Below are 72,089 nucleotides of genomic sequence, written 5' to 3' on the forward strand. Positions count from 1 at the left end.
TCACTGGTTTCTCGTTGCTGGTTGTTACTGGCTGCTGGGTGTTGTTGTTGTTGTATGCTACTGAATTTCTGCTGATCTCCCTTTTCTTTTGCTTCCAATATCAGGTACACGACTGTAATACTAGCTATTGCAAGCTAATAATGTGGAAGCATGAATACATATGAAGAATGGAATTTTGAAGTGTTAATTTCGCTTTTTCTTCGTTCCTTTTATTGATTGTATTTAGGCTATTTCATGTATTACTGAATAATAATTGGAATAAGAAAAAATAACATAAGTTAGTCTTTAATGAATCGGTTTGGCAAAACGGGTTAATTCACTAGTTATGAAGGTTTTAAGATTATCCACAGTAGGTTAATTGTGAACAAGTAGCTAAATTTAGCTAAGGCATGAATTTAAACTAAATTTTGTGAATTAGGCATTAAGGCATGATTTGAGTTCAAACAAGATTAGAAGAACGTTTAAGTTTAATAAACTTTCTAATAAGCTTTAGTAATTATGGTTAAATCTAGTTTCAAATAGTTGTGAATAATTAATCTCAATAGTTTTTTTTATAACAATGCGAGTTTTAATCTAACTATATTTGATTCTTTTGAATATTAGTTGTCGAATTTTTATTTTTATTTATAATTTCGAAATTTTTAAGTGAAATTCCTTTTCATCAATATTTGTATTAATCTAGAAATTAGTATGCCATGCTTTCTTAAATAAATAAATAAAAAAAAGTAATTAATTAGGATTTCTTTCTTTATTTTAGAGACTAATTTTAATAGAAAAATGTAGTCGCTTTAAGATTTGTCCATTTAAAATAAATGAGATGAGACTCGCCTAATAAAATGTATAGACTGCGGGGCCCTCACAAATGTATGCATTAATTATTTAGAACATCGGAGTTGGCCGTCTAGTGAAATTTTACGGCCTTTCCCAAAACAACAATACGCTAGTCGCGTCTTTAACAAATTATTTTCTTAAATATGGGTGTGCATTAATGTAACCCAAATCCAAATCTCAACGGAGTCGAAATGTTTCGATAACCACGGGTGCATTGATTGCGACGTGGTTTGAAATACGTTTTCACAATGTTGCAATTCTCCGTAAAATAATAACAATAAATAAAAATAATAAAAGCGGCTAAAGGATAAAATTTGCACATAAGTTTATAATATGTATTATATCAGATAATCAAGCCGAATATAACAGTTGAGCGACCGTGCTAGAACCACGGAACTCGGGAATGCCTAACACCTTCTCCCGGGTTAACAGAATTCCTTATCCGGATTTCTGGTTCACGGAATGTAATACAGAGTCATTCTTTTCCTCGATTCGGGATTATAATTGGTGACTTGGGACACCCTAAATCTCCCAAGTGGCGACTCTAAAATAAATAAACAAATCCCTTTTCGATTTTCCTTTAATTGGAAAAAACTCCTTCACCCCTCGCGGGGACGGAAAAAGGAGGTGTGACAGCTCTGGCGACTCTGCTGGGGACGAAAACCCAGAACCACTGGTTCAGGGTTAGAAATTCGAGCTTAGATAAATTGTTATATTTGGTTTTATCTGATTTTGTTACATGTTTAGGCTCAATGTGCTAAATGATGCTTTTACCGCTTTGATATTATGTGAATTGTATATAAACTGTGCCGAAACCCTTCTCTTCTTACCTCCGGGGAGAAGCTCGCTGGTCGAGACTCCTTATTCTGTTAGTGTCAATACCTGAAATAAGAAAGAGGCCGGATAAGTAACAAAGCCGGACGATCCCGCGGGTCCCCGGTACGTAGCCCCCCTCCTTGACTCAAGTTGTCCGCTCGGGTACACAGTCTAGAACAAATGCCCAGGTTATGAACCTAGAATAACTCAGTTTCATGCCGCCTAGTAGGAACGTTTGTTTGCATCACGTGCATCTGACTTTGGAGGCTCAACACAGGGGTTGGGTCTGTCTAGGACAGGTGTACCAAAAAATAAAAATGACCATCCTAATGCATCTTACTTGCTACTACTTGTGCATTTATTTGATTCGGACTTGTAGGTTGACCGTCTTTTGAATATCAGGAATATTGTGCAGTTGAGAAAAAAGAAATAGCGGTTAGGGAATTAATTGTTTATTTTGGAAAAACCCAATGCCCAAATACTGTCGAAATTCTGCCGAAAATCTTGGAAAAAAAAATAAAGAAAAGAAAAATGTTTTATTTTATTTCACTCAAAAAATAATAATAAAAAAAAAGTGTCTTTTATTTTAAGTTTGGAAGAATAGGTTGATTATTTTGGTGAAAAAAAAAAATCTTCACTTTGTCTTGTTTTCAAAATAAAGAAAAAAAAAGAAAAAAAAATAGTTTGTCTTGCCATAAAAAATGAAAATGAAAAAGAGTCTTGTTTTTAAAATATTTTTTTTTATTTATTTGTTTATGAAAATGCCAAAAATAAAAATAAAAAGAGTCGTGCGTTGAACGTGGTTTTATTATTTGTTGCAAAAAAAAAATATGTATATATATAAATCCAAAAAGTATTTTTCTTTATTCCTTTCTAGAAAGGTTTTTTTTTTCAGACCCACAATTTTCAAAAAAAAAATCCAAAAAATATTTTTCACTATTGATTTCTTTAGAAAGTCTTTTTAATTGTTTTTTTTAATAAAATAAAATAAAATAAAATAAAAATAAAAATAAAAATAAACATATTTTCTTTAATTTCTTCCAAAAAAAAATCCAAAAAATATTTTCATTCTTCTTTCAAAATTGAAAAGAAAATTCAAAATTCAAAAATATTTTTAGAAGCATTTCCTTCATAAATTGAAAGTAAAATTCCAAAACATATTTTCTTTCTTCCTTAGAAGTCTTTTTTTCGAAATTCAAAAAAAATTTAAAAATCTTTTTTTTTAGAAATCGTTCTTTGCAAAAATGCTCCCTTTCTTATTTATAAGTCTTTCCTTCAAAAATAAAAAATAAAATAAAATAAAATAAAAAGTTAGTTCATTTACTTTATTCATGATCTTCCCGAACTACGCGGGTTTGATTCTCACCAGATGTGAGATATGTAGGCAACCCTCACCGGGCCAACCTCCCCTTATGCTAAAATAGCCAAAAATAAATAAATAAATAAATAAATAAAAACATGTTAAAATTTTAATTTTTGTCATAAATAAGTCGGGCGATGTCTAACCTCTCCTTTTACAAAAAAAAAATATAGCCTTTTCTTTTATTTTCCTTGTTATGTTTAAAATATATATATATATATATATATATATATATATATATATATATATATATGTCAAATTTTAAATTCATCATAAAGAAGTTGGATGACGCTGATTTGTCAAGACATAGCTGAATGTTCCCGAAAGGGACGCCGGAAGGCTGACTTTGCATAAACGGCTACTTTTGGGTCATGTTTAAGATTTGGTCCAGTTGACCCCCACAGCCTTAAAAATCTTCGTCCCCAAGGCGTTGAAGGGCCGTGTTATGCAACACCAGGTTTTTATTGTAATTTAAAAAAAAACAAAGAGTCAGCGGTCAGGTGAATACCGTTTGGATTTTAGTCAAAAATAAGTCGAGCCAGCTTCGGCCGCGTCTTAAACCGTTCTTGCCGAAATAGCCTTAGAGTATCTTTCAGTTGTCGAAAGGCTATTTTCGTAAAAGAACGGACAAGTTTGTAAAGTGTCATAAAATAATCCTCCCCCGGCCTCAAAATTCATGTGAAATTTGGAAGGGGCCACATTTGCAAAAATAACCATTTGGTTGCATTTGTCAAACGGAGAAAGGGAGCTGGCCTTTTGTTGTTGTTGTTTGTAAATCTTTTGATTAGGATATGTGGGTTGTTTGATTTTCGAGTTTGTAGGTCATCTTTAAACCTTTGAAACCCAGTTTGTTTTATTATGAAAATTGATAAAAAAAAATGTTTCATTATTGTTACCTTTCATTTTGTCCGAACTACGCAAGGTCTGATTCATGCGGGGTCATGATACGTAGGCAATCGCCATAAGATTCGACCACCACTGAAAAAGGGAATAATAATAAATAAATAAATAAAAAAAGAAAATAAGAAATAAAGGAAAGTGCGGGAGATTTTCAAAGGGGCACAATTACAAGAAGCCGGAATGACGCGCGTAACTGAAGTGAATGCGTGATAGAATGGTTTAACTGCTTAGGTGCACTGCATCTCTGATATATGATTATCTGTCAAATGCCCTAACATTAACGCGATGGCTTCACTTTGTTGTGTTCATATATAGAAAAGTGGTTGGTTGTGGTAACTCCTCCCTGCAAAGCAAAGTCAAAGGACAATGACACAGAACTTCAAAACCGAGTGGGTCGGTACCAATGGCCGACAACAACTGGTTGAACGGAACAACGGGTTGGTAGAAGAAGTGAAAATGTTGAGACAGCATGTGGCAGACATGTATCAGGCATGGATGACTGGGAAATCACCACCCCTGCCACCGCCAAGCTTCTTGAACTCTGTCCTTACCCAAGCACCCAACACCATAACGGATGATCCCCATACTCACCATCCCAACCCACTTATAGTAGCTTTCCCAGCTACCCGAGTAGCTCCATCACTCGCCAACGCTACTCCCCTCCCCAACACTATTTCTCTCCACGAGACTCCCAAAGACATGTTTCACTTTCCAAATACCCAGCCCCACAAAAGGCCTATCCACCCTCACAAGCCTACCGGAAGCCCCCTGGATCAGGTTTCCGGCCCAATCAAGCATTTAGGAACAAGAGGTTGCTGAAGCGAGGAAAGGCTTTCACCCCTATTGGAGGATCCTATGTCGGTTTGTTCCAAAAGTTGAAGCAATTGGACATGTTGAAGCCGATTCATGTAAACATGCCAAACCCTCTGTCAAAGAAACTTGATTTTTCTATAAGGTGTGCATACTGCTCAGATGCAGCGGGGCATGACACAGAGAAGTGTTGGAGGCTGAAGGAAGCAATTCAGAAGCTTATTGATGCAAGTGATATTGTCGTGCAAAATCTGGATGCAACAGATACCAGCCAAAGTCCATCGTCTATTCAAAGTGAGATGCATAGGTCAAATATGATTTGTTTTGAAAAGGGGTATGAGAATTCTTCTGAGATCCTTGGAAGTCCGCGCATGGGAAAGTTTTCAGTGCTATCAAGGGTTGTTCTTAAGAATGAACCCGCAAAGGGAACCCAAAAGCAATTTGTTAAGAACGGTGAGACGAAAGTTGGTGGAGATCCCAGCAAGGTTGATGCCGAATTCAGTGGCTAAGATGCCGCGCTTGGAAATTGGAAAGACGCTCCATTCCTTGGTCCGCCGGAGTGGAGTTTTTGGTGGTTCATTTTGTTATCATTTCTGTTGTCCAGGTTATTTGTAGGGTGGTAGTCCGGACATTGTCTTGTGTCAAATCCCCTTATCTTTCCATGTTTTGTCATAGCAGTTTGTGTAGTTTTGTCTAGGTTGTTTTAGGATTTTATTCTGGTTTGTTTTTGTTTGTTTTGTTATTCAAACCATTTCACCGGTAGTCTAATGCAAAATCCGGTCTTTTATTATTTCCAGTCATCTTTTTGTTTAGTCCTTTTATCATTTTTGTTCAGCGCCGATTCTAGTGACATGACATGCGCACACAGTTTGGGCCTAATCTTAAAAGTTAATCATAAAACCCCGAAAAGGTGATCAGAACATTTAAAGGAAATAAGGATGGTTTGAGATTATTCGGAGCTCGAGTCATACGGAACTAGGGCAAGTAAAACAGAAAGAAAACCGCTAGAAGCAAGATTCGCCTTTTATGATAATGAGAGTGAGAGTGTCGCCTAATGCTGCTTTAGAAATGACAAATGAAAAAGCAAATATGTGAATATAATTGTCAAGTCCAGCACCATCAGAAGAGGCTACAAATCTTTGTGTAATTGTGTGGTTTGCACTTGGCGTGTTTTGGAGATTGAAATGACGAAGGCATTTTGTTCTGCTACCTAAACACTTTATCCTTCGTTACCCCTTTTGAGCCTTATTTATTTTTCTTTCGTACCCCTCGTTTGGAATCAGTAGCAACGACTAGAAAACACAAGCATGGCAGGTAAACAAAAGGAAAAGAAAAAAAAAAGAGAAAAGAAAAGAAAAATGATAACAAAAAACAAAAAGAAGTCAGAAGAAAATGGAGGAATTGGGAACTACGTTTGACCTGATTCCTCAAAGAGGATACGTAGGCGCTTCACGGCTCGGTCATAGGATGCATAATGGCCATAATGGTCATAGTGTGCATAGTATAACAAAAATAAAAATCCCCAAGCTAGAAACTGGGGCAAGAGTTGCGCTTGTTGTAAGCAAATATGGTTCCGAAGGTTGTAATTTTGAACCCCAAATTTATTTTATTTTTGAGCCTTTAATACCTTTTCTTTCTAGCCCTATCCAAAACCCCACATTACGGTCCAAAGAAAGACCTTTTGACCAATCTCCGAAAGATGCCAAGTCATACAAACGGAAGTCGGGGATAACACCCCGATCCCCAACAGAGAAAAGGACAATGGATTGGACATGAATTGATAGCCGAAAAGAATCCCTAGCAGAAAGAGTCATATCGGCAACACTCCAAATCCCCAGCTGGAAAGTGATACAAATGAGAGAGTCTTATCGGTGAAAATCTTTACGGACACCATAAGGCGATGAAAGCTGAGAGAAAACCAAAATGAGAGAGGCTTGATAGTGAAAACCCTTCGGGCACTACAAGTCGAATAAGATTAAGAATCAGATGGGGAATCGCCAAGGGAAGATCTTGAAAGACGATTGACGGCAGAGGATAGGCCACATGTGCATGTCATGATTATTAGAGTCGGTATCTGCATTTGATAGGCTTTTATTTATAGTTTCTCTTGTTAAAGAGTCATCTTTTTCCTTTGTCTTTTATTCGGTTCCCTTTTTGTTTATCTTTCTCCTTTCGTAGAAAAATTCCCCAGTAGAGTCTATTTGGTCAGAACAAGTGAGAACTGACTTCAGAATCTGCCATCAGCTTTCCAATTATGCAAGACCAGATCCGATTAGAACATCCAAATGGTCTAAATCAAGAAGGAACAACGCGGAGAGCAATGGGCATGATTTGGGAAATTCATATGAGACTAAAAGGTCGGGGGAAATGCCAGTTCCACTTGCTATGCCGCAAAAGAAGAGGGATATCACCAACAGAAAAGGTCGCTTTCAGTGACACGAATAAACAGAGATTTGGAGTGTTATCCCCAGCAGATCATCTCAATGAACATGCACGATCTTCAAGATTACATCGGCTGTCATGAAATGCGTGAGGTCAGATAAGGAGACCGGAAAAATGGTTAAGAGGTTTGGGAATGATGAATCGTCAAGAAGGGCGGAAGGTATCAGCCCAAGCTTCAAGATGGATAGACAACGCATAGATGGAGAATGGTTGATGGCATCCCCAGCAGGAGTATCGCAACCAACCATCACATTTAAACTGACCAAATTTTCTTTGATTTGAAGCAGGGACAGGGAATGCTACCGATGACAAAAAGATGCACCACAAGAAAGATTGGCAAACTGGGGCAGGAAATTTTCGTTCATTTCGAGAATTTTCGGGAAAGTATAACACAAGTTTGGTGAAAAGTGGTATCCCCATCAGTTTTTCGGGGAAAGGAAAAACGAGTTTTAAGAGAGGTAGTCTTCGAAGGAAGAAGCTAACAAAATAATAAAAAAAAACAACCAGTTCTGCAAAAGGAAACAGTTTGCAGAGGAATGAAACATCCTGTTTAAAGGAAGTAGTTTTGGAAAGAGTAAGATAACATATTTTACTCAGCAGAGTTATCCTCAGCAGTGTTATCCCCAGCAATGGTACTCAGCGGTTTGCAGTGTTATCCCCAGCAGATCATCGAGATGAAGAAGCATCCTCGACAGATTTTCGACCAAGTTCCAAGAGGGCCGGACAACACAGAGTGGGGAAGGAAGAAAAGAAAAATTCATCCCCAGAAAAATAATCCCTAGCAAGTTTTGATAGCATAATGAAACACAGAGCGGGGAAGGGAGAAAGGGAAAAACCATCCCCAGCAGGAGTGGCACGACCACTCACCATGTTTTAAAAACTAACAAATTTCCTTTGATTTGAAGCAGGAAAAGGAAAACTTATTAATGGAGAAAAACATGCCACAAGTAAAAGCATCAAAACTGGGGCAGAAAGTTTCTGCCATTGTCGAAAATTTTCTCGGAGGAACGAGAAAATCAATTCAAGTTTTAAGGGATAGCAAGACAGCACGATTTTTGAAAAAAACAGCTAGAGGTAAGTCAATTTCAAGTTTTGAGGATATTTTGGGTTCATCCGCCCTCGAATAGGATATTTTTGGGTTCATCCGCCCTCGAATAGGATATTTTGGGTTCATCCGCCCTCGAATAGGATATTTTGGGTTCATCCGCCCTCGAATAGGATATTTTGGGTTCATCCGCCCTCGAATAGGATATTTTGGGTTCATCCACCCTCGAATAGGATATTTTTGGGTTCATCCGCCCTCGAATAGGATATTGAATTTAATCCTTCCTCCCAAGGACATTTAATTTATTTCGACCCGAGTGATCCTGCTAGTATAAACATTGCCAAAATATATATTTTCATAAATCATTACAAATTAGGCGCCGACCTGTATAACAAGGGAATACATTTCATGTCTTTACAAATTAGGCGCCCATCTGTATAACAAGGGAATACATTTCTGTTTTTTCATTTCATGTCCTAAGTCGCCCACCAGTATAATGCGGGCATACATTTCTGTTTTTCATTTCATGTCCTAGGCGCCCACCAGTATAATGCGGGAATACATTTCTGTTTTTCATTTCATGTCCTAGGTCGCCCACCAGTATAATGCGGGTATACATTTCTGTTTTTCATTTCATGTCCTAGGCGCCCACCAGTATAATGCGGGAATACATTTCTGTTTTTCATTTCATGTCCTAGGTCGCCCACCAGTATAATGCGGGTATACATTTCTGTTTTTCATTTCATGTCCTAGGCGCCCACCAGTATAATGCGGGAATACATTTCCGTTTTTCATTTCATGTCCTAGGCGCCCACCAGTATAATGCGGGAATACATTTCTGTTTTTCATTTCATGTCCTAGGTCGCCCACCAGTATAATGCGGGTATACATTTCTGTTTTTCATTTCATGTCCTAGGCGCCCACCAGTATAATGCGGGAATACATTTCTGTTTTTCATTTCATGTCCTAGGTCGCCCACCAGTATAATGCGGGTATACATTTCTGTTTTTCATTTCATGTCCTAGGCGCCCACCAGTATAATGCGGGAATACATTTCCGTTTTTCATTTCATGTCCTAGGCGCCCACCAGTATAATGCGGGAATACATTTCTGTTTTTCATTTCATGTCCTAGGTCACCCACCAGTATAATGCGGGTATACATTTCAGTTTTTCATTTCTAGGTCGCCCACCAGTATAATGCGGGTATACATTTCTGTTTTCATTTCATGTCCTAGGCGCCCACCAGTATAATACGGGAATACATTTCTGTTTTTCATTTCATGTCCTAGGTCGTCCACTAGTATAATGCGGGTATACATTTCTGTTTTCATTTCATGTCCTAGGCGCCCACCAGTATAATGCGGGAATACATTTCTGTTTTTCATTTCATGTCCTAGGTCGCCCACCAGTATAATGCGGGTATACATTTCTGTTTTTTCGTTTCTAGGTCGCCCACTAGTATAATGCGGGCATACATTTCTGTTTTTCATTTCTAGGTCGCCCACCAGTATAATGCGGGAATACATTTCTGTTTTTCATTTCATGTCCTAGGCGCCCACCAGTATAATGCGGAAATACATTTCTGTTTTTTTATTTCTAGGTCGCCCACCATTATAATGAGAGCATTCATTTTTCATTTCATGTCCTAGGTCGCCCACCAGTATAACGAGGGAATACATTTCATATTTTTGCATTCAGGCGCCCACCTGTATAACGAGAGGAATACTTTTCAATCTTATACTTCAGGTCTGGAAATCAGTAACCCACCGGAAGGCAGAAGGTTACAACAAAAATCCCCAGCATAACAAATTTTGATGAAGAGAGTCGTATCCCCAGAGGAACCACCGAAAAGCTTAATGAAGGAAGCCATATCCCCAGCGGACCGAACAAAATGATGAAAACTGGTATTCAGAAAAGCAAAAGGCCAGTGTCATCCCCAAGTTCTCGGAAGAAAAAGCACCGGAAGAAACACAAGCCGACAAGAAAGCAAGGCAACAAGAACAAGTTGAAGATAGATGAGATCTTATGATCCGTAGTCTAGCCTAGCTTCTTATTTTCTTTTAAGCACGGTGTAACAAGGAGATCGGTAAGCAGTGATAACAGCATGCAACAGCAGTAACATTGCAGTCCCATGGTAGTCCCAGCTACCAAAACTTCCCGAACTACATTGACCTGATTCCTGTTTAGCCCAGGATATGTAGGAAACCTCTGAAGCAAAGGTTCGGTCAAATATTTCAAAATATGCTTCACACGGAGTACCCGAACGGGCAAAAATCGCTCGTATCCGCTCACTTTATCTTTGCACGAAAACCCTTCGTGTTTTCAGACAAAGAGGGGCAACTGTGAGCACGTGATTTTCGCCCTATATGAGAATCACTCCCCAAAATTCAAAATAAAATAATTTTCCTTTGTGTGCAATGTTTGTATTTTTGTGGTATTTTTGTATAATTATTTGTATTTTTGTCTGTGCATGTTTATTTGTTTAAATTAATAAAAATATAAAATATGTCGCATTTTCATTTAGTATTTATTTAAGTTTGTTTTACAAAAATGAGAAAATCATAAAAAAAATAATGTACGTTGCATTTTTAGCATTTAACGTCTAAATTGTGCGATTTTATCGTTAATTGCTATTTAAATGTGCGATAATAGTTATTTGGAATTAATTAGTATTTTTTATAAGTTAATTTAGTTTATAAGTTAATTTAGAATTTTAGTTTTATTAATTAGGAAGTAAAAGAAAAGAGAGCAAGAATATAAAGAAAATCGGAATTAGGCCTCTTCTTCAATTTTGAACCACAGGCCCAAATATACCCAACCTTCCTCTACGACCCGGTCCATTTCAAACCGGGTCGACCCAGTCCATAACCCAAAACCTCACCCCACCCTTTCTATTTTCATTCTTGAACAAAAACAATTGCAAAAACCCTAAAAAACAAGACCTAACCATCCGCCCCCCCCCCCCTCTCTTTTCCTTCTTCCTCCCCAAGCTTCACCAAAGCCTCTCCCATGGATGCCTTTGCCCTTCCGTCTCCTTTCCCTTCACCCCGTCACACTCACACACACATACATCAACACATACACACACATACACAGTGCAAAACCAGCTCCACCATGAACAACCAACGTTCATGGTTGCTGCTTCCTCCTTCGTTCTTCGTCCAAACAAGACCCCGCTGCCACTGCTTCATCTTCTTCGTCAAGCTCGAGCTTGAGCTCGACACTCATGGTTGCTGCTGCGTCTTCTTCTCCACCCCGTCTCACGCTGTTGCTTCTCCTCTTTCACGGCTGCGTTAATGCTTCTTCTTCTTCGTCATTGTCGCTGCTGCTCCTGCTACGTCCAGCCATGGACGAGATCCTCACTGCCATGGCTGCGTCTTCAAGCTCGAGATCTCGTCGCACCATGGCTGTTGCTCCGTCACTGCTGCTGCTCGATGCTTCTTCTTCTCCAGCTTCGCGCAGCCATGGCTGCTTTGTTGCTGCTGCTCGATGCTTCTTCTTCTCCAGCTTCGCGCGACCATGGCTACTTTGTTGTTGCTTCTTCAGTTCTCGTCGTCGCCAAACACCCCTCCATCGAGCTTCGTCTATTGTTTAAGTTTTCAGGCAGATTCGAGTGATTTTGGTGCAATAATTGTCTCCGGACAGATTTGCTTTCATTCAAGTTCTTCGTCATTTCGATCCGGTTAGTGGGTTTGAGTTTCATTTTGTCCGTATTTCGTTTTGTTATTCTCGAATCTAAAATCGGTGAATGTTTGATTCTTGTTTTGTTCGTGTTCATCGTTTAATTAATTAGTTTTTCAGTTTGTTCATGTATTTTTATTAAAAGAAATCGTTAGTTTAATTTTAATGTTATTAGATTCAAATTGAAATTTAATTAATTAGTTTTTCAGTTTGTTCATGTGTTTTATTTATTAAAAGAAATTGTTAGTTTAATTTTAATGTTATTAGATTCAAATTGAAATTTAATTAATTATTTCTTCAGTTTGTTTCATTTATTTTTATGTATTTTTTTTTAGAAATTTTTAATGTTGTTAGATTCAAGTTGAAATTCAATTAATTATTTCTTCTTCGGTTGTTTTTATTCGTTTAAAAGAATTTAGTTGTAATATAGAAATATGTCAGTTTAATCGCTTGAATCATCCATGTTTGTTGTTTAATATAGATTTAATTCATGTTCATTTTTTGTTTGAAGTTCGTTTTTAATCTAGTGATTTAATCTGAGTTTATTTTTTGGTTTTTTAATTTTTTGATTTAGTTTGAATCATGTATCTTTGTTATAATTTTGTTGGATTTAATTTAAAGATCAATTGATTATTTGAGTTTAGTGATTTGAATCTGTTTATTTATTTTGTTTAAGTTTAATTTGAATTTGAGCTCATGCTTTGAATATATTTGTTTGTTATTGTTGATGAATCTGAAAACATGTTTATTATTTAAAAATAATTGTTCAGTCAAAATAATTCAAGTTGTTTCTTTGTTGTTCATCATTTAGTTTGAATTTGTTCATAAAATTTGATTAGGAATTGGTTATAGCTGCTATATTTTGGTTAGAATTGATTAGCTGAATTGTTTATAGCTGACGGGGTAGATTGGTAAATTGCAGTACGTTCAGGGGTAAAGTGGTAATTTCAGTAAGGGCGGAGGGGTATTTTTGGAATTAAAAATCTGAACAATTATTTATTTTTGAGTGCTCTGTCCATTAAGATTAAATATTTTTTTATATTAAAATAGTATATCATGGGGACAAGACATAATGGTGGGGAATAATGCAATTGTTTAATATAGGCATGGGGAACAAAATATAATGGGGGGATAACAATGTATTTGTTTAATATAATGGGGGACAAAACATTAGGTAATGGGATTAAAAGGGGGATGAGTAGAAGATAGTGGGTTTTAATTTTTTAAAAAAATTGCTGGAAGATGGTAATAAATAGGGGGACTTGGACAGATTTAAAGAGGACAGAAAGAAGATAGAGAGGAAAAAAAAAGGAGCTGAAGATTGAAGAGAGAAAAATTTCCGAAAATATTAAGACTTCCAAACATACAAATAAAAATATTCTGGAAATTAAAAGAGATAGTAGTATACACCTGATATACAATTTAAATATTCTGATATACGGATTCAAAAATTAAGGGTTGAACATTAATTAGTCTTTCAAATCTGAAAAGATTCCCTTGGCTTCTGTCCGTTGATTGTTGTCGGTGTTTCTGGATTTTTATCTTGATTTCAAAATCTGTCTCTGGTTTCTCGTTGCTGGTTGTTACTGGCTGTTGGGTGTTGCTGTTGTTGTATGCTACTGAATTTCTGCTGATCTCCCTTTTCTTTTGCTTCCAATATCAGGTACACGACTGTAATACTAGCTATTGCAAGCTAATAATGTGGAAGCATGAATACATATGAAGAATGGAATTTTGAAGTGTTAATTTCGCTTTTTCTTCGTTCCTTTTATTGATTGTATTTAGGCTATTTCATGTATTACTAAATAATAATTGGAATAAGAAAAAATAACATAAGTTAGTCTTTAATGAATCAGTTTGGCAAAACGAGTTAATTCACTAGTTATGAAGGTTTTAAGATTATCAACAGTAGGTTAATCGTGAACAAGTAGCTAAATTTAGCTAAGGCATGAATTTAAACTAAATTTCGTGAATTAGGCATTAAGGCATGATTTGAGTTCAAACAAGATTAGAAGAACGTTTAAGTTTAATAAACTTTCTAATAAGCTTTAGTAATTATGGTTAAATCTAGTTTCAAATAGTTGTGAATAATTAATCTCAATAGTTTTTTTTTATAACAATGCGAGTTTTAATCTAACTATATTTTATTCTTTTGAATATTAGTTGTCGAATTTTTATTTTTATTTATAATTTCAAAAATTTTAAGTGAAATTCCTTTTCATCAATATTTGTATTAATCTAGCAATTAGTATGTCATGCTTTCTTAAATAAAAATAAATAAATAAAAAAGCTCGCAATTAATTAGGATTTCTTTCTTTATTTTAGAGACTAATTTTAATAGAAAAATGTAGTCGCTTTAAGATTTGTCCATTTAAAATAAATGAAATGAGATGAGCCTCGCCTAGTAAAATGTATAGGTTGTGGGGCCCTCACAAATGTATGCATTAATTATTTAGAACATCGGAGTTGGACGTCTAGTGAAATTTTACGGCCTTTCCCAAAACAACAATACGCTAGTCGCGTCTTTAACAAATTATTTTCTTAAATATGGGTGTGCATTTATGTAACCCAAATCCAAATCTCAACGGAGTCGAAATATTTCGATAACCACGGGTGCATTGATTGCGACGTGGTTTGAAATACGTTTTCACAATGTTGCAATTCTCCGTAAAATAATAACAATAAATAAAAATAATAAAAGCGGCTAAAGGATAAAATTTGCACATAAGTTTATAATATGTATTATATCAGATAATCAAGCCGAATATAACAGTTGAGCGACCGTGCTAGAACCACGGAACTCGGGAATGCCTAACACCTTCTCCCGGGTTAACAGAATTCCTTATCCGGATTTCTGGTTCGCGGACTGTAATACAGAGTCATTCTTTTCCTCGATTCGGGATTAAAATTGGTGACTTGGGACACCCTAAATCTCCCAAGTGGCGACTCTGAAATAAATAAACAAATCCCTTTTCGATTGTCCTTTAATTGGAAAAAACTCCTTCACCCCTCGTGGGGACGGAAAAAGGAGGTGTGACAATCACCCTACTTGAACCCTAGTTACTTGATCTAATTTGCCTACCCATTTGGTTTCGAGAGAGTCAATTGGGCAAAATCACTCTCTCTACCGAGAGGTGTGAGAGTGGGTAAAATTGTGCAACGGATATAGCATAAGCCTCATTTATGTCAATAGAACTTTAATAACTTCTACCCGTCATTTATGTCCACCTTGACTTCTACCATTGCGGCTCAGTCGGCACCGTAGCCAGAATAGCTTCCGCAAGCCATTGAGGATACATTGAAGAAGATCCTGGAGAACCAGGAAAAGATCATTAGTACTCAGGGTGCCTTGGCTAAGGCAGTAGATTCACATGGCAAGGCCCTAAAGGAGCTTGCCAGGGAGCACAAGAAGCTACGGAAAACACGGGCTTCCAAAGAGTCTATGAAGGAGCTTAGAGCGGATGTGGACAAACTAAAGGCAGACCAGTTGCCTTTAGACTTGTTATTTGAGGATCCAGCTCCAGCAGTAGTACCAGCAGTAGAGCCACGGCAAGAGCAGACACAGGCTTCCAAAGAAGAAGAGGAAGCTCCCTAGTGCAGATGAGGCGATCATCCAGTTGGCGGACCCATCGGAGGCTCCCTCCAGTCAGCCACAGGATGTTCCTTATATTCAGCCCGTCCAGGTCCAGGCCCCAGTCCCAGTAGCTGAGCAGTAGGAGACCGGGAACCAGTCTGAGGTTCCCGCGCATACAGAGGACCCAGGGACCACTGATGATCCCATGTAGACGGACACAGCTTAGGGAGTTCCCATATCCTTTCCTTATACTTTTTGGTGCTTATTTGTTTAGTTAGCATTGGGGACAATGCCAGCTTTTATTTGAGGGGGTGCGCCCTACATTTTTGGATGACTGTATAGATTGTTACATTTTATGTCTTTTTGATTTTCATCTTTGGTCTGTATATAATTTTACGTTTAGTTACTTTTATCGCACTTTTTATCTTTCATTTGGTTTGTATATAAAGTTACATTATTGTATATATTCATCCCCGTTGTATAGTTAAATCCCCTATTGTACACATTCATTCTATTTTCTATTTTCGTAAAAAAAAAAATTGGTTTTTAGTTTCTTAGATAGGCTCGTAGCTTTTTGTTTTGTTTTTGGCGCTTTCAATAAGCCTTTGATTTTCTTAATGCCACGGTTCTTTCCAAAGGTGGAGTATTGTGTGAACCGGGTGGCTCTTCCCGATAATGGATGGCGTGACAACCTTCTTAAGGGTTTGAGTCCGTTTTTGTTTCTATTTTTGGTAGCTTGTAGTTAAGGTTTCCTCAAGCAAAGCTTCACTTGGGCCTAACACAGTTGCCTTTGATCCCATGGTCAAAGACAAATCGTTGTGTTTAGGATGGTGAAAGTCGTGACCTTGAGACTCTTGTATTGACCAAACAATCATCATGTGGTCTTTCGGGAACATTGTATGCTCAAATCGTGTCTAAGGTTGTTGTGGGTCCCCGACTCTATGTCTTTAACAATCCTTGAGCTTGTGTGGTGAGAAATTGAATTGTGAGTCCAAGTTCCGAGCCAATGGTTTAGAACTTGCCCTGAATGTCTGTTGAGGCGAAATCTTAAGTGAAATTTGGCTTGAGGAGTGATTATAGGCTCTCCTTGATCCAAATGATAGTTGAATAATTCCATAGCCCACCAATGATATACTCCCTAGTTAACCCTTTTGAGCCTTAAACCTTTTTCTTTCAAGAACCAATACTATCAGCCTATATCCATTCTAAAATATACCCTTTTTCGGCACCCAATCTTCCCTTGAGCAATGGCAAAGTCTAAGTTTGGGGGGAGAGACGAGAGAAGGAACAAGTGGTAAAAGGTACTAAAGCGAATAAAAGGAAGGCAATGAAAAAGAAAAAGACAAAAAGAAAGCCCAATGTGAAAAAGAATAAAAAGGGATTCAATAAAAAAAACAAAAGAGAAAAAGGTGTGGAAAAAGTTAAAAAAGGAGAAACGCTTTGAAGTGTAATAAAAAGAGTGACATTACGTCTCTCTAACCCCTTCAAAAGAAGTGAGATACTCAAAGAGTCAAGAGAATTGTGCCAAATGAATCAAAAGAAGTGCTTAAGGGAAGATGGAACCCATTTAGACCAAACTTTTCCTACCCTGAACCAAAAGCCTTCACATTGACTCCTCAAAAGCCCTATATGATCTTGAGTTGAAGGAGGCTTATATTAGTGGATACTTACATGAGGGGCAAGCATATGGTACTTAGATAGAGTTGAGGATGTGTGAGTTTGGGTTCCACAATGGCCAAAGTAAATGGAGAGAGTTCTTTGATGTAATAAGTCAACTCTTGATGCTTTTGTGTCACACTTGATCCATAGTTTTTCAAAGTTTAAATGTTGTTAATGATTCATTCGTATTGAGGGCAGTTGTTAGTCCCAATTTATGCTTGTTGAAGTTACTTAAGGATAGTTGGAAATACTTGGATTTTCCTTTAGGGGGTGGATCTTATTTTGTTTGCTTGAGGACAAGCAAAGGCTTAAGTTTGAGGAAGTTGATAAGTAGAGATTTTAACGAGTTTTATGCTCCTTCTTGCTTATGCTTTGATTATAAATCATTACAAAATAGTCCCAAAAGGCTCATAAGTTGTGCTTGATTGCAGGTTTGATCGACAAAGTGACGAAATGTCGAAGATCAGCTCAAACGGAGTGAAACCTACTCAAGTATCAAAGACAAAGTAAACTGAGGGCAAACAAGCCTAGTGCGGACCGCACAAAATGGAATGCGGCCGCATTAGGTGATTTAGAGAGAAGGCAAAACCAGGCCTCAGGCAACGCGGCCGCGGTACACATTTTGTTCACTGCGGACGCGCTACCTTTTTGTGCGGTCCGCGGAAGGGAGATTCAGAGAGTTCGCAAAAATGGGCTTCAGGTAACGCGGCCGCGGTACACATTCTGCGGTCCGCGGTGAAACTTCCGCGACCGCACTATCTTTTTGTGCGGTCCGTGGAAGAGATGTTCAGAGAGATGGAAAATGCCAATGCGGTCCGCAGTCATGGTTGTGCGAATCGCGACAGCTGCCTCCGCGGTCGCGGTCCATTCTGCGCGGTCCGCGGAGCCTAAGTTTAGAGAGCCCAGAACTGAAGTCCAAGAGCCTAGTGCGGTCGCGGTCCATTTTATGCGGCCCGCACTGACCCCGCAGGGGTATTTTTGTCCAATTTTTCTAGCCTAGTATAAATAGAATATTTTACCATTTTTTTAGGTTATCAGATATATCAGAGCTGAGCTGCGCTCGTGGGAACCTCATTTGTAGCCATTTTTGGCATCTTAGCTTCAAATTAACGATAGATTATCTGTATTTACATTAGCATTTAATTAATATGCCTTGTTCTTCATCTTTTCTTTATTTTCTTCTTCAAGCATGAGTAGCTAAACCCATTAGCTAGGGTTTGGCTTAACCCTAGTGTGGGTAATTGATGGGTGTTTCCATCTATTGTTAGATTGACTATGGGTGTTTGTTATTTGGGTCAATTTTATGGTTTAATCTATGAATTGGTGGTTGCAAACACTTGTTTGTGCTAAGTTGACTTGGTTCTTCTTGAGAAAGAGAGCCTAAGTCTCCAAAATTGACCCAACAAGGAATTGGGATGGACTCAAGAGAATTGATAGTCCCAGTTAACGGGTTAAACCTCGAGAGAGTAATCACCCTACTTGAACCCTAGTTGCTTGATCTAATTTGCCTACCCATTTGGTCTCGAGAGAGAGTCAATTGGGCAAAATCACTCTCTCTACCGAGAGGTGTGAGAGTGGGTAAAATTGTGCAACGGTTATAGCATAAGACCCAATTATGTCAATCGAACTTTAATAACTTCTACCCGTCATTTAGCCACCTAGGCAATGTCACGACCCTAGTGCCCTTCTTCCCATTAGATACAACTTAACAATTATCTCGTAGCATAATCTAGTTTCAATTAATAGCTTGGTAATAGTAGTTTATAATCTAAAAACCCAAAAATATATGGAAGTGACATTTGGAACAAATACACACTTCTAGTCTAGATAGATACTCAACTCCATTCCTAGCTCCCTGTGGAAATCGATCCCGACCCTCATATCGGGTAAAAGCTATTGCGGCCCTCTCTTCTTACTTTTTAGTAGTGTGGAGTTTGAAGAGATCACTGGCCCTACTGAAACGGTCTGGGCTGGAGCCTCCTCATCAAACTCTAACTGAGGCTCTGTTGCTGGTGTTGTTGCTCGAGCTATGGGCTGAGCCCTGCCCCTGCCTCGGCCTCTGGCACGACCTAATCCTCTACCCCTCATAGGAGCTGCCACTAGGGGCTCTGGCTGCTGCTCAACTGAAAAAGTGATACGTGTTCTTGCCATCTATGCAAGAACAAGAGTAGAGAGTTCAATTAGCATTGAGAGAAAAAACTCCACGATAGAGAAGAATAGAAGTGAAATTGTTCCTAAACTGTATAGCCTCTGGGAATAAGCACAGACGTCTCTGTACCGATCCCTCAGACTCTACTAAGTTTTTTTGTGAATTGCAAGACCTAGGCAATCTAGTGCTCTGATACCAACTTGTCACGGCCCGGATTTTCCACCGTCGGGACCGTGATGGCGCCTAAATCTTCAGTTGCTAGGAAAGCCAACAATTAGAAATTAATACGCTAACTCTTAAACATTTCAGTAGATAACAACAATTAAACCATAACAGATTAAGTGCAGAATTTCATAATAACCCAAGAGATTATACACAACTACCCAGAATCTGGTGTCACCATTCACGAATTTCTAAGAATCACTACAAATACTCGCTAAAAGAAAGTATAATTGTTTTCGAATTAAAAGAAACAGTAAATTGAAATAACTGGAAGGGGACTCCAGGGTCTGTGAACGCCGGCAGATCTACCTTGGGTCTCCTGTAGGATTGAAGGCAGCATCCTAACTCTGGTTAACACGGTCAAGTACCGAAATCTTCACAGAAAGTGCAGAGTGTAGCATTAGTACAACCGACCCCATGTACTGGTAAGTGCGAGCCTAACCTCGGTGAAGTTGTGAAGAGGCTAGGACAAGACACATACATAAACTTGTGCAGTTTATCAATACATATACAATAATAACAGCAATTAAAGAAACAAGGCAAGAAGTATAGGTAAGGGGGCATGTTGAGGGGATTTCAAGACAAAGAATTACAACGGAACTAAGAACATGAACAATCAATATACCTTAAATAGATAGAAATGGATTAACACAGTAAAAGAAAGTGCACGGCATCACCCTTCTTGCTTTTACTCTCAACCTTACCAGATAAGATAATAGAAACATGCACGACATCACCTTCATGCTTTAACACTCAACCTCACCATAATAAATAATAGAAACGTGCACGGCATCACCCTTCATGCTTTAACACTCTCTCTCACCAAAACAATGAACAATGACAACGATGAGATAGGAATATCAAAAACAAATCTTACTTCAACACTTATTTCCACAATACCAACCTCAACTTTGAGCCAATACTCAATCAATACCAAATTCAGTAAAACATGATAAGAAATTGCTCAACACATCGAATAGCTAGTCTAAACATGAACAATGTGATCAACAAATACAACATTTACAAGAATAAGACTCATTCACATACTATGACTCGACAACAACGCATAGGTACTCGTCACCTCACCTATATGTTGTAATCATCATCCAAACACGTAGCAAATAGGCAAATAATACCTAATCTCTCAAGCCAAGGTTAACCACGACACTTACCTCACTCCAACGGCCAAACTTAAAGCTCAATCACCGCTTTCCCCTTCACACAAGCCTCCAGACCAATATAATCTAGCAATTTATCAACCAAACAATTCAATTTAAGCCTTAGGAACTACCCATGATTGCAAGGAATTTAATTTAGGCCATTTTTTAAAAAGTCAACACCCGGGCTTGCTTGGTTCAAACCTCGAAATTCAGACCAAAATCTGATACCCATTTACCCCCGAGCTCCGATATATAATTGATTTTGGAATCCGACCTCAATTGGAGGTCTAAATTCCCAAAATTCAAAATCCTTAGTTTCTACCCAAAAATCCCCAATTCCACCATGAAAATCTTAGATTCTAGGTTAAAATCTTGTAAAATGAAGTGAAAGGTTGAAAGAAATGAATTAAGAATCACTTACCTATGATTTGGGGAAGAAAAGGTCTTTGGAAAATCGCCTAGAGGGTTTCTTATTTTGAAAATTTTGAGAAATGAGCAAAAATCCTGTCTAAGTTAGGTTTTACACAGCTGCAGATGTCGCAATTGCGACCTGAGCTTCGCAATTACAAAGCTTGCAAATGCAAGAAAACCATCGCATTTGTGAGGTCTCTCACACTTCTGCTTCCTTCGCAAAAGCGAAGAAATGCTCGCAATTGCGAGCTGAGCTGATCGCAAATGTGATCTGTTGGTCGCAAATGCGATGTCTGCTTTCCCCCTGTCCCTATCGCAAATGCGAAGGATTGTTCGCATTTGCGAACATAGGGTGGCCTAGCTTCTCTTCGCATTTGCGATGAGAAGCTCGCAAATGCGAACCAAACAGTGGTCGCAAATGTGAAGTTTGTCCTCGCATTTGCGAGGTCGGAGGCCTGCTACAAGACTGAAGAACACCAGCAATTTTTCTAAGTTTCAAATCACCCCGTAGCCTATCCGAAACTCACTAGAGCCCTCGTGGCTGCAAACCAAACATGCACACAAGTCTAAAAACATCATGTGAACTTGCTTGTGTGATCAAATCGCCGAAATAACACCTAAAACTACGAATTTAGCACCAAATCACATGAATTTTCCAAGAACACTTCAAAATTCCTATTTTCACAGCCGGACGTCCGAATCACGTCAAACCCACTCCGTTTCTCACCAAATTTCACAGACATGACTTAAATATTATATTGAACCTGTACCGAGCTCCAAAACCAAAATACGAACTCGATACCAATAAGATCAAATATTAATAATTTCTTAAAAACCATTAAATTTTCGGACTTACAATTTTTAACAAAAATTCATAACTCACGCTAGGGATCTCCGAATCCAATTTCGGGCATACGCCCAGGTCTCATATTTCTATACGGACCCACCGGGACTGTCAAAAACACGAGTTCGGATCCATTTACTCAAAACGTTGACCGAAGTCAACTAAATCAACTTTTTAAAGGCAAAAATTATTATTTTCATCAACTTTCAACATATATAAAAGCTTTCCGAAAACACGCTCGAACTGCTCACGTAAGTCGAGGAAGAATAAAATGAGGTTTTAAAGGCCTCAGAGTATCGAAATGGGGTTATAATACATAAGATGATCCTTTGGGTCATCACACTTGGCGTCCCCTTCTATACATTCTCTTTACTGTTTCTTTTGTTTCGAAGACAGTTGCATTTCTTTCAGATATTTACTTGTAGTTAAATCTTAGAAGTTCGTGAATTGTGACTCCAGATCCGGGTAGTCGTGTATAAACATTAAGATTATTATGAATTTCCGCACTCTTTTTAACTGGTTATGGCTTAATTATTGTTAATCACTGAAAGGGAATTGGCTTAAGGAGCCTAGCAAGTGGAATGTTATGCGCCATCACGGTCCCGGCAGTGGGAATTTTGGGTCGTGACATAGAAGATAACAAATTAATTGATACTTGGTCATATAAAAGATTTGATTCTTTTTTCAATGCCTCTATTATTTATGGAATAATATTAATAACTCTTGTTACTGTCGCTTCAGCGGAAAGAAAATTTCAAAATTAAATTGATAAAATCTTGCCTAAGATCAACAATATCTCAAGAAAGGTTAAATGGATTAGCTATATTGTCAATTAAGAAAGACTTATTAGGAGTTATTAATTATAAGAAAAATTATTAATAACTTTGTATTTAATAAACGCTAGAAAAATAGACTTCAAATAAATAAATAAATTTTTAAAAAAAAAATTAAGGTCCCCGTAAAGTTTGGGTTAAGGCCACAGAACTCGTGCGGCCACCCCTGACTGAACTTAGTTACTTATCTGGCAGATTACACACGAAAGTACAAAATGATTTTATGTTCTTCCAGATTCTGCATTTAGTTTGTTTTGATTATTTTAAGGCACTAAATAATTTTACTTTATTTAGGTTCTGCATGTAATCTGGTTTGTCGTTTGTTACGTAGATTAACTCCCTGTAAAGATTGGTTTTAACAAAAACATAGAAAATCAAAATGGAAACAAATAAAAAGAAGGAAAAGCAGAGAGAAGTTGATTGGATATAACAAAAATAGTACTGACATCCAACAACCACTATGGGCATTAATTAGTCGACAGATACCGACTACCCTGAATGTAATCACAAGGGATGGGAGTTTTCTTAAGATTAGATATGAAAATTAATTATTCGTTAGGCCAAAAAACCTACCAAACTATTTTTCTAATTATACATCTCTAGATATTGATTTATCACCTAAACCGCCAAAGTCGTGCTTCATATGTACCACTCAACGTTATGACTTACCACTGTACACTTGTTTAATCTGATGAAAAAGATCTATCAAAAGACAAATGAAGTAAAAAAATATTAGTGAAAGAAATGTTTGGAATATTAATTTCTCAATTAGGAAGAAATTATCGCATCTATATTCGTAGTCTCTCACTCCTAGTAGTCTCTTTTTGGCCCTTTAAATACAAAATATAATATTGGGGCGATTGAGAGGGTTTCTATGTGTATATATTTACGATTACGACATTATGTGGTTGAGTTTAACCTACTGGTTCCTGTGAAAAGGTATATGCTATATTTTTCTTTAGTGTTGAAATTTGTAAATCATCATCAATTTGACTTAACCGAACTATCCATATCAAAATTGAAAATAGTAATATGTAAAATTTCTATTTAAATTCAAATTAACCATATCCCGTAGGCGGTGAAAGAATGAGGGAGATTTTTTTAAATAAAAAAAAAACTAACTTTTGCCGTATAGGGAGAGTGACCTTTATATATTATAAAATACTTTAACTAATTATAAAACTTTTGAGTAATATTTTCCATGACTTTCTAAACATGTACTCCATCACATAAAATATTTTATGTGGCACTATTACAATTTGGAAGGTCAAACAATTATTTCTTCGAAGACATTTTTTCCTCAAGCATTTCTTAAATATTTTGAATAAACAGTAATGCATACCATACATGAACCATCGTATGCAGACACGAACGAGTAACTAACAAAAGCTTTGACAGAAAATGCTGATTAACTTTTACTTTTCCAGAAAATTGACTAGCAACAACAATGTCACACTTACCATAGGATTAAAAAAAAAAAAATTAACTCAAATAGCCGCCCACCTAATCTCTAAAGAGTAGCTAACAAAAGCTTTGACAGAAAATGCTGATTAACTTTTACTTTTCCAGAAAATTGACTAGCAACAATGTCATACTTACCATAGGATAAAAACAAGCAGACTAAAATATGGCTATGTATGTGACTACTAATTAGGTCCAAGGTCAAATGATCTCGTGGAATTCAGCTCAAGTATAGTAATTTAGCACGGAATTTATCATTTTGTTTGACAAGTAAAATGATTATAATTCACTCTAGTTTGCTTCAAATCAATGTTTCTTAACAAAAAATAATAATAAATCCAGTGAAATTTTACAAGTGGGGCCGGAGGAGGGTACTATGTACGCAGATTTACCCCTACCCTGAGAAGGTAGAGAGCCTATTTTCGATAGGCCCTCGGCTCAGGAAATCAATATATCTTAACTATTCATGGAAAATTTAAAAATATTCCAAGGAGCCATCAACCTCACATATTCAATTGAATGAAAGCAAAAGACCCTCTAAAAGTCTTTATTCAAACCTTGGAAAATAACAGGCTTATCATCCCTCCACCTCGTTGACAACTACTCATTGAGAGAAAGAATTAAAGAACCTTGAAAATAAATCAAGAATCTCAAATGACTACTTACCTAAATCTTCTTCTACCCAAAATGAAACTAACTCCATTGTTGTTTTTCTAAGATCAAGAAACATTTTCTATTAATGGCCATGAACACGAGAAAACTACTTCAAACTACAAACCAATCCAAAGATTGTTTGTATTTTTGTGACTCAACATGTCCTTATGGTTGTTATCCATATGTAGACTTGGACTATTACACACCACCACCACCACCTCCGCCGTTGCCGCCGCCACAATTAAGTAGCAAACATCATCAGAATATATCACCTTATATTATCATCTCTGTTGCCTTATTTGCTAGCTTGTTTCTTCTTCTTAGCTACTATTTGATCATTGTCAAGAATTGCCTGAATTGGAACAGGAGAAGAAGTACCTCAGCACAAGGCTCCAATGAAGAATTTTTCGACGAAAATCGAGCTCCTATAATTGATCATCCAATTTGGTACATCAACACTGTGGGTCTTCAGCCTTCTGTTATTGATAAGATCACTATTTTCAAGTTCAAAAAAGGGGATGGTCTGATTGAAGGAACAAACTGCTCTGTTTGTTTGAATGAATTCCAATATGATGAGTCTCTTAGGTTACTCCCAAATTGTAAACATGCATTTCACATCCATTGTATTGACACATGGCTTAGATCACATACAAATTGTCCCTTGTGTCGTGCTGCTATCGAGCCGAGTTTAGGTACTAGTATCAGTATCAATGAAGAAAGGATGTTGGAAATTTATGAACAGAGAGATGATATTGGAGAAGTGACTAGTAACAATGAGGCCACAGATCGCGAGATTTACGAAAATGAGACAGGGGCTGCTGGTGATCAAGAAGAGGTTTTGCAGATTGAGAGCCTAGGAACTTCAGCAAAAGAAGTTAATACCAAATGGGATAGTGTAAATGGAGAGGTACAAGCAATGAGGAGGTCTGTTTCAGTAGATTCTTCAATTAGTTCAAGTATAGGACTTGATATGGCTATGTTATCAAGAATTAGTACACGTGAAATGGGTTGTGTTGAAGCTGTTGGTGAAAATTCAAGTTCAATGGCGTTGTCTCTACATAAAGAGCCTTTTATGATTAAGAGATCATTTTCATATGGTGGTAGGTCTTTCTTCTCAAGACATTATCGTAGCTCCAGTTCAGTACTTCCATTGTGAAACACCTTTAGTTTTTTTCATACAACATTAGCTAGGATACTGTGGAAGTTGAAGGCACATTGTTGTTCTTTTCTTATTGGGATTTAAGATCCTAAACTGTGAATAACATCAGATTAATGGTTCTGATGAGAACCATTTACGAATTGGTTTGCACTCACTGTAACTGCATATAAACAAATTTTTATTCACTAGTTAATTCCGGAAAAAAAGTTCTGCCTCCCAAGATGGTGTGCAGTATTTAATACCACAATAATTAGTATCTGGAAGGACATGAATAAGCACTTTGCTGATCAAGAACAGGTAAATTCAATGCATAATGGGTCGGATAATGAAATTTGGTTGACGTTCTGCAGTATTTTACGTTCTAATCTCCTAAGTTGATGGTCAGAGGAAACATTAGACTTTGAGATAATTCTTCAGGGAATGGTTGATTAACACTTTGATTACAAGACTCGTCCAGTGAAGCTGTCCTTGGAATCGAAGAAACGAAGACTCATTCATTACGAATCAATAGAATTTTTGTAGAATCAAATTGAAAGCGAAAACAAATGGCTGATACCAATTTAAGATACCATGCAACCAGCAACAACACAGGAGACTTTAAACTAACTACTAAGTCTACTCTCAGTTTTTTCCCCCTTTCCGGAGAACTATCCTGCAATACTTTTTAACTAGACAGTGGAGAATCAGAGTCATCAGTGACCTAGTTGGATTGAGTAAAAGAATGTTAGTGGACTAAAATTAGTAAAAAGAAAAACGACAATAAATTACAAGAACAGATTTCCTAACTCGAGTCTCAGGTCACTAGAGAAGAAATTAACCCCATCAATATGCCCACCCTGAGTATCACTTTCATGACCATGTAGCCAATAAACATCCAAAACGGGTGTTTATGGGTTTGTATAACACCCCTTAAACCCTGCAGTAACATTTGCTGATGATAATATTCCCTAATGGCATCCACCCAGGGTAAGGACAAACATAAAATCTAAATAGAGGAAACTTAGGCCACAGATACACACTTCTTTTGACAAGAATGCCACAGCCTCTTTTCCACATCCCAACTGCCAGTATCTCCTGGACGGTATGCTCTCAGTATTCTTTCATACTATCTGGTTTTCTCTTTGCTTGCATTGCAAGACGAGCATCTCTCTCCCGCTCATATTCTCGATAATCAGCACGCTCTAAGAAAGATACCCTGTCTAGATACTGATTGGAACTCTTCTTGTAAGCATCCAGCTCATCTTCCATGCCTTTATTTTCTTCTTTGAACCCCTCCCAGTCTTTCTTTGTCTTATCAAGTACACTGAGTTTCTGCTTCTTTTTTATTTGTTCAAGGATAATATCAACAGGAGAAGCAGACGCTACAGGGCCTTTGCCTTTATCAGATGCTTCTGCAGAGTTGGCATCGACATATTTTTTCACTTCAACTTTTTCACCAGCAAAATCCAGTACTTCAGTGATCTGTAAAATTAGACTAGGTATAAAGAATGTGCAAGGAAAACGCAGCAACAACAAATCTGAGAAGCATATGCACATCTTAAGAGTGATAAATATTAATCTAAGGTTCTCCATCAAGTGGTTCAGACGACCAACTGCTCGCAACCATTCTCAAAAATTTCCTCAACCCTTTCCTTCTCTTCTGGTGCCTGGCATTGTATTGATGATAACTATCAAACTTAAAGATTAAACAAACAAAAATGACAACAGTTTCTTTCTTTCAATTTTTCTTTGGGGTTGGGGAGTGGGATAAGTTACTTAAATAACAACGGTATCAAGCATTCTTGCTCTTTGAGAAAAGAAGAAGAGGTCCATAAGCAAGTTTTGCATTCTCCACAGGTTATGTCATGTAGAAAGAAAGTAAATCCGTATCCATGTACAGCCAAAAAAAGCTCTAGCACCTGGCGCTCTAAGAGTGTATCACCACATTTGGAACCAAGTCTTCAGCTACAAAAATGAAAAGCTAGTAGTGCGCAATAATATCATGAGCAAGCAAGCTAGACCTACCACTTTACCCCGGCCTGAAGAGGCAGCAGCAGTGGCAGCTTCCTTTACTGCAGAGAGAGCAGCAGCAGCAGCAATCTTCTTTGCCTCCTCGCTAGTTTCATTTTGAGTAGGCCTAGGACACTTCTCAGGCGTGCTTCTTTCAGGCTCTGATGTCTGCTTTTGGGACAATCCCAGTACTGTCATCCAATTCTGCTGAGATTGTTACACCACAAGTCCGAAATAAAAACGTGGGCATATCTCATACAATTGTAAAGTAGAGGTCTTATACTCACAGAAGACGACGATTTTGATGATTTCTTTGAGGAAGTTCTATTTGATGCTGAAGTAGGCTTGTTTATTATGGAGTACAGGGTCCTCGCAGACACTCCTTTATTCATTTGCTGCCAAACAGCATCCACCCGAGCTTTCCTTTCTGAAATAAAAGCATAATGGTGAAAACATTGTTCTTGTGATCTTGGTCTCTTGGCTAAACCATAATGAAAATAATTGGGGGATAATATCATGAATGACTGGAGCATCGACGTCTCCTACCGATTTCTTCGGGCTGCATTTGCATGTTAGGAACACATGCAGCATCTTGTTTGGACATGGTTTGGAACCCATCAACATTCTCTAAATTATCTGAGTCATGAAGCAAAGACATTTTCTCCAGATGTCAGCAGAAAGAACGAGAGAGCTCGACCTAGGGCATAATCAGTGACTTCAATATCTAATAACAAGTATAGTATCAAGAGACACAGTAATGCTTGCATTATAATTAGAAGCAACATGTAAATAAAACCTAATGCAGAATCAGCCAGAAAAGAGTTGGAGAACAGACATAGAAAGGTGCTAGGAGAGTGGGGAACAAGATAGAAACTTCATTTAAGTGTTAAGGGGGATAGATGCATAATTACTGTTACGCAACGCCTTCCTGATGTTCTTTGGAAAGGCAACGTAAGGCTAAGCAATCGATGTCAGTGCGGTTGTTGTCCGCCAATGAGGTCCCCTCCGCACGCTAGACTAGATTGTCAGTGCCGTGCGGGAAAACCAATGTCACGAGCAATTGCGGAAGCTGAGAGAGAATTGGGTTTTGAATGATGATGATGATTTTATTGATGACTGAAATGCTGATTACAAAAGATGCGGTGTCGAGGGGGAGAGACACCAGTACAGAAAATTGCTTGCTTGGAAATGTTTGATTGTTTGGTCCCCCTTAATAATGCTTAAAAAAAAATAAACCAACATTACATGACTAGTCCTAACAAAGCTGTAGAAGCACGCTCAATGAAAATGATGCAAACTAGCCTATAATTACAATGAAAAGGACTTAGTTTATTACAATGTAGAACTAAGTCCGATGGCAACAACTTTGTCTTGCGGGTCAGGGTCTGCGCGCGCGTTGCCGTGGGCGCGCGCGACACTTGATGTGCTGGCCTGAGGCTGGGCACTGGTGCTTGGCATCAGGGTCTGTGCGCGAGGCGCTGCTGGAATGGGCCTGCAGCTGGGCGCTGGCGAGGCATCAGGATCTGCGCGCGCGGCATTGTCAGGGCGCGCGGCGCTGTTGTCATTGGCCAGCCCTTGGGCGCTGGCGAGAGGCATCGGTGGGGCGACAGAGGCACATGCGCGCTTGTCACTTGGCGCAGCCAAGACCACGGGGCCGACCATGGCGCTAGGCATTGTGAGGCTTGCTAGGCCGCCATGGGGCGCGGCCAAGGGGTCATGGGGCATGTCTGGAAAGCAGCCCATGACATTCTCCCCCACCTGAGTTGGCGCCGTCCTCGGAGCCTTATGATGATGATGATGATGATGATGTTTCTGATGGTTGTTGGATGGGAGGTCTGCGCCACTCTGTTCTGTGAGCTTGCTGTTGTAGCGACGCAATGATTTCATGCGGCTGACATGGAAGACTGGATGGATCTTCCACCAGGATGGAGTTTTCACCTGGTATGTGGACTTCCCAATGCGTTTTTCAATGGGCAGGGGCCCGATGTATTTTTGTTGCAGGCGAGGGTCATGGGTCCTCTCTGCAAACAAGTACCGCTTTGGGATGCATAGCATTACTTTGTCCCCTGTTTGATGTTGGGCAAAGCAAAGATTTTGTTCGGTGAATCTTTTTGCCCGCTCTTGGGCTTTGACGAGATAGCTCCGCACTATCCCCATGTTGCGCTCCCATTCGCTCGAGAAGTTGGCAGCTCGAGGAGATTTCGGCATGGTTGATGCATTCACCGTTTGCGGGAGAAGCGGTTGCTGTCCGGTAACAATTTCAAAAGGGCTTTTGTTTGTATGATGGCTCTTTTGAGAATTGAAACACAGTTGAGCAGCATCCAGGAGCTTCACCCAATGCTTTTGTGATCCGGTTGCGAAGTTGCGGAGATATTCCTCCAGCATGTCATCGAACCGGTCTGTCTGGCCATCCGATGGTGGATGGATGTCTGAGTTGTGACTCAATGTTGACCCAAAGCACCTGAAGAGATGGGTCCAAAAGTTGCTAGTCCAAATGTCTTTGGGCAGGCCCCAATGTTTGACAATGTGCGAGAAGAAGAGTCGAGTTGTATCTTCTGCTGATACGTTTTGCGGGGCTGCTATGAAGGTTGCATAGTTTGAAAATTGATCTATGACAACCATGATGGATGCAAGATTACCGACTTGGGGCAATCCCGTGATGAATATGAGGGAAACACTTTCCCATGGTCTCTGTGGGACATGTAATGGCTGCGAGGGTCCTTTCTGTGATGAGTGATCCGACTTGTCCTTGTGGCATGGCTGACAAGTCTTCACACGCTGAGGAGCGTCACCAATCTCTTGAGGCCGATGACATGATGTCTGATTGTTGCTGCGAAGGGTAGCCGGAACCAGGGGTTCATGTCTGTTGACTACCTTCTCCAACTGCATGGCCGAGATGTTTTCAGCGGCCATCTTTATGGGAAAGCATGGTATGGTGCAGGGCTTGGCCCCGTTTTCTCCCATCATCAGGAGCATGTTGGCATATGGTACCGGTATGGTGTTGGTTTGCCTCATGAACTCCAAACCCACTATGATGTCGAAGTCATCTATGATTGCGATGCGCAGGTCGATGCTTCCTTTGTATGGGCCAAGTTTCACTGGGACATTTGTAGTTGTTCCACCCAATGTCTGGGGTGGTGAGTTGATAGCCTTGACGCGGCCTTTGCTCTTTTGCACCACAAAACCCAGGCGCTCTACTTGAGTTGACGACAAGTAGTTGTGGGTGGCACCCGTGTCTATCAATGCGTGAAGGGGCTTGCCGTTCACTTTCAATTCGACGAACATTAGGGTCCTCGCTTGTTTAGGAGGTCTCTCGTCCATCTTTTCCTTCCCTTTCTTGGTGATTGGGACTGAGATTTTCTTAGGAGGACATGCACTGGTCGCTAAGGCATGCCTACCTGGTCTTCTTCTGATGTGTCTGATGCGTCTGACTCATCCTTGACAGTCTGATGAGCATTGACCTTTATGTTTGGGCATTCATTGTTCCAATGTGCCCCACCGCAATGACGCCATTCTGAGGGAGGCTTTCTCCCCTGATTGTTGTTGATGGATGCAGCACTGTTGCTGCTGGAGGGAGGAGTCTTAGTTTTGGATGCACTCCGATCTCCCCCACTTTTGCTTGGGCCACCATTGCTGGGATGGTTCCCGTTGAATCCCCACGGCTGGGGCCTGTCGTTCTGAGTTCCCAAATGATAATCGCCAAGGCATTCTGCAGCTTGAATGGCCTTGGGCAGGGTGTCTACCCGTTGTCTCTGTAGTTCCATACGGGCATGAGGTTTCAAACCTTCTATGAATGCGAAGAGTTTGTCTTTGTCCCCCATGTCGCGTATGTTTAGCATGAGTGCGGAGAATTTCGCGCACGTACTCCCGCACTGATTTGGTGCGGCGGAGTTCCCGTAGCTTTCTCCTTGCATTGTATTCCACATTTTCGGGGAAGAACTGCAGGCGTATGGCTACCTTCAATTCATCCCATGTCTGGAGAGTATCTTCACCGGCCTTGATGGCTTCGTATTTGACCCGCCACCAAAGTTTGGCATCGCCCTGAACATATATGGCAGCAGTCGCTACCTTTTTGGATTCTTCCAAATGGCCCACGGCATCGAAGTATTGTTCGATGTCGAAGATGAAGTTTTCCACTTCTTTAGCATCCCGGGATCCGTCGTATGGATTTGGCTCCGGTATCTTAAGCTTTTGTGGAATGGGGGTGAGGTTTGCTGCACCCCTGATGTGGTTGTCGCCTCCTCGAAGTAGGCTCTGTAGGGCAGCATTGACAACATTGAGCTTGCCTGTCAAGTCGTCTATGGTTTGCTGCATGGCAGTTAGTCTGTCTGCCTCTTGTTGCCGATGGGCTAACTCGTCGGCACGCTCCTGTTGGAGGTCCTCAAATTTGCCATGAATATTGGCAGTTTCGATGGCTGCCGTTTGTCGGTCATCGTCAGAGTCACGACTGATGTTTGCAATGTCATTTTCTGCCTGCCGCATTCGGCGGTCTAGGTCATCCAATCTTTGCACTAGGTTGTTGTTTAGATCAGGCACCGTATTCACGATGGGTCGTAATCGGTCAACCGTCTCTTCTAGGGATGCTAGACGCTCCCCATGATTCACCATGGTCAGAAATGGTGATGATGGCAAATGTGTTCCCTCATCCGATGTCGAGCCTAGGCTCTGATACCAACTGTTACGCAACGCCTTCCTGATGTTCTTTGGAAAGGCAACGTAAGGCTAAGCAACCGATGTTAGTGCGGTTGCTGTCCGCCAATGAGGTCCCCTCCGCACGCTAGACTAGATTGTCAGTGTCGTGCGGGAAAACCAATGTCACGAGCAATTGCGGAAGCTGAGAGAGAATTGGGTTTTGAATGATGATGATGATTTTATTGATGACTGAAATGTTGATTACAAAAGATGCGGTGTCGAGGGGGAGAGACACCAGTACATAAAATTGCTTGCTTGGAAATGTTTGATTGTTTGGTCCCCCTTAATAATGCTTAAAAAAATAAACCAACATTACATGACTAGTCCTAATAAAGCTGTAGAAGCACGCTCAATGAAAATGATGCAAACTAGCCTATAATTACAATGAAAAGGACTTAGTTTATTACAATGTAGAACTAAGTCCGATGGCAGCAACTTTGTCTTGCGGGTCAGGGTCTGCGCGCGCGTTGCCGTGGGCGCTCGCGACACTTGCTGTGTTGGCCTGAGGCTGGGCGTTGGTGCTTGGCATCAGGGTCTGTGCGCGAGGCGCTGCTGGAATGGGCCTGCAGCCGGGTGCTGGCGAGGCATCAGGATCTGCGCGCGCGACATTGTCAGGGCGCGCGGCGCTGTTGTCATTGGCCAGCCCTTGGGCGCCGGCGAGAGGCATCGGTGGGGCGACAGAGGCGCATGCGCGCTTGTCACTTGCCGCAGCCAAGACCACGGGGCCGACCATAGCGCTAGGCATTGTGGGGCTTGCTAAGCCGCCATGGGGCGCGGCCAAGGGGTCATGGGGCGTGTCTGGAAAGCAGCCCATGACATTACATATGCAGGAGACTTTTCCATTAATGTCCTTTTTTACAATTTCGCATTTCACTTTGTGGAAAAAGGACAAGGTTAAAGTTGTTATTCCAGGAGAGAAGGAGACTTCACAGGATGGCATATGGTCTTCCTTGCCCACACCAAGGATTGGAGGTGAATCAAAACAACCAAAGCGAATTTCACGCAACAAGCTTATGCACGGATGTGGATAAGCACGCGCACATACTAATAAGAAAAAGGTTATTGCTTTATATATACATGTATGGGTATCATTTCTAATAATATTACTGCATGTTCATCTAGAATTTTCCATGTAAAACTAATTCTTGTGGTAATGAACAGAAAAAAAAAGTGGTTAGATTAGAGAATAAAGGAGCTAAAACAATCAATTTACTTAAAGTAGACTAACACTAAACCATGCGAATCTGCTTATTCATAATTTCCTCTTCCCCATTCCAGTTCTTTTTTATGTTTTGTCTGATATTAATTAGTTGACACAGCATCTCTGCGGGATGCCTGTTGATTAATCACCAAGAATGGTGGATGCAGTTATCTCAATAACTTGTTCATTCTATTACAAGATTATGAAACCATGCCACATGATTTAAACAAGACAAACTGAAATGTCATTTCTCACTATTTACTGTTAATATCCTTTCTGGCCCATTTTTTTAATTACTTAATAAGACCTACAGACTGGTGTTTTCTGTTATTAACAGTTTAATGAATGAGAAGCTTATTTCGCCCATATCAAAGTTGAGTCTACCATAGCTCCACAGTCAGTTCCCCCTGGGAAACTTGAAAAACATGTGGCATGCTCTATTGACAATTTTGTCGATGAAAGGCAAAGACTAGGTGTTAATCCTGTACTAGGTGATAAAACTTCCTCAAAAAGTAAGACAAAATCCTTATGATTTATAGGCAAAATCCATTACAGTCCTATGGATGTAACTGGGGTAAGAGGGCAGTATTACAGCAATGAGGAAGTATGGATTATGGTTATCATGACATGAAATAGTGATAGCTGTTCTTGGTTAACAACACATGCTTATCCTATTCATGGAACATTCAACCTACATTAAGTGTACTGTAATTGTACTCATTTCAAGTTTATTTTTCCTTTTTGCTTCAACAAGACAGATGACCACTTAGATTTTATAAATTTCTTCTTTCTTTAGTTTGCTTCAAGAAGATATGATGATCACACAGACTAGCTGCTACATACTGCATTACTTACAGCAGATAGTAACATTAACCTGCTCCTCTGATTAAGATTCGACCCAAAAGAACAAACGAGTTTTTCAGAACAGTAGGAAACAATAAAAAATAAAACGGATGACACGACATAGACTTATGAACATAACTGTTATATTTCCATTAATATCTTTTTACTTTGTCAAGAGGTTAAGCGCCTGACAAACAAACATAAGCCATCTTTGACTTTAAAGTCCCATTGGACCATACACAAATGCTGCACTGGGCATCTGAAATAGTAGAGGGCTGATTAGGTTAGACACCAGGACTAAACAGATTACACGGAAAGAATATCTTCAGAACAGTACGTTTAGGATTTAGCTACATATATCCACACCGATTGTCTGAAGCTTCCTCCCATTCCCAATGCCAACAACAAAATCTCCAAATTTCATCTTTTTGCAAAGATTTAATTTTAAGTTAAGACATGATAAGAGCATAATTTCACAAGAATCAACATAAGCCTTAACATCTTATGCAAAAGCAGGTCAGCTTGTTTTCAATGTGAGACCATTAAAACAACCAAATTCAATTGACCAATTGCATATGCAGTTTAGCATTTCAAATAAAATAATGAAATGCTAGCAGAGGAGATAGACATGAAATGAAACTCGAGAATTATGTAAATTCTAAAGAGGAAATGCCAAAGGTTATGTCCTTGTTAGAGAATAATTGATAGAATTGACAAGAGGGAAAGGACAGGTACATTAAATAAAAGAATTTTACTTTGAACAAGCTGGGCTTCCGCAGTCAATTCAGCCATATTGCTTAACCTGTTCAATCAATTCATAAACCATAAGAACAGCATCAAATTACCTTTCACGGCAAAAATTGAAATGGAAAGAGGAAGGGGGAGAGAAGTGTAATAGGAGAAAACACATGTTCAAGTAAAAAAGAGTATATCTTCGCCGAAAAAAGTAAAACCAAATTCCCAGTGGGAAATACTGATAGTCTCAGGCAATTCGTTAAGGCATGAATAACATAAACAACCTAAACTGCACTATTTTCATAATGATAAATCCCTTTCGGAATATTTTAAGGGACTTCACACACCAAACTTGATATGACAGGAATATAGAATAAGATCATAGCAAGTTAAGTGGTTAAAAACAAAAAACAACTAAATACAAACAAAGATTTTCCCAGTAAGACAAACATCACAATTCAGCCACTTCAAAATAAATATACCTATAGGTGAACATTGGTTACAGTCATCAACTGCAGGTTGAATTTAACACAATAAGAGACATGAATGACAACGATTTTTACCTTTTACCTTTTACCTTGGTAGAGGTTAATGGTGTATTGACGTTGGACTAGACCTCCTAAGATGGGTTAACTTCACTTACTAAACCCCCTTTACAGATGGGGAAGGAAGAAACTGTGGGCAGTTGGTGCTTAGATATCAGCATTCGGTGTTCAAAGGCAGGGGACTTCAACAGGGGCACCAAACTAAAGTAAAATGTAGCACTCAAGATATCAAGTTTACATCACACTAATCGAGTGAACAACCACTTCAACAAAGCAAGATAGTGTAATTTCCAGTAAATAGCACATGAAAAGCCCAGCAGGCTACAGAATTTCAGCAGAAAGATACAGCAAAATTCAGCATAAAAAACATAAATTCAATTTTTTTTCGAGCACAATAAACTTTACTACTATCTATTAAGCCCAATACCAAGATCAGAGCTTTATTGATATTACAAGCCATAAAAATCATACCAATGCAAATGTTGTTTTAGTTTTACATGTACAGATTGCAAATGGTAATAAAATTCTTTTATTTACCAGAAAGAAAAAGAAGTCATACCAATGCAGGAACAGTCGAACAGAAACCCTAAGATTTATTTCAAAGCGATAAAAAAAAGGGATTGAAGCCGAAAAGCTGAAAATAAACAAAACCAATGGAGGCAAAAGAGAAAATTCATTCAAGAGATCTTACGCGATAAGCTTTGACAGCGAAAAGAAACCTCGAAGCAGTACTGTAGCTTTTGAACTGGCCGACTTCCACCCGATTTTTGTATATATAAAGCTCCTGTGGATCGAAAGGTCTGGCGAACCGAACAGGGATCCAGTGACCAAACCGGTTTGTATCACACCAACGGTCAACAGATATTATTTTTTTCGCGCACGGGAAAAACTTATCTTGAGCAGAGGTCCAGCCCATTAGTATTTGGCCTTTTGTTATCAAAGCCCATACTCACTTGCCAGGTGATGGGCCTGATGGCCTTTGTGTTTACAATAAACCGGAAATTTTCAGGGGATTTGCATTTATACCCAGTTTTTGGGTCACCTTTTAACTTATATTTGTTTTGTAAAAAAAATTGCAAGCGTAACCACTTTTCGGGCAATTTCAGACATACGGGCCTGAAGTTTGAACTTCAGAATGTTTTGCCTGAAGTGTAGCTTTATCAAAGCAAAATTTCAGATATTTTTTGCTGAAGTTTGGTCTGACTTGCAAAGGCAATCACGCAAACTTTATTTTATAGTGCAATGGCAAACTTCAGTTCAATAAAATTACAGCATATTTTGGATGAAGTTTTTGTTTTGTAATTGCTGAACTTCAGCATTCTAGGAGCTGAAGTTTCTTTTGTATTTGCTAAACTTCAGCATTCCAGGAGCTGAAATTTTTGTTTATATTTGCTGAACTTCAGCATTCCAGGAGCTCTTATAATAAGGTTATGCATCCACAAGAATATCAATAGTTTAGTTCAATATGCAAAAAAAAAAAGGGGCAGATTATAAAGAATGATAACACGTTATAGATGAAGACAATAAACACTAATATTTTCCACCCAAAGATTCCAATATTTGGTCACTATTTGAGAGCAAGCCATTTCAATGGTATTATGCCTGTGGGTTGTATTATAGGTAGGTAGAGAGGAGAATTTTTGAGTTAAAAATTCATAAACAGTAGTATTGTTGAACATTGACAGTATTGTAATTACGGGACATAGCAGCACCAACAGCAGCAAAAAGTTTATCCCTATGAACTGAAGTTTCATAGCAGCACCAACAGCAGCAAAAGAAAGAAGAAGGAGGAGGAGTAGGAGGAGAAGAAGAAAACGAAGGAGGAGGAGGAGGAGGAGGAGGAGGAGAAAGAGGGCTGAAGTTGTTTAAAAAATGGGTACAAGTTAAAACTTTATTAAAAATAGGCATAGGTTAAATGGACGTGCAATTTTTACAAATTTTTATGTGTCACCCAATTTTGCATCACCCATTGAATGTGTACCCACTTTTTTAAAAAAAAAATATTTAACTATTACCCAATATTTAGATAACTTCAGATCGATACACTTTCCTCTTCTTCTTTACTATTGTTTTCATCTTCCTTCTTCTTCTTCTTAGTTGCAAAATGGATTTGTTAAATTTGTTATTGTTTTGGAATTTTGATGATTGAGATTTATTCTTTCTGATATTTGAAAGTTACGTTTCAAATTTGAGCTCATTTGAAATAGATTTTGGCATTAAATCGTGTATTAGATTATTGAAATTCGAATAACAAGTTTAAGTTTCAGAATTTACGATTCAAAATCTGAAGTTGCATTCAATAGATTGAACTACTTAAGATTCGAATTTCTAAAGTTGGATTTGAAAGGTAGAACAACTTCAAATTTGATTTTTGAAGTTGAATTGAAAGAATTGAACTGCTTCATATTCGAATTTCTGAAGTTGCATTTGAAAGATAGAAGAAGTTCATATTTAATTTCTGAAGTTGTATTGAAGAGATTGAACTACTTCAGATTCAAGGGAGTACACTTTGCAAAAAAAATTATAATACGGATATAACTTCAATGATGGGCCCAAAAACGAATATATATAAAAATACCCCACGATAAACATTCCAAAAATCTTAGAAAGGGAAAAAGACTAGATTTAAAATTAAATTAAAGAATGATAAGAGTTACAAATTGTGAATCTAGCAAGTTGTGCACATCATGACAATCTTTGATGTTTTGCTTTTTAAAAAACTCAAATCAAGAAATAAAAAAACATCAGAAAATAATTAGGAACCTAACTCTTATCTCATCTACACTATAGTACGTATATCTTTGTCAATTAGTTAATGGACACATTAGTAATTAGAGAATCTCTCCAGTTGGTCGGGTTTTTCACTATTGTTTTTTCTTGCACCTATATATTGATAATAATGATTTCAATGGCTAATGCATAAATTATTCTCTTCTTTGATACCCGCGCAGTTCGTATCTATCCCCAAATCTTTGCCGATTAGATTTCTCTGATCACATTAATGAATAATGATTAATTGATTATATTCTAGCTAATTTGAACTCTAGGAGTCCATTTATTTTAGTTGATTGAACACAACTTGGTCATGAATCTTTGACTCTAACTAGAATTAGAAATTATTTATTCATGCCTAATCTCTTCAGTGTACAAGCACTCATGATTTTTGTTGTTGCTTATATTCACCGGATTGACTCGAGTTATTTTTTAAAACCACGATATTTTAATGGTTAAAATTAATAGTAATCAAATATATATATATATATATTAAAAGCACGAAGGCCCTATCGAAATGTCGTTCACCTTTTTTACCATTCGTAAGTGTATTATATGTTGGATATAATTGTAAATGTAATAACTATTTTCTTCAAATCCATCTTAGTTTAGGACTCAAATTCTTCAATGTTTACTGATCGAATTAGGCTTATCCTTTCGTTTCTTTCAAAATAAATAAAAAAAACTAATTATCGGCTAATTCAAATTCCATTATCTATTTGGTCTTAGTTTAGGACACGTCCCTTTGGATCAATTTGGGATTCAAATTCCATTGTTTATTTGGTATTAGTTTAGGACTCAAATTCTTCAAAGCTTACTGACCGAATTAGGCTTCTCCTTTCGTTCTTCAGATTGGAATCAATATCGTATTACGATTATCCTTTCCGTTTTTACTCTTTGTTTTGGAATCAATTTAGGTTTCTAGAATTTTACAACTATAAAAGAAAATATTATTCTACATTCTTTGTCATAAACTGACGTCCCCATAGTGTATTGCTTGTCACTCCGGTAAATTTCTATCTTGTACTATATTCTTGAAGTTATGTAATAATTCAACTATATGTCTCATATATGATCATTGGTTTATGTCTCATGTATGATCACTGGTTTAAAGTCACTTATAAATGTTATACAGGTTGTTTGGATCGTTGCATTCATCACATAAATTTGTTAGGTATTCTAACCTATATCAACTTTATATTTTATTAATTTAAAGTTTTTATCACTCTATAGTTGATATACAATTTTAATTACTAATTATTATGCCACACTCTATGGTCGATATATAATTTTAATTACTAATTGTTATGCTAGCTGAAGTTGCTCATATTATCTCACAAAATCAAATTTATTACCTCGTCTAATTGAAATTTTACTTACTAATTATTATGCCACATTCTATGATTGATATATAATTTTAATTACTAATTGTTATGCCAACTGAAGTTGCTCATATTTTCTCACAAAATTAAATTTATTACCTCTTCTAATTGACTATAGTATACATATCACAATTTTAAAATTGTGTTCTTAAAGAATAGCCCTTGACAATTGGCGTCGTTGAATTTACCCAAAGTTTTGACAATTTTCATTGGTTCAGGTAAACAATTGTCCTTATTAAATGCACGAAGGCTTTTAGCGAACTGTCATCCGCCTTTTTTACCCTTTTAAAATAGAGTTCACGTTAAATAAAATAGTCATTTGACTTGAAATTTTGAAATCAACTAAAATTTAAGTTGTTAAATATTTTCTTATTTGAATTATTTGATTTAAGATGTCCTAATATATTTAGAACTTTTGAGGTTTACTATAATTATCCAACTTTGACTTTTTCTACATCTTTTAACGAAGAAAATCGTATCTTAGACTAAACTAATAGTTAGGCATTTGTATTCCAACTTTAATTCTCAAATTTGCTTAAGAAGGAAAATATCTATTTTTGTTGTGAGAAACTTTAATTTGGTTGCTTATCAAGCAATAAAAGAAAAAAAGAGCCTTTAAAACTTCTCTTCCTTTCTGATTACCAAAAGATGGCAAAAATAAAAATATCCTAAACATAAATAAAAAATTATCTTTTCAAGAGGGAATGAATTATCCTCAAAGTATTTAGCAATTTTTGATTTAAATAAAAAGACATATACTGAGTGTAATTATAATTTTGTATAATATGAAATATACCTATTCCGAGTAAAAAAAATCCAAACAAGGTAAAAGAAAAATAAAACGCTCCTAAATTACTAACGTAAATAAAAGAAAAATAAAAACATGCATTCCTAAAATTCATACATAAATAAATGAGAAAAATATGTTTTCAAAAAATAATTAGATTTTGTTCAATTCCTAAAATTGAAGATAAATAAAAGAAATATATATATATATATATATATATATATATATATATATATATATATATATATATATGTTTTTGACAAGTAATCGAATTGTAAATAAAGAGTAAAATAATTTATTGAAAAAGAAATTCTAATTAACTACTTTTGTTATGGGAATTTGTGAGAACATTGCTCCTTATAATCAAACAAAAACTTATGAGTCTTTTCTTAACCCTTTTGTATTTACGTTTTAAGTTTTTAAGATATTATATATATTTTTTTACTTGCTATTAGGGCTTTCTTCACCTTTTTTAGTCGAGAGTCTATCGAAAATAGTTTCTCTGCCTTTCTAGGGTAGGGGCAAGGTTGCGTATATCATACCCTCCCCAGATCTTACTTGTGGGATTATACTGGATGATGGTTATTGTTGTTGTTGTTATATTTTTTTCTTTGAATACAACCTAATTTCTTCTTAAAAAGTGTCAAGGTTCATGTTAATTTGAGGTAAGAAATGAATCATCCTTACTTTTTTATAAAATTATATTTAACGCTAATTTGTCACTAAAACAAAGAATATTATAACTCATGCAATTATTTATGGATGAACATATCCTTTAGCGTTGACAGATCCTCTTATCCTTCAATCATGTACTGTTTCTTTAACAGCGTGTTTGGATGGTTGTTACACATCGTTTCATAATATATCGTATTATATTGTATTGTACTGTATCGTTTAATGAATACAATATTTGGATAGATTGTATCGTTTGCCGTTATTTCATGATATCATGAAGAATAAATTTGTAATATTATAAAGAAAAATTATGATACGGGGTAAATTTACTATATAAAAAGGTAGGGTAAATGATAAAATTAAATAATTTAATAATAGTAAAGGTGAGATGAGAGAAAAAGACAAGATAATGACGCAACCACACCAAATCGGTCGTTACATAAAGTGGCACATTCCGTCGTTACGTAACGACGGATTTAACGATACGATACAATAAAATTTAAGTAACAACCAAAATAAATATCATATTTAAAGTAATAATACGATACGATACGATACAATTGGTAACGACCATCCAAACAAGCTGTAAAACATAATACATACTCCCTCTGCCCTTATTTATATGACAGTATTCGAATTTTGATAATCAAACGAGTTTTTTTTTTGTCGTAATTTTTATATGCCTTCTAAATATTTAGTTTTTAAATAATGTGACTATAGTACTTTTAAAGTAGTTTTTAGATATGTAAATTTAAAGAATCTATCAATATCAATTATTTTTAAAACCTTTTTATTTTTATTTTTATTTTTATTTATGTTAGGCAAGATACAACAACATAACATATTTTTATCTTATTTAACAAGATATTATAATTATAACTGTTATATAACTAATTCAACTAAATTCATCATCTTTGTATGTTAAGAAGATATTGTTTCAATATATGCAATAATTTATTTTTCTTATATATATTTTATATTGATTGTCGCGAAACATACGTGCAACGAACGTACACTAAAGCTAGTTATATTAAAAGCACGAAGGCCCTTAGCGAAATGTCGTTCGCCTTTTTTATCCTTTAAAAATAAAGTTTATAATAGATAAAACGGTCATTTAGTTAATCATCTAATATTTAAGACTTTAAAATCAATTAAAATTTTAATTATTAAATCTTTTCGTATTAGGACTTTAAAATCTATGAAGATTTTTTGCTTTAATAAATTCTTTCTTTGTTTAAATTGTATAACATAACTATAATACCTACATATTACCCGATCTTTTCTCAATAAATTCTTTCTTTATTTAAATTGTATAACATAACTATAATACCTACATATTACCCGATCTTTTCTCTTTTCATGATATTACGGGTAACTAATATATACAACTCCACATTATCTAGGGAAAAATGCTATTTTTAGAGGTTCTTAGTTATATGTTTCTCTCCGGTGCCAACCAAAGAATTTTCATTCGTCATATCTTTTTATTTTATAGGCAGCTGGCCTTTGTAGCATCGATAATATTTTACTTCTAAACTTTTGAATCCCAAAAAATTAAAATTTAAAATAGTTCATCAATTTGTTAACAAAATTAAGAAGGACAATAAGATATTTATAACAATATACAATTCAACATAAATTTTCAAGTAAAACTATTATCTATCTGTACTATATTAAAAACACGAAGGTCCTTAGAGAAATATTATTTGCCTATTTTGACCTTTAAAAATAGATTTCACACAAGACAAAATTGTCATTTTTTTTTAAATTTTTAGGACTTTAAAATCAACTAAATTTTGTTTAATAAACTCTTCTTTATTTAAACTATGTAAGAAGTCATAATGTTTAAAAATCTAAAATCGATCCAAAATTTACCACTTCAATTCGAATAAATACATTAAAAAAAAAGCACTAACATTATGCAATTTACCTTACATATATAAATCATATTGAATAATGGAATAGTCATTAAGTAATACTTAATGCTTGTATGATCAAATAAGGAAGCAAATATAAATATGATAGCAATATATATCATATAGTAGTTCAAAAATAAAGAAACACTGGCATAATAATAAGAATAATGAACATAATCCAAAGGAATCAAATTAACAATAAAATTCTTACTATTTAACACAGCTAAATATGAAATAGAATATTCACTTTTATATGTTTGTTTTCCTATTTATAATTCAAGAACCCTAAGACACAGGCATCAATTTTTTATTCTTTAAAAAGAGAACTCTTAGTTGATAAAATAATTATTACAGTTAAATATTAAAAAAATTGAATCATAAGAAAAAATTATTTCCTTTAATATTAATAATAAATAGTTAAATCTTTAAAATACCATATTAGAAAAAGAATCGAATTCTATTAATTTCAGTATTAAGACTCAAATTTGGTAAAAGTGCTAAATAAGGATAAAAAAAGTAGAAAACAAAACGTATTCTAAATAAGTTTTTATTAATTATATATATTTTTTTTATTACAAAATTTTAGCTTAACATTAGTTATTTTTATACTTTATATTGTCATTTATCAATTTTTTTCATGAGTCATAGGACCAACCTTTCTTTCCCAAATCTCTAAAAGATAAAAAGATTTTTTCAATTTATATTTTTGACAAATCTATAAAAAAAAAATAAGAATAAAATATAGCTAACCATATTTGTGTCCTCTCGAATAAACTTGAGAATAGTTTTCTGAAAATGTTTTCAAAGAAATTCTAAAATCTCTAAGTTATTTGTTTTTGCTGAATCTAAAAAGGGAGCATAATAACTTGTGAAATTGAATATATTGCATGATGATTGAGAACTTTTATGGGATATAATTTCTTTTATTTATTGAGTTAGCTATATAATATAGACTTTCATCAATTTCAGGAATTTATACTTTTTTATAACATAAACACATTTTTAATATAATTTTTATACAATATTTTTTTAGGAAAAATTCTCATTGAAATAGGATGCACGCGTAACGCGCGAATATACGACTTAATCGGGAAGATAACCCTCTTTCATTCGTCATTTTTGAGATAATTCTTTTAACGTAAATTTAGGTCTACCTCTTCTTTTTTTCTTCTTCTTCTTTTTTTTTTTTTTTTTTTTTTACCTTATGTCACCACAGTGTAAGACATAGACACACACTAGTGAAAAAACCTCTAAGATTTAGTTAAAAGAAAGATATATTACTTTACTTTATTTTATTACTACATATAGAAGAGGGACTAAGCAGGCAGCAGGTCAACATGCCTGCTCACAATCAGGAATAGAATTGGAATTACTCATGGGCATGCTTTATTGAGTAATACTTTGTTTCTTCAATTTTGGTACATTTCAGTAAGGGCTTAGATGACGACAGACCACGTGGGGGCTTTTTGGAGAATTCAGGTGGTCTAATGATGTGATATGGGCCCAGTTGGATGCTTTTAGTGATTACATTAAAATAAAATTATTTTAGCGGCTGACAAAAACGGTTTCTGTAGCTACTTATTATCCCTTCGAAGTGTGGTCCTTGCTTTTTGCTAATTGCTTTTGATTGTAGAAAAGTGGCATTTTTGAGGTGTCTATTATGCTTAAACCATTCTACTACTGCTGATTAAAAATCCAAATTAAGATTTAACAAAATGACCAAATTTTTCACTGACTGTTACAATATTTTTAAAATCTATAATATCTTAGATAAATTTAAAATTATCATAGAAATATTTTGCAATGCATTAATTTTTCAATTACAAAAACCAAATAACTAAAATAATTTACTAATAAAAATATAATTATGATAGTGAAAAATTATATAGCATATAACACTAAACGCTATCCAACTTATAAATGAACATAATTTAGCAATGAAAATTCAAGTTCCAGTGACACTATTAACAAGTGATAAAATAATATAAAAAGAATTAAATATGTACCAATAATTTACAAGATATCAGTTTCTTCTGTACCAAGTGTCTATGTTTTTTGGCCGAATAAATTACTGTATTGAAAGCAGTAAAGGAGGTTAAGAAGTATCATTACCAACACGTACTAATTTTGGCGATGTAGTTCCACATCAAGTATCAATATTATCTCGCACATGACAACTATCGTTTCATTTTTGTCTAATTTCTTTTTTTTTTTTTTTTGCTAAAGGGGAGAAAAATAATTTGATACAGTCAAATACTATATAGAAACTTCAAAATCAAGCATTAAAATAGTTGTTAATTACTCCTACTAATAGAAGCTTCAAAATCAAGCATTAAAATAGTTGTTAATTACTCCTACTAATAGAATCATGGCAACAACGCCTAATTAAAACTAACAAAGTATTACTAATTACCTTAATAGGAACCAAGTAGGATAAGGAATTCACGGTTAAATTAACAAAAAAGTTATACCAAACCTAAAATTAGCGATATTCATCTCTAAAATCTTATAAAAATAAAATAGTAGAGTAAAACGGAGTCCAAATTAACATAAAAAAAGAAAAACAAGTAATGACCTTGCTTGTAAAGTTATTTTCCTAATTAATATTTAAATAACTTTAAAAATTATGTATATAAGCTTTTGAGGCATTACATGGTGTCTTACTAGTACATTTAGTAGCTTTCACGGACTTTCCTATGATCGAAAATATTTTAGCTAAATTAATTTGGCATTATGACTTTGAAAAATAAGAAGGCATTAATTAGTATTTTCCAAATCCATCCTTATCTAATAAATGATCTACAAAATATGACGATATACAAAGAGTAATTGAAGAATATATAAAGGATTTTAGCTAAATAACGCTTATATTAATACTATTAAATAATTCTCTTAATGAGCATGTCAAAAACTTAGAAGCACTTATTTTGAACGAGAGATGTTATCGTCTGAGAAACTATCCATAGCTATTTTAATAACTTGACATTATAAGTAAAATTTATATTATCAATGCATATAAATTAAGAAAAATTTACGCATGCTGATTAGCACAACCTAAATATAGTGTTATTGGGCCCATGCGCAACATGGTCTGCTCATTACTAGTAGAGAGAGAGAAAGAGATATAAAGAATCATAACCTGTGCCAATGAGCATTTAAAAAAGAGAAATTTTCATAAAACACTATCTTTTAGTGGTAATTAGCTATCTATAGATACCATTTGCTATATTACGGATTGTAGATACGTTTTCTGTTGTTATAAGATGTATTAGATGTATTTAAGCTATTATATTCATGAATACAGTAGCAAAAATAGGCGTGAATCAGGGAAGTCCAGCTAATCAGTTGTTGTATTCGAGTATATTTGATTGTATTCATGGCGTGAAACATGGGATTACAACTGGACAGATTATTGTATTCGACTGTATTCACGGCGTGAAATAGGGGATTATACTGTTTTTAAACAGAAAGTGAATCAATTAACATAATAGACTCCTAATATAACTCAACAAATTCAATTATAACACACAAATTTTGTATTTCCAGTTATAAAAAAGATTCTCAACCAAAAAATACTCCAAAAACATAGCAATCTTAAGAGAAATTATATAATACATCTGAATACATAAATTATATTAATTAAAAAAATATATGAATACATTCATGCAATATAGCGAGACAGTGAATACAATTAAATACATGGAATACAGCGAGATACATTGAATTACAATGAAAAAAAAGACAATGAGTATAATGAAATACATGAAAATACAACATGGTATGTTGAAAATACATTTAAATATATTAACAGAAAATCAAGTTGCTCAGCCCCAAACTCCATCGTCTTTGTTCAAGATCAAACCCTAATTTCTGGCGAATTTGTCGTCGAGCAAAAACCCTGAATCTCACTGTTCTCACGCATCATGTACAATAGCCGAGTAAAAATCATGGCAAGACGTAGCATATCGTTTTTGATAATGTTACATCTTAGAATACTGAATGAAAAAAGAGGAATATTGTAAGCACGTGATTTTTGCTTCACGGAAATTACTCCAAAAGAAAAGAAAATCAAAAATATACGCATAAGCGTTTTTTGTCATTGGGTGATTGTTTATTAAATGTTAGTTTGGGGGTGTGTAAATTTATTTTTTATTTTTATTTAGGAGCTTTTGTTTAAACTAAAGTAGAAAAAACAAGGGAAAATGAGGATACTCGGATTGGGCCCAGAAATTAAAACAACAGGCCCAAACCAGCTGCATGTATCCAGTCCAAACCAGGCCTGCCCAGGCACGACCCCAAAATGATGCCGCATAGGGCGTTCGATCTGAGCCATCCGTCCAGGCCAATCCAACGGCCCAGGACCCCTTTCAGCAACCTGTTTCCAAACCCGACCCAGTAACCGGTTCAACCCAACCCCTCACTTAAACCAAACGACCCCGTTTCTATACCAAACGACCCCGTCCCGTCCCTCACCAGTGGATCCAAGCCGTTGAGATCATCTGATCTAACAGCCCAGATCTAAACCCTTAACCCGTATATAAACCTAACCTCTTACCCCCACGCCCCAAACCAAACCCCCCTAACCCACTGTTCACCCTTCGTCCCAGAACCCCCTTCCTCTCAAACCCTAGCAACCTTAGGTTTCCCACCGTAAACCCGGCCACCTGGACTCCGATGACCTCCAAAATAACACCCCCGATGCACCCAACCTCCCTGAACACGAATCCATTAACCGTTCACCTCGAATCACCCCGTAGCTTCTCGAATCTTCAATTGAAGATTCGAGCAAAAAACCAGATCTACACCCCTTGACCCCAAACTCACACCACAGCATCTCCTGACCTCCCTCACCCCCTGAATGGCTTTGTTTTCGTTCGAATCTAACCAAAGAGGCTCGAACCCCTAACTCGAACCTCAAGAACCCTAGAACTCAGATCTATGGGGGTCTGTCCGAATCAGTAACAGGATCAGGGTCTAATAGACTTTTACCGAGGTGTTCTTAGTTGAGAACACTTCGATTAAAGTCCATTAGACCCCAAAATGACCTGGTCCGAGTTCGAGCTTGAGTCAGTCTTAAATTCATATCCCTGAGGTAATTTTCCCTTTTCCTTTGTCCTCCTGTGAATTCTATCTGTCTTTCGTGCCTGCTTTGGTTTGTTTTTGATTTTTCTGCCCATGTGTGTGAATTTTGAGTTAATGTTTAGTTTGTTTTATAGTTTTGAGGATTGTTTGCTGTATATTATAGTTTGTGTAGTCATTTAAATAAGTGTTGTCGACTAAATTCACTTGAAAGATTAGAAAATCAGGAGTTGAATTTCAGTGTGATTACTATGCCTGTTTCTTTTATTTATGGTAATACTTGTATCAACATGACCAAATCGTACCCTTTAATTGGCACCCCTGTTTGATTGAATTGGAATCATTGGCTGAATTTAGGCTGAAAATTGGTTGTTAGCTATGGAAAGCTAACAGATCCACCTGAAGTCAACATTGAGTTTAATAAGTAATTAGTAGTCAGTGATTAGTTGAATTCGGAGAGGCTTATATACTGGCCATTAGGAGTTAGGGTAATACAGTAATATGCAAAGGTTAAGGGTAGTTTTGGCATTTAACAGAGCTTGGTCAGGCATTAACTTAAGAACATGTCAAGTGGTAATTAAAATACTATTAGCCTAATGACAATGGGGAACAAAACATAAGAGTATGAGAATTAAATGAATACTTTAAACCCATAACTCTTGATTAGAGTAATAAGACAGGCATGAGGGGGGGGGGCTGATAAGTTTACTTCAAGAAAGATGCCTTTAGGCATGGGGAGTTAAGGGGTATGGGCAGACTACAACTTGCAGGGATCCGGGCAGCTTGACTGACCTGGATTAGCTTATAAATAAGCTGTTTCAGAACATAAAAAGGGCTGGACATTTTTTAGTCTTCAGAAAAGGAAAAACAGAAAGAAAATTTCAGAACATTGTAACCAAACACTGTCTGAAAACTGCATAAGAGATTAAGTTGTTCAAGCTGTCTTGGCCAAGTCAGTTACTCTAATTGAACTGCTGTTTCTTTTGCATTGAATATTCTGGTTTTCTCGGCTGTTTTACTACTCTGTGTCTGGGATTGTTTGCTTGGTGCTCGACCACCTGTGGGTTTCCTCGTTGTTGAAACTGCTGTTGGTTGTCTGTGGACTATTGGTGACATTGTTGCTGATTGTTGTTGCTGTTGATTGTTGACTGCTGTTTACCTGCTGTTGCTGTGTTGTTGCATACTACTCAACTGATCATTCTCCTTCTTCTTTTTGTTTTCCTATACCAGTTACACGACTAATACTGTCAATATAACTTGAAAGTTGAGCATGAATACAAAAGAGAAGAGTTGAAGATTGTTTATTTTTATACATAGTTTGTATATTGAATATCATGTGTTGTATAATAGTTTACATTTTTTGCTTGGATACTGGAGTTAGCTCTCATACATAGTAAATGTCAATGTATGGTAACTTGACGTCCTATTGTGTGTGTAGGCTAATAGATAAAAGGTTTGACAGTGTAGTAGGATATAGCTCAGAAATTAGCGATGTTTGTGATTAGCATGTCCATTAATGCATGAAAACTATCCATCATTAGTTAATTTCCTTCCCTTTTGATAAACTGCCTCGTTATAACTGATAAACCACGCCTTTAGAACAAAGAACAAGTTTACGGTCTCAACCTCACGGAGGTCGATCCCAAGTCGAAACGGACTAAGCAGGCCCTCATCAGAAAAACAGCGGCCCATGCCTGACCAATCCCGCATGAGCTGGGTTTGGGCCCATAAGATGCGATCGATTGCCCGTGGGCGTGGCCATGCTTCTGATTTTGTAAAAGCATTCGGAATCCCGCTATAAATAACCTGCAAGCATGTAATTAAGTAGGATCATTTTTGCTTTCAATTAGTAGAGACAAATGCGACTAGAAACGTAGCTACTATAGGATATCCTTTTAAAATAAAGACGAGATGAGCCTCGACAAATAAAAAATGCACAAGCTGCGGGGCCCTCGTTAAAAGTATATATCAAAGCACTTAGTTTCCAGGGCGGGCCGTTTAGCAAATCTCACGGTCTTCCCAGAATAATAACACGATAGTCTCTTTAAGCACGTATTTAATAATGTTATCTCCTTAAACTCGGGTGCACATTTATGTGACCCAAATCCAAATCTCAACGAAATCGAAATGTGTCTCCAATCACGGGCACATTGATTGTGACGTGATTTGAGACGCGTTTCCATGACGTTGCTAATTCTTTTTAAATAATGGATGAGACGAGCCTCGACGAACAAAAAATGCACAAGCTGCGGGGCCCTCTAAATGTATATATGTTAAAATACTTAGAATTCGGGACATGTCGTTTAGCGAATTTTACGGCCTTCCCCAAAACAACAATACGCTAGTTGCTTTAGGCATGCCTTTAATAATTTATTTTCCTTAACTCGGGTGCACATTTATGTGACCTAAATTCAAATCTCAACCGAGTCGAGATATGTCAATAACTACGGGTGCATTGATGTAACGTGGTTCGAGATATGTTTTCACAACGTTGCAAGTCCTATAAAAAATAATAACAATTTTGAAAGCGGTAAAAAGTTAAAATTTGCACATAAGTTCATATTTGTATAAAATCAGATAATCAAGCCGAATATAACAGTTGAGCGACCGTGTTAGAACCACGGAACTCGGGAATGCCTAACACCTTCTCCCGGGTTAACAGAATTCCTTATCCGGAGTTCTGGTACGCAGACTGTAATATGGAGTCATTCTTTTCCTCGATTCGGGATTAAAATTGGTGACTTGGGACACCCTAAAACCTCCCAAGTGGCGACTCTAAAATAAATTAATAAATCCCCTTTCGATTGTCCTTTAATTGGAAAAAACTCCCTTCACCCCTCGCGGGGCGGAAAAAGGAGGTGTGACAGCTCTGGCGACTCCGCTGGGGATCCTGTAACCCAGAATCACTGGTTCAGGGTTAGAAATTCGAGCTTAGAATAATTGTTCTATTTGGCCTTATTTATTATCTGATATTCTTATATGTGATTCATGTGCAAAATGATGTATGTTACCGCTTTGATATTATTTGACTGTATATATAAACTGTGCCGAAACCCCTCTCTTCTCTCTCTTGAGGAGTGCACGCTGGCCGTGACTTCTTTCTGTTAGTGTCATATACCCAAATAGAACGAAGATTCGGAGGAGTTGCAAAATCGGATGGCCTTTTGGTTACCGGTACGCAGCTCTCATCCTCGGCTCGAGTTGTCCGCTCGGGTAAGCCAGGTCTAGAACAAATACCTAGGTTTTACAACTTAGTATAACATGACTTCACGCCGGATCCCTAGTAGGAACGTTTATTTGCATCACGTTGCATTTAACTTAGGGGACTCAACACAGGGGTTGGGTCCGTCTAGGACTAGCAACCTAAAATGAAAGACCATCCTGCTACATCCTGTTTGCTTTATGCATTTACTTGTTTCAGACTTGCATGCTGACCGGCTTTTGAATATCGGGAATGTTGTGAAGAAAAGAAGAGAAAAAAAGAGGAAGTCACGGTTAGGGAATTAATTATTTATTTTTGGAAAAACCAATACCCAAAAAAACGGTTAAAACTCTGCCGGAATTTTGAGAAAATAAAAATGTGTCTTATTAATTTGTTTTATTAAAAGCAAAAGAAAATAGAAAAGAAAAAAAGGAAAAAGAGTCTTTGTTTTATTTTTGAACGAAAGAGGAAAAATAGTTTGTCATGAGAAATATGGTTTCCAAATTTGGTTTATGTTTTCTGCCCGAACTACGCCAGTTTGATTCTCGCAGGGTGTGAGATACGTAGGCAACCCTCATCGGGCCCAACTTACTTTTTCAAAAAAAAATGAAAAAAAAATCCAAAAGAACAAAAGTTTTGAAATAGTCAAGGTGACATAGTGCTTTTCAGAAACAACCTAATTTCGTTTTCTTTAAAGAAAGAAAGGTGTGTCAATTTGGTATTTGAGTCAAATGAGTCTGGATCTTTGCTTAATCACCCCCAATAAACATGCAGAATGAGCATAAGTCCAAGTTTGCCGGTAACAGTTAGGAGCAAAATCCCTTTGGAGTTGCGATTATGGTGGGAGGATTTGGAAAAGTCAGAGCAAGACAAGATCAAACTGCACCTGGGAGGTCTGGCTAGTTTGTTAAATGTCAGGCCCAGATGCGACATCATAAAGGCTTTGGTTACATTTGGGACCCGGCCCACAACGTATTCCGCTTCTCGGATTTTGAACTCACCCCAAACTTAGAAGAAGTGGCAGGTTATATGGACATCACTGAAGGTTTGAGACACAAATACCTGATCGCTCCAAGAGTGTGAATTCACACAAATTCATGGATCTGTTGAAGATAAGCAAGGGAGTCCCGTACGCTGAATTGGATAGAGGTTTTTCTACCTTGCAATTCACATACCAGAGGTACGGGCACATAAGAGGATTTAATGATCCGAAAAGTGGTGTCTGCAGTAGAGGGAATCTAGCAAAGTGGAATGAACACAGGCGGTTCGCTTTCATGGTAGCATTCTTGGGCATTGTGGTGTTTTCCCGGAAAGATAGAAATATCGATCTGAAAGTGGCTGGAATCGTCAAGGTCCTGATTACCAACGATAAAAGCATTCTTGCTCCTATGATAGTGTCAGAGATATACCAAGCCCTCACAGCTTGTAAAGCCGGGGCAGATTTCTTCGAAGGGTGCAACTTGTTATTGCAGATGTGGATGATCGAACACTTATGTCGTCATCCTCAGTGTATGTGCTACATGTCTACAAACGAGGACTGCATCGAAGGTTATAACCTAAGGGTTTCCGATCTCAGATTACCAGAAGGGTTTGAAGAATGGATATCCTATCTCCGTGCCATCACCGCAGAACAAATAAATTGGACTTTGGGTTGGCTTCCTGTGGAAGAAATTGTGTACATGCCCGCCACTGGTCCTCACTTCCTCTTAATGGGACTCAGAGGTATTCAGCCTTATGCCCCTTACAGGGTGATGAGGCAATTAGGAAGGTGTCAGGTGGTACACCCGGATGAAGATCTCAGTACTTATACAGTCGAGGTCAGCAATGACGGCCAATTTCCTGAAAAGACAGTTCGTCGCATATGGAGTGAATGCCAATACCTGACAGCAAATACTCGGGTAGGTGATGTGTCTAGGGGTGAAGTCTCGCCGGCCTATCTCGCTTGGCATAATAAGAAGAACATTGCGAGAGACGAACCAGAGCGGCCAACCAAACTCCCCCACCTCCAAGATTTTGTTGAGTCATCGCAAGAACAATGGGGTTGGCTCGCAAAAGAAGAAGGTTACCGGGTTGAAATCGGGAGGTTAAAGCAACAAGTTGAAAGGCTTGTATTTGAGAACAACGTGCAAGTCGCTTCCGAGCGGGGTGAAAAGAACAAGCTAGCCCAAGAGAACCAGACACGAAAGGCCCGCATTCGCCAAGCTAGCAAGAGTAACATTGACCGACAGAAACGCCGCTCCGACGAAAGATTGATAGCAGATTTAAGAAGTCAGGTCAGCTAAAGCCAAGAAGAATTAGAGCAATCAGAGGCTTGCATAGCAAGGATGAAGGTCAGATGGGCAAAAGGTACAATGGCCCGGAGGCAGCGTCTGCAACAGGTTATAAGGGATTATGAAATGAGCATCGGGATATTAAGAAAAACGAACTCCACTCTTCATGATCGGATCATCAAACAAGCGCGAGATGCCCAGGCCGACAGAGGACGTTGTTACGATGCAATGACTTGCATGGAAAGACAAATGGAGATGTTCCAGGATCGACTCGCCGACAATGCTCAAGCACTGGGATTAAAGAACCGGCAAATAAGGCAATTGTTCGCTGAAAGGGACAACATTCGAGGAAGGATCGACGAGATTGGGCATTACATCTACATGAGATGCCTAGCATGCGAGCAAATGCCTCGGAAAACCCTCCTTGTTTCCATCATGGGCTGCGTCCACCGGATCATGAATGAATTGAAAAGCTTGCAGAGAGACCTTACACCAAGGGCCGCGAAAAGGCCGAATGATGCCTCGCGGGCCCCTAAGTTGGAAAATTAATCTTTGGTCGAGTCCTGTTTATTTGGCTTTGTTGCTTTCCCATATATTGTTTTCTTTTCTTTTAATCAAATAGGGTTAAAAACTGTGGAGTCTGTACTGTTGCTATTCTTTGTTTGAAGTAATTTGTAATAGCAAATTTTGATGATGAATTCAATGATTCCAAAAAGAATTTTGTGTGTCTTTACTTTATGGCAGAACTACGCCGGTCTGATTCACGCGGGGACGTGATACGTAGGCAATCCACATAAGATTCGACCACCATTAATAAAGAAAAAGAAAATACAAAATAGAATAAAATACAGGGGTTCCCAAAGTACTTTAAAGGGGCAAATAAGCAAGCCGGGATGACGCATGTTGTTTGAAGCAAAGCATGTTAGAAACGGTTAACTGCCTAGGAGTATTGCATCCTCAATGTGCTGTTATCAAATCTGTTAAACTCTAACGCTAACAAGTTTGTTGTTTTCTGACATCCAGACAGTTAGTTGTTAAAGAATTCTGGCAACACACCCTTACCAAACTAGATCCAAAGGACCGGTAGCAACAAGCATGACTACTTCAGAGAATAGTACCGAGGAAGAAAGGCCGATGAGCCAGTTGTTAAAAGAAGCAATGGAAAGGATTGAAAGGAAATGCAATGCAGCTAGCTCTAGCCAAAGCACAAAAGAGCCCTGAGCCACTAGGGCACATGCCGGAATACCCTCACTCCGGCCCTTCAACAAGCCTCCCGAATCCCCGTTATCATCAGGAGAGAAGCCCCCATGATTCCCAAGCTCCACCACCCCATCAACCTCTCCCAACCCCAAATGTGCCCACTTTTGTAGGACCCACATCAGCCACCCTACAAAGAACGACCAACGAGCCATTGTTTCAGGCTCACGATACGCAATACTATCCCCCTGAGCCCACATTCCATGCCCCCGAGCCACATGCCTACAATCCGCACTTGGAGGTACCGACAGAGATTGAAAAGCCAGTTAAAGTCCCAGAACAGGATGAGGTGTTGAGGAAGTTCAAAAGCCTGGAGCAATCCTTCAGGAACTTGCAAGGATTGGGCAACCAGGTCAGCGTGGCCTACAAGGATCTATGCCCTTTCCCGGACGTCCAATTCCCGGCTGGGTTCAAGATGCCTAAGTTTGATTTATATGAAGGGAACGGTGATCCCATGGCACATTTGCGGGGATTCTGTAGTAAAATGAGAGGGGCAGGCGGCAAAGATGAGCTGCTGATATCTTATTTCGGCCAAAGTCTGAGCGGATCGGCACTAGAATGGTATACCAGGCATGATTCCAGCAGATGGTACACCTGGGATGATCTGGCGCAGGCTTTCGCAGGTCATTTTCAATACAATCTCGAGATAGTCCCTGACCGTCTCACATTGCTGAGGACCGGAAAGAAGCCCGGGGAAAGTTTTCGCGAGTTCGGGTTCTGCTGGAGAGAGCAAGCGGCCAGAGTCGATCCTCCCATGATAGAGGGAGAAATGGTGGACTACTTCTTGCAAATGTTGGATCCAACCTACTTTGGTCACTTGGTGATGACGGTTGGAAAATCCTTCAACGAGGTGGTGAAGATAGGGGTCATGATAGAAGAGGGTCTGAGGTCTGACAAAATCCTGAATTACTCAGCACTCAAGGCAACGACCCAGGCTATTCAGAGCGGCACAGGAGGTGCGCTAGGAAGAAGAAAGAAAGAAGAAATTGCCACGATCGAGGCAGGCAGTTGGTCCAGGGCTGGCAAGCCACACTACAACCAAGCCATACCTCACAGGCAAAACTACCCATATAGCCCACCACATCACTACTATCCACCCCAAGAACCGCATTTCACCGTCCATCAAGCCCAGACATACACCTAACCTCCGGTTCGCCCGCAATGGCGTGCGCCAGCTCCCCACAATACATACCCAGCTCCACATAATGCCTACCCACCACCACAAAATACCTACCCTCCACCAAGAGCATACAGGAACCCTCCAGGGACGGGTTTTCGAGGGAGTCAAGTTGCTAAAAATGATAGGCTACAGAAACATCGAGCCTTTACTGAGCTGGGAGAGACTTATATCGCCGTATTCCACAAATTGAGGCGGTTGGGTTTGGTGAGTCCTGTCGAACCTAGAGAGCAAAACCCCCCACCCCAAAATGTGAACAGGTTAGTAAGCTGTGAGTACTGCTCAGGAATGTTGGGACATGATACTGAAAAGTGTTGGAGGCTGAAGTATGCGATACAAGATATCATTGATGATAACAAAATCGAGGTCTAAATGGTGGAGGCACCTAACATCAACCAAAACCCACTGCCAGCGCACCACGAGACTCACATGATCGAGTTGGTGTATGAGGGAGGAGAGCTGAGAAAGCCCTCACAGACAGTGATGATGATCCAGACCGCTCCGAAAGAAGGATCGACCAGTGAAAGAATGGGGGTACAGTCGCAGGGAGAAGGCGTCAAGCCAGTAGTGATATTGGGAAATAGCCCGTCCGCCATAACAAGCAAACCCGAGCCAAACAAGTTGGTAATATCAGGGACTCCACCCATACCTGCAGTTGTGTTGAAAGGGGTATAGAGGGAACTGGTCACCATAAAACCGGTAGTCCAGCTACCGATGATTGATAGCAAGGCCGTGCCTTGGAGATACGAGAAGGCAGTGGTGATGTACAAAGGAAAACAAGTAGAGGAAGTTAGTTGTGAAGCGCAAGGGCTGACTCGATCAGGACGGTGTTTTGCTCCGGTGGAGCTGAGAAGACCCAACCCAGCTGCAACCAAGAAACCTGTGTCCGAAGAAGAAGCTGAGGAGTTCTTGAGAAAGATGAAAGTGCAGGACTACTCTGTGGTCGAACAGCTGAGGAAAACACCGGCCCAGATTTCGCTGCTGTCATTACTAATCCATTCTGAGGAACATCGTCGGGCCCTGATGAAGATATTGAACGAAGCTCATGTGCCCAACGAGATTTCTGTAAACCACCTGGAAACCATTGCCAACAAGATTTTCGAGGTGAACAGGGTAACATTCTCAGATGATGATCTGCCGGTGGAAGGTACGGAGCATAATAAAGCTCTCTACCTAACTGTCAAATGTGAAAACTCGGTAGTTACTCGGTTATTGGTGGATAACGGTTCAAGTGACAACATTTGTCCATTATCCACCCTGAACCAGTTAAAGATCGACCACGGAAGAATCCACAAGAATAACATCTGCGTCTGAGGATTTGACAAAAATGGAACAGCCACTATGGGGGATATTGTACTTGAATTGACCATCGGTCCAGTCCTGTTTACCATGGAGTTCCAGGTGTTAGATGCCACAGTGTCTTATAACCTTCTGTTAGGACGACCGTGGATTCATGCAGCCAAAGCAGTGCCCTCCACCCTACATCAGATGGTCAAGTTCGAGTGGGATAGGCAGGAGGTCGTACTACACGGCGAGGACACGGCGTGCACCATGGGTGGCGCCATTGTTCCCTTCATAGAGACCGATGATGACAAAGGTCCTTGGGTCTACCAGATTTTCAATACAGTGTCGGCAAACAGAATTTCTGAAGGAGAAATCATCCTGCACCCTAGGGTAGCTTCCGCAACAGTCATGATGGTCTCGGAAATGCTGGGTAATGGATTTGTGCCGGGAAAAGGCCTGGGAGCCGAGCTTCAGGGGATTGTCCAACCTGTCTCCCTGCCTAAAAATTTGGAAACTTTCGGGTTGGGGTTCAAACCAACCGCAACAGATGTAAAGCAAGCGCGGAAAATGAAGAAGAAAGTCTGGTATCTTCCCAAACCCGTGCCACGTCTCTCGAGATCTTTTGTCAGAGTAAGTGCCATGGGTCACCGGTCCCAAAGATTCTTGGACCATTGATCGGGATGGACGGGAACCTAAATTAGAGTTTCGAGAGGCTATTCGCTGATGTCAGTATGGTAGAAGCTGGAGAGAGTTCCAGCAGAGCAGAGATACAGTTCGTGGGGCCTGAGGCCAAAACCAACAATTGGACGGTTACTCCTCTTCCTATCCGGGGGGAGCCTTGGTAGTAGGCTCTGATTTATGCTTTTCTTGTTCGGATTATTCCAGGGTGTAATCCAAATTTTACTTTTGTTTGTAAAAGTGTGAACCCTTTTATCCCGCAAGTTTAATAAAGATCTCTTCTTTTGTCTCATTTTAATTTTGTTTTGTTCTTTTTCTTTCTGAACAGTTCTCTTTTTACTGGTTCTAATGACATGGCATGCACAGCGGATCTTCGACCTAGTCTAATAAATCAATCTGAATCCGACTTAATGATACAAGAGGTCGTTTGTGACGATGAATCTGAATATGACGAAGATAAGGCCTTCGAAGAGATAAACCGAGAACTGTGCCAATTTGAAGAGAAACCCAAGCCTAACCTAAATGACACTGAGGCTGTGAATCTAGGAGACGCTGATAATGTCCGAGAAACCAAGATCAGCATCCATATTGAGCCGAATGTCAGGGAAGAATTGATCAAAACCCTCGTGGAATTCAAAGATGTTTTTGCATGGTCATATGATGATATGCCGGGATTAAGCACCAATTTAGTGGTTCACAAATTGCCCACTGACCCGGCATACCCTCCGGTCAAGCAAAAGCTAAGGAAATTTAAAACAGAAATGAGTGTAAAGATCAAAGAAGAGGTGATTAAGCAGCTGCAGGCGAAGGTCATTCGGGTCACTCGATATCCCGAGTGGTTGGCCAATGTGGTACCAGTTCCAAAGAAGGATGGGAAAATCAGGGTGTGCGTCGACTACCGCAACCTCAACAAAGCAAGTCCCAAGGACAATTTTCCATTGCCCAACATCCATATCTTGATCGATAATTGCGCTGGGCGCGAGATCGGATCCTTTGTGGATTGCTATGCGGGTTATCATCAGATCCTAATGGATGAGGAAGATGCGGAAAAGACAGCTTTTATTACGCCATGGGGAACTTACTGCTATCGGGTAATGTCGTTCGGATTGAAGAATGTCGGGGCAACGTACATGCGAGCAATGACTACTGTGTTTCACGACATGATACACAAAGAAATTGAGGTGTACGTAGATGATGTGATCATAAAGTCTTGGCGTCAGGAAGACCATGTAGCACACCTAAGGAGATTTTTCCAAAGACTCCGAAGGTATGATATCAAGCTCAACCCGGCCAAATGCGCGTTCAGGGTTCCATCAGGAAAGCTGTTAGGATTCATCGTCAGTCGACGGGGTATTGAGTTAGACCCATCCAAGATCGAATCCATCCGAGATTTGCCACCGCCAAAAAACAAAACAGAGGTAATGAGTCTGTTGGGTAGACTCAATTACATCAGCAGGTTCATCGCTCAACTCACAATAACTTGTGAGCCCATATTTCGGCTGCTGAAAAAAGATGCTGCGGTAAGTTGGACGGCAGAGTGTCAAGAGGCTTTCGACCAAATCAAAGGGTATCTGTCTAGTCCACCCGTGTTGGTTCCGCCTAAGCCAGGGAAGCCCTTAATTCTTTATCTGACGGTCCCGAAAAATTCATTTGGTTGTGTACTGGGGCAACATGATGACACAGGAAGGAAGGAGCAGGCCATTTATTATCTTAGCAAAAAATTCACAGTATATGAGGTCAAGTACACTCAACTCGAGAAAACATGCTGCGCCCTAACTTGGGTAGCTCAGAAGTTGAAGCACTACCTGTCCTCGTATACTACTTATCTCATATCCCGTTTGGACCCATTGAAGTATATCTTTCAGAAACCTATGCCCACGGGGAGGTTGGCAAAATGGCAAATTCTGCTCACAGAGTTTGATATCGTCTATGTGACGAGGACAGCCATGAAAGCCCAAGCGCTGGCCGACCATTTGGCAGAGAATCCCGTTGATGAAAAATACGAGCCTTTAAAAATGTATTTTCCCGACGAAGAAGTGATGCATACAAGTGAGCTGGAGTTACCCGAGGAACCGGGTTGGAAGCTTTTCTTCGATGGAGCCGCGAACGCGAAAGGGGTTGGAATAGGAGCAGTACTCATTTCTGAAACAGGACGCCATTATCCTGTTACGGCTCAACTACGCTTCTATTGCACCAATAATATGGCCGAGTATGAAGCTTGCATTTTGGGTCTGCGATTAGCTGCGGACATGGATGTCCAAGACGTTTTGGTCTTGGGAGACTCGGACCTCTTGGTACATCAGATTCAGGGTGAATGGGAAACACGGGATTTGAAACTTATACCATATCGACAATGCTTGCACGATCTGAGCAAGCGATTTCGATCGGTGAAATTCAAACATATCCCGAGAGTTCATAACGAGGTTGCGGATGCATTGGCCACCTTAGCATCAATGTTGCACCACCCTGACAAAATGTACGTGGACCCTCTGCACATCCAGGTTCGTGATCAACACGCTTATTGCAACGCGGTAGAAGAGGAAGCAAATGGCAAGCCCTGGTTTCATGATATCAAGGAGTACCTCAAAATGGGGATATATCCGGAACAGGCCACTGGAGACCAAAAAAAGAGCCCTTCGGCGTCTGTCGAATGGTTTCTTCCTCAGCGGAGGAGTTTTGTACAGAAGAACCCTAGACTTGGGATTGTTAAGATGTATAGACGCCGGTCAAGCCACGACGGTTATGGCAGAGGTACATGCTGGAGTTTGCGGGCCGCATATGAGCGGATATGTATTGGCAAGAAAGATCCTTCGAGCAGGGTATTATTGGCTCACCATGGAACATGACTGTATCACTTTCGTGAGGAAATGCCATCAGTGTCAGATACATGGAGATCTGATTCATTCTCCGCCAACAGAGTTACATACGATGTCAGCACCCTGGCCGTTTGTTGCATGGGGCATGGATGTCATTGGGCCTATCGAGCCGGCAGCATCCAACGACCATAGGTTCATTCTGGTGACCATTGACTACTTCACCAAATGGGTCAAGGCTAAAACCTTCAAGTCGGTAACTAAAAAGTCAGTGGTAGATTTTGTTCACTCCCATATCATCTGCAGATTTGGGATCCCAAAAGTGATCATCACGGATAATGGTGCAAATCTTAACAGCAGCCTGATGAGAGAGGTATGCCAGCAATTCAAGATTACACACCGCAATTCCACCCCATATCGCCCTAAGGCAAATGGAGCGGTCGAAGCAGCCAATAAAAACATCAAGAAGATATTGCGAAAGATGGTGGAAGGATCTAGACAATGGCACGAGAGATTACCCTTTGCTTTGTTAGGTTATCGCACTACCGTCCGGACTTCCATAGGTGCAACTCCTTATTTGTTGGTGTACGGAACTGAGGCTGTAATACCAGCGAAGGTCGAAATTCCGTCCCTTCGGATTATCGCTGAAGCCGAGATTGATGATGATGAATGGGTCAAAGCTCGACTGGAACAATTGAGCTTGATAGACGAGAAAAGATTGGCAGCAGTGTGCCATGGTCAGCTGTATCAGAAGAGAATGGTAAAGGCATACAATAAGAAGGTACGCCCCAGGAAGTTTGAAGTAGGGCAGCAGGTATTGAAGCAGATCCTCCCGCATCAAGTCGAAGCAAAAGGCAAGTTCGCCCCAAATTGGCAAGGGCCTTATATCGTGACCAGAGTGTTGTCCAACGGTGCTTTGTGTTTGACGGATATCGAGGGAAGATGTGTCGACATGGCTATCAATTCTGATACAGTCAAGAGATATTATGCGTAATTTCTTTGATTATGGCAATTATTGGTTCGTTTGTTTGTATTTGGTACTTATTGGATAATGAAATGACGGAGGCAATTCTTTCTTCTATCCAAACATTGTTAACCCTTGTTTCCCCCTTTTGAGCCTTAAGTTATTCTTTCATACCCCTCTTTTGGAATCACTAATGGAAAAGATATGAAAAGAGAAAGAAAAAGAAAAGAAAATTTCTGAGAGAAAATGAAAAAAAAGAGATAAAAATCACAAGAAAAACAAAACCGTTAGGAACTACGTTTGACCTGATTCCTCGAAGAGGATACGTAGGTGCCTCACGGCTCGGTCATAGTGTGCATAGTGTACATAGTGTGCATAGTGTGCACAGTGGGCGTAACGCACATAGCTCAACATAGTGTAAAAATAAAAATCCCCCAAGCGAGAAAACTGGGGCAGAGCATATGTCTTAAAGTTTCAACAAAGGTTTGGTTCCAAGAGTTGTAGTGGCTCACCCGTCAAAGTTATTTCAAATTCTTGATAGCCTTTCTTTTTACCCCACACCAAAAACCAATATCGATGTCCAAAAAAGACCTCCCGATCAACCTCCAAGAGGTGCCAAGTCAGGCAAATAAAGCCGAGAATAATACACTGATCCTCGGCAAAGAAGAGGATCATAAAACTGGAAATGAATTGATAGTCCAAAGGAATCTCCAGAAGAGAGGGTCATATCGACAACACTCCAATTCTCCGTTGAAGAAATAAAATGAGAGAGTCTTGGCGGTGAAAACCTTCACAGGCACCACAAGGCGACGAAAAATGAGAGATATGAAACGAGAGAGTCTTATCGGTGAAAACCTTCACGGGCACCATAAGGCGCCGGGAGATGAGAGAAAAGAGAGAGTCTCATTAGTGAAAACCCCTAGAATGGCACTATGAGGCGACAAGACAGATCAACAAAAGGGTCCACGTTCGCAAATAAATGGACACCCATTTATCCCCAGCAAGTAAGGTCATCAGGCAAGTTGATTGATACAAATAGACTGGGTCGGGAATCTATGGTGCACGTCATGATCACAAGGACCAGTCATGTCATCCAGATAAGTTCTTCTCTTTTCCTTTTTCCACCAAGTATTGGTTCAGAAAGATTTTTCTCCTTTTCTATCTTTTTCATTTTTCTTCCTAAAAATTCGTTTTGAAAAGGATTTTTCAAAGTTTACTACCAGAGGCCGAAGGGGTACAAAAGCAAAATACGAAGAGGATAGGCCAAAGGCCGAGGCAATGAGACAAAAGGCGTCGGTTGCAAAAAACCAAAGGACGAATTGTGCAGAAAGTTAAGGGTGACGTAAAGAGAGCAGAAAAAGACAGGTGAAGGACTTGTGGACCAAATTCTGAGAAGGTGTCCCCGTAGAATGCCGACAAATCACGGGCCCAAGTCCGAAGTGGTCAAACGCCACAGGAAAGGGAAATTAATCCGATGCAAGATAACCATAACTGTCCTAAAGGCTAGCCCCAGGCGATGCAATGTTGTGCCTTGCAGTTCTGGGAGGAAGTAAACTCCTAAAGGGAGTGGGTTCGGGATTAAAGCAGACTCCCACAACATGTCCTGTAAAGAGAAAGCAGAAAAGGGGATAAATGGAAAACCATCCCCAGCAGGCAGGGCACCCCCAGCAAGCAACTTTATCCACCCACCATTTGTTAGAGCACAGAGCAAGGAAAAGAAAAGAAAAATCATCCCCCAGCGGGAAGGACACCGCTGCCCACCAGGATTAAAACCAACTAAATCCTTTTTGTCTGCTGCAGGAAAATAAAGGTTGATGATGGCAGCAGAACGCGATGCCAGAAAGGTCACCAAAACCGGGGCAGAAAATTTTCTGCCGTTGTCAAAAATTTTCTCGGAGGAACGAGGAAACAAATATTTTCATGTCTTAGTTTAAATAGGCGCCCACCTGTATAACGAGAGGAATACTTTTCATGTCTTAGTTTAAATAGGCGCCCACCTGTATAACGAGAGGAATATTTTCATGTCTTAGTTTAAATAGGCGCCCACCTGTACAACGAGAGGAATACTTTCATGTCTTAGTTTAAATAGGCGCCCACCTGTACAACGAGAGGAATATTTTCATGTCTTAGTTTAAATAGGCGCCCACCTGTACAACGAGAGGAATAATTTTCATGTCTTAGTTTAAATAGGCGCCCACCTGTATAACGAGAGGAATACTTTCATGTCTTAGTTTAAATAGGCGCTCACCTGTATAACGAGAGGAATATTTTCATGTCTTAGTTTAAATAGGCGCCCACCTGTATAACGAGAGGAATACTTTTCAGTCTTAGTTTAAATAGGCGTCCACCTGTATAACGAGAGGAATACTTTTCATGTCTTAGTTTAAATAGGCGCCCACCTGTATAACGAGAGGAATATTTTTCAGTCTTAGTTTAAATAGGCACCCACCTGTATAACGAGAGGAATATTTTCATATCTTAGTTTAAATAGGCGCCCACCTGTATAACGAGAGGAATAATTTTCATGTCTTAGTTTAAATAGGCGCCCACCTGTATAACGAGAGGAATACTTTTCAGTCTTAGTTTAAATAAGCGCCCACCTGTATAACGAGAGGAATACTTTTCATGTCTTAGTTTAAATAGGCGCCCACCTGTATAACGAGAGGAATACTTTTCATGTCTTAGTTTAAATAGGCGCCCACCTGTATAACAAGAGGAATACTTTTCATGTCTTAGTTTAAATAGGCACCCACCTGTATAACGAGAGGAATACTTTTCAGTCTTAGTTTAAATAGGCACCCACTTGTATAACGAGAGGAATAATTTTCATGTTTTAGTTTGAATGTTTCAGATTTTGAGAGCAGTAACCCCACCGGAAGGCCGAAGGTTACAGCAGGAATACCTAGCAGGAAACAATAAAAATCCCCAGCACCAGGAAGCAGAAGGTTGCAAACTCAAGTGCATGTGTCAAAAGGGAAGAAAGGACGCATTTTGAAAGAAGCGGCTGGTGAACATCAAATCATGCCCAGCATAGCAAATCTGATGAAGAAAGCCATGTCCCTAGCGGACCAAGCAAAATGATGAAAACTGGCATTCAGAAAGGCAAAGGACCAGTGTCATCCCCAAATTCACGGAAGAAAAGCACTAGAGGAAGCACAAGCCGACAAGAAAGCGAGGCGACAAGAACAAGTTGAAGATAGATGAGATCTTATGATCCATAGTCTAGCCTAGCTTCTTGTTTTTCCTTTTAGCAATGTAACAAGGAGATCGGTAAGCAATAACAACATACAACAACATGTAACAGCACACAACAACAGCGAACATAACAGTCACACGGTAGTCCCAGCTACCAAAACTTCCCGAACTACATTGACCTGATTCCTGTTCAACCCAGGATATGTAGGAAACTTCTGAAGCAAAGGTTCGGTCAAATCTTTTTCAAAAAAATGCTTCACACGGAGTACTCGGATGAGCAAAAATCGCTCGCTTTGTCTTTGCACGAAAACCCTTCGTGTCTTCGGGCAAAGAGGGGCAGCTGTAAGCACGTGATTTTTGCTTCACGGAAATTACTCCAAAAGAAAAGAAAATCAAAAATATACGCATAAGTGTTTCTTGTCATTGGGTGATTGTTTATTAAATGTTAGTTTGGGGGTGTGTAAATTTATTTTTTATTTTTATTTAGGAGCTTTTGTTTAAACTAAAGTAGAAAAAATAAGGGAAAATGAGGATACTCAGATTGGGCCCAGAAATTAAAACAACAGGCCCAAACCAGCTGCATGTATCCAGTCCAAACCAGGCCTGCCCAGGCACGACCCTAAAATGACGCCGCATAGGGCGTTCGATCTGAGCCATCCGTCCAGGCCAATCCAAAGGCCCAGGACCCCTTTCAGCAACCCGTTTCCAAACCTGACCCAGTAACCGGTTCAACCCAACCCCTCACTTAAACCAAACGACCCCGTTTCTATACCAAACGACCCCATCCCGTCCCTCACCAGTGGATCCAAGCCGTTGAGATCATATGATCTAACGGCCCAGATCTAAACCCTTAACCCGTATATAAACCTAACCTCTTACCCCCACGCCCCAAACCAAACCCCCCTAACCCACTGTTCACCCTTCGTCCCAGAACCCCCTTCCTCTCAAACCCTAGCAACCTTAGGTTTCCCACCGTAAACCCGGCCACCCGGACTCCGATGACCTCCAAAATAACACCCCCGATGCACCCAACCACCCTGAACATGAATCCATTAACCGTTCACCTCGAATCACCCCGTAGCTTCTCGAATCTTCAATCGAAGATTCAAGTAAAAAACCAGATCTACACCTCTTGACCCCAAACTCACACCACAACATCTCCTGACCTCCCTCACCCCCTGAATGGCTTTGTTTTCGTTTGAATCTAACCAAAGAGGCTCGAACCCCTAACTCGAACCTCAAAAACCCTAGAACTTAGATCTATGGGGGTCTGTCCGAATCAGTAACAGGATCAGGGTCTAATAGACTTTTACCGAGGTGTTCTCAATTGAGAACACTTCGATTAAAGTCCATTAGACCCCAAAATGACCTGGTCCGAGTTCGAGCTTGAGTCAGTCTTAAATTCATATCCCTGAGGTAATTTTCCCTTTTCCTTTGTCCTCCTGTGAATTCTATCTGTCTTTCGTGCCTGCTTTGGTTTGTTTTTGATTTTTCTGCCCATGTGTATGAATTTTGAGTTAATGTTTAGTTTGTTTTATAGTTTTGATGATTGTTTGCTGTATATTATAGTTTGTGTAGTCGTTTAAATAAGTGTCATCGACTAAATTCACTTGAAAGATTAGAAAATCAGGAGTTGAATTTCAGTGTGATTACTATGCCTGTTTCTTTTATTTATGGTAATACTTGTATCAACATGACCAAATTGTACCCTTTAATTGGCACCCCTGTTTGATTGAATTGGAATCATTGGCTGAATTTAGGCTGAAAATTGGTTGTTAGCTATGGAAAGCTAACAGATCCACCTGAAGTCAGCATTGAGTTTAATAAGTAATTAGTAGTCAGTGATTAGTTGAATTCGGAGAGGCTTATATACTGGCCATTAGGAGTTAGGGTAATACAGTAATATGCAAAGGTTAAGGGTAGTTTTGGTATTTAACAGAGCTTGGTCAAGCATTAACTTAAGAACATGTCAAGTGGTAATTAAAATACTATTAGCCTAATGACAATGGGGAACAAAATATAAGAGTATGAGAATTAAATGAATACTTTAAACCCATAACTCTTGATTAGAGTAATAAGACAGGCATGAGGGGGGGGGGCTGATAAGTTTACTTCAAGAAAGATGCCTTTAGGCATGGGGAGTTAAGGGGTATGGGCAGACTACAACTTGCAGGGATCCGGGCAGCTTGACTGACCTGGATTAGCTTATAAATAAGCTGTTTCAGAACATAAAAAGGGCTGGACATTTTTTAGTCTTCAGAAAAGGAAAAACAGAAAGAAAATTTCAGAACATTGTAACCAAACACTGTCTGAAAACTGCATAAGAGATTAAGTTGTTCAAGCTGTCTTGGCCAAGTCAGTTACTCTAATTGAACTGCTGTTTCTTTTGCATTGAATATTCTGGTTTTCTCGGCTGTTTTACTACTCTGTGTCTGGGATTGTTTGCTTGGTGCTCGACCACCTGTGGGTTTCCTCGTTGTTGAAACTGTTGTTGGTTGTCTGTGGACTATTGGTGACATTGTTGCTGATTGTTGTTGCTGTTGATTGTTGACTGCTGTTTACCTGCTGTTGCTGTGTTGTTGCATACTACTCGGCTGATCATTCTCCTTCTTCTTTTTGTTTTCCTATACCAGGTACACGCCTAATACTGTCAATATAACTTGAAAGTTGAGCATGAATACAAAAGAGAAGAGTTGAAGATTGTTTATTTTTATACATAGTTTGTATATTGAATATCATGTGTTGTATAATAGTTTACATTTTTTGCTTGGATACTGGAGTTAGCTCTCATACATAGTAAATGTCAATGTATGGTAACTTGACGTCCTATTGAGTGTGTAGGCTAATAGATAAAAGGTTTGACAGTGTAGTAGGCTATAGCTCAGAAATTAGCGATGTTTGTGATTAGCATGTCCATTAATGCATGAAAATCATCCATCATTAGTTAATTTCCTTCCCTTTTGATAAACTGCCTCGTTATAACTGATAAACCACGCCTTTAGAACAAAGAACAAGTTTACGGTCTCAACCTCACGGAGGTCGAGCCCAAGTCGAAGCGGACTAAGCAGGCCCTCATTGGAAAAACAGCGGCCCAGGCCTGGCCAATCCCGCATGAGCTGGGTTTGGGCCCATAAGATGCGATCGATTGCCCGTGGGCATGGCCATGCTTCTGATTTTGTAAAAGCATTCGGAATCCCGCTATAAATAACCTGCAAGCATGTAATTAAGTAGGATCATTTTTGCTTTCAATTAGTAGAGACAAATGCGACTAGAAACGTAGCTACTATAAGATATCCTTTTAAAATAAAGACGAGATGAGCCTCGACAAATAAAAAATGCACAAGCTGCAGGGCCCTCGTTAAAAGTATATATCAAAGCACTTAGTTTCCAGGGCGGGCCGTTTAGCAAATCTCACGGTCTTCCCAGAATAATAACACGATAGTCTCTTTAAGCGCGTATTTAATAATGTTATCTCCTTAAACTCGGGTGCACATTTATGTGACCAAATTCCAAATCTCAACGAAATCGAAATGTGTCTCCAATCACGGGCACATTGATTGTGACTTGATTTGAGACGCGTTTCCATGACGTTGCTAATTCTTTTTAAATAATGGATGAGACGAGCCTCAACGAACAAAAAATGCACAAGCTGCGGGGCCCGCTAAATGTATATATGTTAAAATACTTAGAATTCGGGACAGACCGTTTAGCGAATTTTACGGCCTTCCCCAAAACAACAATACGCTAGTTGCTTTAGGCATGCCTTTGATAATTTATTTTCCTTAACTCGGGTGCACATTTATGTGACCTAAATCCAAATCTCAACCGAGTCGAGATATGTCAATAACCACGGGTGCATTGATGTAACGTGGTTCGAGATATGTTTTCACAACGTTGCAAGTCCTATAAAAAATAATAATAATTATGAAAGCGGTAAAAAGTTAAAATTTGCACATAAGTTCATATTTGTATAAAATCAGATAATCAAGCCGAATATAACAGTTGAGCGACCGTGCTAGAACCACGGAACTCGGGAATGCCTAACACCTTCTCCCGGGTTAACAGAATTCCTTATCCAGAGTTCTGGTACGCAGACTGTAATATGGAGTCATTCTTTTCCTCGATTTGGGATTAAAATTGGTGACTTGGGACACCCTAAAACCTCCCAAGTGGCGACTCTGAAATAAATTAATAAATCCCCTTTCGATTGTCCTTTAATTGGAAAAAGCTCCCTTCACCCCTCGCGGGGCGGAAAAAGGAGGTGTGACAAATATAAGAACCAACATGGTTAAAGTAAGAACCTAGGACATCGATTGATTCTTCAGGAACAATGAGTTTCAGCTAATTAAATCCTTAATATACCCATTCTCAACAGCTTATCAGAAGAATAAAGGGAAGGCAAAATCACCGTTTGTGACTAGTGGTAGGAGATGTGGGTGAGAGGAATTTTGAGATTGAGCATCGTGTTTTCAGGAATGGGGAAGAGAATGGCATGTATCAAAGTAGCGAGAGAAAGAAAATAGTGTAACTGAATAGCGTATTTTGTGGTTTAGGGATAGGATGTAACCAAAATTAAATATTTTACTATAAACATTAAAATGTATCTATAGAATATAATTTTTTTAAATGGTATTTATTTAAAATAAATAAGGTGTTAACCTTTGGTATAGGAGGTAAAAATTCTTTTAAAAAAAGACTGCGTGACCCTCTATTGACCTAAGGGAAAACTTGAAGATCCAAGATACAAAAGGGAGTGGTTAAAAGGCCATGTGGCTTAGGATAGACGGTGGTGGTAGCAGGATTTCACCAAGAGGATTTAAAAAATAAAAATAAAAATATGTGAAGAAGCTTAGAAAATTCAACACCTAAATTATATAAATTAAATAATTAACCTTATATATACATAAAAATTGACCAAGGGGGTATAGCTTGCGGTCACTTGTCTCTTTGTTGCTAGACGTGGCTTTTCCTTCGCTCATGTCACTTGCCGGTCACTTTTCTTCTTTATTGGTTGCCAGTTGGTAACTAGTTCGCCTCACTGTTGATTGGTTTGAAGACTTCTTTAACGGTGTAAGCAGAAAACTGTTAAAAGTTCACGAAGGCTAAACAATGTATAGCACGATCTGTCAGCAAAAGCCCGTTACACTAAGCTCTTCAGCAAGTTTTTTGGTAAGCCGACAACTGGAATCTAGCCATTCTGAGTGATAAGCACTACTAAACCTCAGTTCAGTGTCTAATTTCATCCTGCCCACCCAGCTCCGCCATTGAGGGCAGAGAGAAGAGCTTAGATACGCCAAAAGCAACAAGCCTTTTTTTAGTGGTTTTCACGTATTAGCAGAACTTCAAATCATATCATTGTTTTCTCGCATGGACTTGCTTTTTCTCTCTTTCCTTCTTATGATAAATCCTATCCAAAAAAAAAAGTAAATCGAGTTGCTTTTCATTAGTGCATCCTAACGTAAGACACAGAAACTTGAAATGACATATTTGGAGCTACGTAAACCACCCCCTCCCTCTTCTCTCAACCATGCTACTCCCTCCGCCCAACGTAATTTATTTAACTAAACGCAAAGTTTAAGAAAGAACAAGAATATGTTTGAAACTCTCTTAAAAACGTGACATATTATAACGTTTAAATATATCATTATATTTATATGATTATAAAATTTTATTATTAATAATAAAATATAAAATTAAAGTCACATTTTTTTTTAAATTTAAAAAGAGATCAATCTTTTAACATTCTAAAAAAGAAATAAGGTGACATAAACTGGAAAAAAGTTGAGAGAGAGTACTTTCTACGCCTTCCATTTCTTTTCATGTAAGGGTGACAAATTTTATTTTATTTTATTTTCTTGAGTGAAATGTTAATTTCCTTTTCTTCATTTTAATTAGTAATTGAATCGACACATATAAATGTTATCTCAAGAATCTGCTAGTTAGCTGGTCCCTATTTTGCCCTCTCTTTCTCTGCACTGTTGAATCAACCTATTACCTATAGTTTTTTGTTTGATAGGCTGCATGGAGTCCTCCTGACGTGCAATTTCTTTTTTCTTTTTTTTTTTTTAAAATTTACCTTAAAATTTTCCTCCATGATGATTTTAAGTAGGGTTTGGACATAAAAAATGTGATTCTTTTTATGCGTTTCAATATATATTTCACTTGAAAAACAATTACAATTGTATGAAAGAAAATGAATTTTTATATAGGAAAAGTGGTGAAAGCCACTTTTTTAATTCGAAACTCATCTTCACAAATCATTCCAATGTATAATCAACATTGTTTGAAAAATATTTTCGAAAAAAAAGGAAAAATTTCTTTTGGTCAAACGGATGGAAAAGGGGTAGAGGAGAGTTGAAGGTAAAAACACTGAAAAGAAAAAAGCAGAGTTAAGGGAGAAAAAGAAGAGGTATGGATATAATTAAAAGACTTGGATCTGTACATATTCTTTGAACTTGAAGTTTACTTGGGACCAAAAAACAATCTACCATGACTCCATGAGGTTTCAAAATCCAAATTTGCCTTTACTACGACGATTGGAGCTTTTTTCACATAATCAAATCCTCGTGAAAGTCAATTTTGTTACACTAAGCACAAAATAATTGATCAATAAAAGTTAGG

General features: G+C 38.5%; 2 protein-coding genes across 2 annotated transcripts; one reads left to right on the top strand and one right to left on the bottom strand.

Annotated features, from left to right (window-relative positions):
- The first annotated feature begins 24,777 nt into the window (after nucleotides 1-24,777).
- LOC104220999 (E3 ubiquitin-protein ligase RING1-like) lies at nucleotides 24,778-26,152 on the top strand. The gene has a single exon (XM_009771970.2). It carries the CDS (start codon nucleotides 24,939-24,941, stop codon nucleotides 26,007-26,009), a length of 1,071 nt encoding a protein of 356 aa, XP_009770272.1. The 5' UTR covers nucleotides 24,778-24,938; the 3' UTR covers nucleotides 26,010-26,152.
- A 328-nt stretch (nucleotides 26,153-26,480) lies between these two features.
- LOC104221000 (uncharacterized) lies at nucleotides 26,481-36,702 on the bottom strand. The gene is made up of 6 exons (XM_070172233.1): nucleotides 36,577-36,702; nucleotides 35,493-35,539; nucleotides 28,548-28,637; nucleotides 28,289-28,428; nucleotides 28,017-28,208; nucleotides 26,481-27,473 (listed from the first exon to the last, which is right to left on the bottom strand). The coding sequence occupies exons 2-6, from the start codon at nucleotides 35,527-35,529 to the stop codon at nucleotides 27,102-27,104; spliced, it is 831 nt and encodes a 276-aa protein (XP_070028334.1). The 5' UTR covers nucleotides 35,530-35,539; nucleotides 36,577-36,702; the 3' UTR covers nucleotides 26,481-27,101.
- Between the last annotated feature and the right edge of the window lie 35,387 nt (nucleotides 36,703-72,089).

Source organism: Nicotiana sylvestris, chromosome 4, assembly GCF_000393655.2.
Source record: "Nicotiana sylvestris chromosome 4, ASM39365v2, whole genome shotgun sequence".
NCBI lineage: Eukaryota > Viridiplantae > Streptophyta > Magnoliopsida > Solanales > Solanaceae > Nicotiana > Nicotiana sylvestris.

Coding starts and splice junctions, on each gene's coding strand:
- LOC104220999 (XM_009771970.2), top strand. CDS start 24,939: ATGGCCATGAACACGAGAAAACTACTTCAAACTACAAACCAATCCAAA.
- LOC104221000 (XM_070172233.1), bottom strand. CDS start 35,529: ATGGCTGAATTGACTGCGGAAGCCCAGCTTGTTCAAA. Junction 28,209..28,288: donor CATCAAAATCGTCGTCTTCT/GTGAGTATAAGA, acceptor TAACAATCTCAG/CAGAATTGGATGACAGTACT. Junction 27,474..28,016: donor CTTCAGGCCGGGGTAAAGTG/GTAGGTCTAGCT, acceptor CTAATTTTACAG/ATCACTGAAGTACTGGATTT.